The sequence below is a fragment of the Miscanthus floridulus genome, chromosome 4 (genome assembly GCF_019320115.1).
Source record: "Miscanthus floridulus cultivar M001 chromosome 4, ASM1932011v1, whole genome shotgun sequence".
In the NCBI taxonomy this organism is placed as follows: domain Eukaryota; kingdom Viridiplantae; phylum Streptophyta; class Magnoliopsida; order Poales; family Poaceae; genus Miscanthus; species Miscanthus floridulus.
Window position 1 is genome coordinate 114,642,795 of NC_089583.1, and position 71,192 is coordinate 114,713,986.

Genomic DNA, 71,192 nt, shown 5'->3' on the forward strand with positions numbered 1-71,192 from the left:
TATATATATATATATATATATATATATATATATATATATATATATATATATATATATATATATAATGATAGCGATGATCTTAACAAGATCAAAACATTATATTAACTAGGAAAAGTTGTGGCGACGTGTACGGCAGTGTTCATGTTGACCAAGAATGGGTGATGATGATGACCTAACAGCAGATTTTGTGGCAGACGTTGAGATGATGCAGGCTTAATTCATGTAGGAGTAGCATATGTTATTACTTTTTGTATCTTATATTCACTGTTCCAGCTTGATGCTAACTGCAATAACGAACCAGAATTTGCGTGCACAACTGTTATGCAGAGGCTGGAAACCCCTTTTCATTGCTATGAAAAAAGTAGCTAATTAATCATGCTTATTAGTGTGGTGATACACTGATCGATACGATGTAGTATATATGTTGTAGTGCTAAGCTTTCTCTCATCCATTAATTGTGGATTGCACAGGCCAGACTTTGTAAACACGTTGCTGGAGCTCAAGGGGCCGAAATACGACGGCGAGTTCCTGCACTCCAAGATTCCTTGGCACTACTAGGGTGAACGAGACTCTCACCAACGTCGTCATCCCGGCCTTCGACGTCAAGAACCCCATCCTCTCCACCTTCGATGTATGTGATGCGGTGTTCGTCTGTTCGATCATGCAAGGCTTCATTCATTCATTCATGAATCATGATGCACAACTAGGAATGTATATATAGGATACATATATACTCCTAAGATCGACGTGTTAACCGCGTACATGCACGCGTGCAGGCTCAGATCCGGCCTCTGAAGAACGCGCTCCTCTCGGACGTTTGCATCAGCACGTCAGCCGCGCCGACGTACCTCCTCCCGCCCACTTCTTCCAGACCAGGGACGACGCCGGCAACACCCGCGACTTCAACCTCATCGACGGCGGCGTCGCCGCCAACAACCCAGTAAGTGTGTGTTAGTTGTACGTGCACATCATGTGTTAGGTTTTGGTGGACAAAACAAGAGACCATCGTTATTATATATAAACAATAAACAATGCCTGAATATAGATATAATCTTAACTTGTTTCTGCTTGCTTGCGTGCGTGAAGACAATGGTGACGATCAAACAGATAACCCGGAAGATGATCGTGGACAAGCAGGAGATCTCCCCGGGGGGGGCCGACGGACTAGGACAAGTTCCTGGTGATCTCAATCGGGACCGGCTCGGCCAAGGGCGCGGCGATGTACACGGCCAAGGAGGCCGCCGGGTGGGGCATCCTGTCGTGGCTGTGTTAGATTGATCTCCCAGCCAATAAGCCCAACGACCTATTAGGCCTTGGTCACGCGCCCTGATCGGGGGCGCCCAACCCTACATGGTTGGTGGGCCCCCGTCGTACTGCGCTATATAAAGTGGTGGGGGGCGGCGGCTCGAGGTACGAGGTTCACCGTGAGCCGCAAACCCCACCGACAAACCCTAGACCGATCTGAGAGGGCGCGCAGCCAGCGACGGGAAGCTCCACTGACTTCGCCGTCGTCACTGCCACACCGTCTGTCTGCACTGCATCGACGTCTGTGCCACCTCTACTCCACCCGTCGCTGCCCGTGCGCAGACCTTCATCACCGAACCTGAGATGGCCGGCTCATGTTCATCCGCGACTCCCTCCGAGGGCTCAGGTTCAACACCAATACCTCTCTCTTTATCTCTCCGTCTCCACCTCTCAATCTAGATGTACTAGGGCTTATCTAGATTAACTGGTTACCTAGAAGTCCCTCGGTTCTACTCTAGATCGATTCTATGGATCAAACATTGGTACCAGAGCCACGGTTTAGGTATAGATCTGGCTTATCAAATAGAAATCCAGTGCGGATCTAGAATGTAGAAAGGGGCTTCGGCCGACAAAGGGTTCAGTTGAACCCTAACCTCGGATCAAGGTTAGATGAAGGTTCGGATGAAAGAAAATCTAACCCTAACCCTAGATCGGGTTCGGGAAAAGAAAAGAAAAGATACATCCAAACCCTAGATCGGGTTTTGGGACAGAGATGATAACAAGGTTTCAACTGGAAACCGAACTTCAAACCCGAGAAGAAATCAAATTGGGGGAAAAGAAAAACAGTGGCCATCCCAAACCCTAACCCTAACCCTAATCGGCAAATCGGATCAAATCCGAACAAACGAATCAAAAGAAAGGGGAAGAAAGGGAAGGAGGTGGCCTACCTCGCCGTTGCGCGGAACTGCTGTTACGCCGGCGCGCGGGGAAAAGAAAGGGCCGGCCGGGGGGGGCATTGCTCGCCGGGATCCGGCCACAAGGGCGCCACGGCCAGGCCGCTCGACGGCGGTGCGCTCACCCGCTGGGGAGCGCGCACGCCGACGAGGGGGCCAGCGACGGCGCCAGGGCTCCACCGATTCGCCGCTTGAGTCACTCGATGCTGTGACTGCGCTGAGGAAAGAGAGAAAGAGAGCGGTGAAGACAGAGAGTGGAGAATGCCGAATGAAACTAGGGTTTCGGATCAGGGCGGCCGCGGCGGCTTTTTAATCGTCCGAACTCACCGCTCGGCCGTCGGATCTGAACAGACGGCTCAGATCATATGGGCCAGTGTCGCGGCCCAGGCGGGCGCACGGACGCGCGAGACTTTGCCGGCCCAGGCCCAGGTTGTGGCCTGAGCGCGCGAGAAGGAGTGGGCCGTGGGCCGGTCGCGCTGCTATGGGCCGAAATTGCCGAACACAATGAAATTGAATTCATTTTTATTTTCCAGAAACTTTTGATTCATATTTGATAAATTCGAACTGAATTTTGATGTTGAAATCTGTACAATTTTGATCTAACGTCAATTTTGTTCAGAGAATAGTAAAGTGATGTAACAGTTTCTGGAAAATAGAATTAAAAGATTTATTAAAGTTTCCGTTGCGTACTTAAAAATTGTTGTTTTCATTATTAAATTCGAACCAACGGAAGAATTTAATTTTGAAACATAGATAATTTTTATAGTGATTATAATGTTGTTATTATTCTGACCAACGTTGATTAATAGCAATATTATAATGTTGATGTTATTATGGTTTTTGTCTTGCATTAATTCTATTTCTGCCCAACGGTGATGTAGAATTAGTGTAGAAAATAATTGTATGTTTTAATTTTGACCAATGTTAAACTAAGGCATGCAATTGTTGTTGTTATTATTTGTGTTCTCACACTATTTGAATTGTGTTTTCAGGCGAATACAACTTGATGAGTTGTATCAAAGAGATCCCTACTCTAAAAGGTGATAACTATATTGAGTGGAAGAAAAAGATAGACCTGGCTTTCATCCTCGCTGAGGTGGACTGGGTAGTCACCACACCGTGTCCCAAAGAATCAGTGGCACCGGTGAGAGAGACAAATGAGACTGATGCTGCATGGCAGAACAGAGAGCGGGACTTTGCTCCTGTAAAGATGTCTTTTGACCTTAAAAATAGAAAGTGGGTCACAGCCAATAAGAAATGTTTTGTTGTGATAAAGAATACAATTGAGCCTGCAATAGTGGGTTCAATTTCAGACTGTGACACGGTCACAGAGTACCTAGAAAGAATAAAGAGTCAGTTCACTGGCTCTTCAAAGACATATACAACCCAGCTGATCAAGCAGCTCGTCACAGAAAGATACTCTGGTGGCGGCAGTGGCATTAGAGAGCACATACTAAGAATGAGCAATTTGGCATCTAAGCTCAAACCAATGGATTTGGCACTCAAGGATGAGTTTCTTATTCATTTGATTTTTGCTTCTTTGTCCAAAGAATTTGACACCTTTGTTGTTAATTACAACATACAGCCTGAAAATGGGATTTAGAAAAACTCATAGCCATGTGTGTGCAGGAGGAGAAAAGAATAAAAGTTTCACAGGGTGGTACTGTCAACTACCTAAAAGATAAGAAAAAGAACTATAATAACAACTCTTCCTCCAAGTCATCTGGAAAGGGTCCCATGCAACAGTCTCAGAACAAGCAATTCTCAGTAGAAAAAGACCAGTGTCTCTACTGTAAGAAGACGGGACATTATAAGAAGAATTATCCCGATTTCCTAAAGATGATTATGAAAAATAAAGGTGAGAACATTATTACGTTCCTAAATGAATCCTTGTATGTAAAGTTTTCAAAATCTACTTGGTGGATTGATTCAGGTGCAACTATTCATGTTGCTAATTCATTACAGGGATTCCATTCGATGAGAACTTTGCAAAGAAGCGAAAGTTTCATTAAAGTTACAAATGGAGTACAAGCAGATGTTGAGGCTGTTGGCGATCTTCCGCTAGAGCTTGCTGATGGCTTCATACTTTTTCTTAGAGATATTCTTTATGTACCTTCTTTGTAAAGAAACTTGATTAGTGTATCAAAGTTGGGCCATGATGGTTATGATTGCCATTTTAGAAATGGCAAATGTCAGATATTGTTTAATAATAAATGTATTGGTCTTGCCTTTCGACAAGACGAGCTTTATTTGTTATCCTTTTGTGAAAATATGAATTCCGTATGTGATGTGAATGAGAATGTATCCTCATCGAACAATGGAAACAGAAAACGAAAGAGAGCTCACGATGTGTTGTCGAAATTATGGCACTGTCGTTTAGGCTATATTTCGAGGGGGGAATAGAAAGACTAGTTAAGAATGATATTCTTTCTCCATTAGAGCTCTCAGATTTAGAACAATGTAGAGATTGCATAAAAGGAAAGTATGTAAAGAAAATTAAGAAAGATGCTAAACAAAGCGTAGAAATTCTACAGATTATTCACATAGACATATGTGGTCCTTTTCCTGTGAAAAGTGTGGATGGTTATGATTCATTCATAACATTCACAGACGATTACTCTCGTTTTGGCTATATTTATCCAATTAAAGAAAGAACAGAAGCGTTGGATAAATTCAAAATATTTAAAGCAGAAGTTGAAAATCAACATGATTTAAAGATTAAGATAGTCAGGTCTGACCGTGGGGGAGAGTACTACGGTCGGCATACCCCATATGGACAAGTTCCTAGACCTTTTGCAATGTTCTTATAGGAGAATGGTATAGTCGCCCAGTATTCAACACCGGGCGAACCTCAGCAGAATGAAGTAGCTGAAAGGCGTAACCGTACCCTGATGGATATGGTGCGTAGTATGATAAGTTACTCCACTTTACCGATGAGTCTATGGATGGAGACGTTAAAAACCGCCATTCATATTCTCAATAGAGTACCAAGTAAGTCGGTGCCCAAAACACCGTATGAGTTATGGACAGGAAGAGTACCCTCACTTAACCACTTGCGTGTGTGGGGGAGCCCTGCTGAGGCTAAAGTTTTTAACCCAAACATTGGAAAGCTAGATCCCAAAATAGTGAGTTGTCATTTCATTGGCTACCCAGAAAAGTCAAAAGGTTTTCGTTTCTACTGTCCTAACAGACATACAAAGTTTGTAGAAACGAGACACGCTGTCTTCCTAGAGGATGAAATGATTAGGGGGAGCATGGTAGCTTAAGAAATTGACCTTGAAGAGAAGCGGGTGTATGCACCCACTCCGATCATTCATGAGCCATTTTTCTCACTACCTGCTGTTGCTGCACCGACAGTACAAGACACTATAGTGCCAGCACCTATTGTTATCCCGTATGTGGCAACAATGAATGATGATGAGGAACCTGTGCCTCAGGATCCTATAGAACCTATTGCCACACATGAGGGGAGCAACAACAGCCTCAAACAGAAAATGTGCCAAATGAGGAGGCCCCTAGAAGGTCTCAAAGAGTTAGAAAATCAGTTATTCCTGCTGATTATGAAGTGTACAACATTGAAGAATTTCAAATGGAGGATGATCTCACCTCATTTGAAGAAGCCATGAAAAATGATCATTCATCAAAGTGGCTTGAGGCCATGGAAGATGAAATGAGATCAATGAATACAAATAAAGTTTGGGATTTGGAGATAATTCCTAAAGGAGCCAAAATAGTAGGCTGTAAATGGGTCTACAAAATAAAACTTGACTCTCAAGGGAATATAGAGAGATATAAAGCCCGACTTGTGGCAAAAGGCTTTACGCAAAGAGAAATGATTGATTACAATGAGACATTTTCTCCAGTCTCATGTAAGGATTCCTTCAGAATCATAATGACATTAGTGGCACATTATGATTTAGAATTACATCAGATGGGTGTAAAGACGACATTTCTCAACGGAGACTTAGAAGAAAATGTTTACATGGCACAACCGAAAGGTTTTGTCATGTAAGGAAAATAACGTTTGGGATGCCGCCTAAAGAAATCCATTTATGGATTAAAACAAGCTTCAAGACAGTGGTACTTGAAGTTTGATCAGACAATAAAGAATTTTGGGTTTAAAGATAATATTGAGGACAATTGTGTCTACGCAAAGTTTAAGAATGGGAAGTTTATCTTCCTTGTCCTGTATGTGGATGATATCTTACTTGCTAGTAGTGATGTCAGTCTACTACTGAAAACAAAGAATTTTTTGTCCTCAAAATTTGATATGAAAAATTTTGGTGAAGCTTCGTTCGTTCTAGGGATCGAGATTCACCGAGATAGAAATAAAGGGGTATTAGGACTGTCACAAAAAGCATACATAGAAAAGATCTTAAAGAAATTCAGTATGCACAAATGTAGTCCCTCACCTGCTCCTATAGTCAAGGACGACAGATATGGGGATTTTCAATGCCCCAGGAACCAATATGAGATCGATCAAATGAAAGTGGTTTCATATGCTTCAGCTGTCGGAAGCTTGCAATATGCTCAAGTATGCACGCGCCCTGACTTGGCATTTGTTACCGGGTTACTTGGCAGATTTCAGAGCAATCCTAGAATAGAACACTAGAAATTGGTAAAGAAAATCTTGCATTATTTGCAAGGAACGAAAGACCTCATGATGACGTATAGAAGATCTGATTCACTCCATATAGTGGGATATTCAGATTCTGATTATGCGGGAAATAATAGAAAATCCACGTCTGAATATGTGTTCACTCTCGCAGGGGGAGCTATTTCATGGAAAAGCTCAAAGCAAACCGTCACTACATCATCCACAATGTATGCCGAGTTTGTAGCGTGTTATGAGGCAACGGGGTAGGTGAACTGGCTAAAAAAGTCCATACCCGGTTTGAAGGTGGTTGACGACATCAATAGACCACTTAAGTTATACTGCGATAATAATCCAGCAGTACAGTATGCTCACAATAATAGATCAAGTGGTGCTGCCAAACACATTGACATAAAGTATTATATTGTGAAGGATAAAGTCCAGGATTAAATGATAAGTCTTGAGCATATAAGTACCGAAAAGATGCTCGCGGATCCGCTTACAAAAGACTTACCACCCAACGTGTTCAGAGAACATGTAGCCGGCATGGGTTTAAGGGAAAGCCTATGATTCCTGGACTATAAAGGGCCCAAAAGTTAAAGTAACTATTTCAGATCAGAGACGTGCATTGTAGCTGTTAAATCTATCGGCGATTGACCGTGACGATGAAACATGCTCTATGCATCATCTGTGAAGAAATGAGTAAGGATAAAAGGATTGAAGGATAAAGTTTAAAGATAAAAGTAATAGTGAGATCAAGGGAGAGAATGTTAGATTGATCTCCCAGCCAATAAGCCCAACGGCCTATTGGGCCTTGGTCACGCGCCCTGATCGAGGGCGCCCAACCCTACATGGTTGGTGGGCCCCCGTCGCACTGCGCTATATAAAGTTGTGGGGGCCGACAGCTCGAGGTACGAGGTTCACCATGAGCCGCAAACCCCACCGACAAACCCTAGACCGATCTGAGAGGGCGCGCAGCCAGCGACGGGAAGCTCCACTGACTTCGCCGTCGTCACTGCCACACCGTCCGTCTGCACTGCATCGGCGTCTGTGCCACCTCTACTCCACCCGTCGCTGCCCGTGCGTAGACCTTCATCACCGAACCTCAGATGGGCGGCTCATGTTCATCCGCGACTCCCTCCGAGGGCTCAGGTTCAACACCAACACATCTCTCTTTATCTCTGCGTCTCCACCTCTCAATCTAGATGTACTAGGGCTTATCTAGATTAACTGGTTACCTAGAAGTCCCTCGGTTCTACTCTAGATCGATTCCATGGATCAAACAGGCTGCACACCAAGGAGGGCTACACCCCCATCGTCGACATGTTCAGCTACTCCAGCGCCGCGCTCGTCGGCTACAACGTCTCCATCCTCTTCCAGGCGCTCCGCAGCGAGAAGAACTACCTCCGCATTCAGGTACAGATAAATTTCATTAGTTGTTTAAGAGCCACCAACACGAGTATGCCGGGCATATATTAACAGAGAAGAAGCAATTGTGCATGGCTGATATAATAATATAATGTTCTATTCTAGGACGATTCTCTCAAAGGCACGGAGGCGACCGTGGACGTGGCGACGGAGGAGAACATGAAGAAGCTGATCGGGATCGGGGAGAGGATGCTGGCCAGCACGGTGAGCAGGGTGGACATGGAGACGGGGAAGCCCGTGGCGGTGCCCGAGGAAGGGACCAACGCCGACGCGGTCACCGGCCTTCGCCAAAATGCTCTCTGATGAAAGGAAGGCGAGGACATCATCGTGCCAAGGCAATTAAGCCAGCAGGCAGCGCGTTGTGAGATCATGTGTGCGCGCGTGCGTCTGTGCTAATTTGGAGTATTTGTGCGTGTGAGACAGTATTTACGATGGCCATGTATGCATGTGGTGCCTCTCTTGTCTTGTACGTTTTCTTTTCAGGGACAGGTTTCGAAGGTTGATTTTGCGTGTATTAATTGTTGATCAATTCGTAGATCCATTAAGTAACCGCACTGTTCATCCATTTCAATTGTATGTATGTATGTATGTATCAAGAACTGTATCATTCTGCAAAGAGAAAAGGTCCTGACGAGTGACGACGAGCCGCGGGATGGCCGAGGCGATGTTTAGTATGAGGCCCGCGTGACACAGATGCAGTCCGGCCCACCATTTTGAGAAGAAAAAAAAAGTTGACCAAACGTCTATGGTCTATCCTCGTGCGGGCCGGCACTCCTCCTAGCGCTAGCGGCGCCCGTGCTTCGGCGTCTCTTCTCTTGTGTCCGAGTCCGACCACTGTCCCCTGCGCAGGGCAGCGCTGCTACGGAACGTACCCGGCGCACGGCGGGAGGATGGGCAAAAACCCGGAGCGATCTCCGTGTTGCTCCCTCGTCCGCGAGCCACGCTTCCACGGCATTCAACGTCCACACCCCGCACGGCGCAAATTCGTCAAACGCGGCGTAAATGCCACGACACGCACCACGAACTGCTCGCGCCATCTCATCTCCCTTTCCTTCCCCCATACCATACTACAACTCACAGTCAGCCACGCAATGCTTAACTGAAGCCATTTCTGAGTGCAGTACATTATGGCGCGTAGCCTAGGTGCAGCCAAGCAGAGAACCCCGAGGGCCGAGGGCCGAGGGCCGAGGCTGGGCTGGCTTCTCCTTCTCCAGGCTCCACATGCTGACGCCACACAAGTCTCTGGTGGACGGACGAGCTAGCTAGGTAGCTCGGCGAGCAGATGGTGCCGGGGCGCGGGCGCGGCACCCCTCCCCGGCGGCGGCGACCGGGCCAGCTCTGATGAACTGCCGCGACAGCGACGATCGAGATCGAGCGGCTCGCGTTAATGCCGCTGGGGTCTGGGGGGCGCCTGCATGGCCTCAGGAGGGAGGATGGGCGACGCCGACGCAGCCCGTGCCGCTGCTCTCGTCTGCCTCTTTGGGAGGCCAGGCACAGAGGCACTCGGGGGGCGGCTGGCCGCGGGCGGGCAGGAGCGGAGGAGCTCTCGTACTTGGCGGTTGGCAATCAAGTCTTTTGGCCGATGGACGGGCGAACGGATCACTCTGAATTGATGCAGCTGCAATGAAAGCTACCATATACCACTGCCGCCGCCAATGACCCCTGCCTGTGAGAGCTGCAATGCACTAATAGCTTGTGGCAGCTTCTGTGCACTGTGTGGTCCGTCACCATTGCGTCGCCTCCCCTGTCCTCTCTCTGCACTTTGCTCCAGTGCTTTCATATGCCACGTACAGAACACTGCACAGTACGTGTTGTATCTTCTTCTCCCCGACCCGTGTCTCATCTCATAAATTCGTCCATCGAAAAACGACATGTAGATATTGTTTTTAGGGTCTGTTTAGATTTAAAAAAATTTACGCAGTACTCATCACATCGAATCTTGCGGCACATGCATGACGTACTAAATGTAGACGAAAAAAAACTAATTGCACAGTTGGGTGAGAAATTGTGAGACGAAACTTTTGAACCTAATTAGTCCATAATTAGACACTAATTGTCAAATACAAACGAAAGTGCTACAATAGCCAAAATCCAAATTTTTTTAAATCTAAACGGGGCCTTAATCGTCCTCTAGTAGAAACAGAAGCTTGCGAAGAAACGGAGTTCTATGAAGACGAACATTCCTCCGCGACCGTGGTGAAAAGAAATGTTATAGGTTCACATGAAAATAAATGTTATAGGTTCACATGAAAATGCTCCATATTTGAAAAATAAATGGTCATGGCATTAGAAACAAATAGCTTTCATTTCGTTTATTACCAACTTTAAGGCTCGAAACAATTCCAAATTCCGCGGCGGGGGAACCAAAGAATGATAACAAAAGAACAAGCTGTATATATATAAAGAAACAATAAGTAATAATGTTCGAAACAGGAAGAGAGAAAAGTATAAAAGACATGAGAAATATTGTAGATTTAAAACAAAATTTTATTACCAACTTAAGGACAAAACTATTCCGTCTTAAAAGAAAACATGTTCTCTTTTAATGGGGAGAATGTTCAGCTTGGCTAGAAATTGTTCTAAGGCTCGAAACAATTCCAAATTCACGGTAAAAATTCTAACATGATTGGTACACACCTAAGTACTTTAGAAATGAAAAAAAATTATATATCAAAATAAATAAGAAAAGGGAAAACGTAGCGTTGTCCATGCGAAAAAAAAAATAAAAGAGAAATAAATCTAGCATCAGTAATAAAGAAACAAAATGAACAAACGAATACAAATCGTCATGGGCCAGTAGTTCCTCATGGCGTCGGCGAGCGACGATGACTTGGGCCAGAAAAAAATGACCACAGTAGCAAGGACGCGCGCGAGGAAAACGCCTTCGGCGATAGATCAACGCTGCCCCCGCCGCGCGATGGGACCTTCTGGCTGCGGCGGCGCCGGCTCCGGCGCCGGCGCGCGTGATGGTGCGGCCGCCTGGCCTTGATGAGAACGATGACGGGGGACGAAGCTCATTGCCTCCCCCGCGACCGGCGCCGGTGGCCTGGGTCCGGGCCGCCTGGCTGACCGGCTCTCGCGGGGCCGGACCTTCCGATCCCATTGGCAGGTCTCCCTCTCATACTTCACACGGCCCGCACTCTCCCGATTCCCGCCTCTCTGCCTTCGTAAACACTTCTCTAAGCATTTTCCCCCTTGCCCTTTTTTGTCCAGACTCGGTTCCGAACTTCCAACCAATCATGTGCTCGACGAAATGCCACAGTCAAGGCTTTCATATCATGTTTGGCTTGGAGTCATTGATCACGGCAAACAGAGGGACTGTGGTTGGCGATCATCCAGGTGATCTGATATATATCTCGTCAATGGTACCAACCTATTCTGTTCTCACTAACTAAACATATTATTGCTACAAACCATGACTGTACTACTATCTACATACTAATTAGTAGCTAGTGAACTAACTGTGGTACCAACAAAGAATACAAATATATTTAGAAAAAAAGTCGCACACCAGTACAACACAATGGAGCACATATGCACATGCATTGTGGTTTCGTCAGTAGAGCTCAGCTGTGGATCAAGGCATGTTCAAGAGTGATAGACGGAGACGGGCTCCTGCTAAGATCTTCTTCCTTCTGGGATAACCGGTGAATCTACCGTGTTCATGACTTCATGTTCAGGAGATGTGTTCTGTGCCCACCGTCATCTCAACCATGAATGTCGAGGTGGTGTTGAAGTTACTAGTGGACGACGTGCTATAATTGGAGGTCGATGATGGGTCCCCCCACCCTTCTGGTGGCCACACGAGCTGTGGCTTGGAAAGAGGGATGTCTGGTGGCGGCACTGACTTGCTGATGATCTGCACCGCATCCGCCATGCTTGGCCGATCAGATGGGTTCGGGCTACTGCACGCCATGCCAAGCTGCAGTAGCCGTATGGCCTCATCGGCATCGAACTCACTGGTGGTGGTGAGCACAACATCAACAGCAGCAAGTAGGTTGCCCTCCGCATGAAGTTTCCAGACCCAGTCTGTAACATGTCCAAACTGCACATCTTTGCCAACTGCCCTCTTTCCTGTAACAATCTCAAGGACGAGCACTCCAAAGGCAAAGATGTCTGTCTTCCTAGTGGCCTTGCCGTTGTACACATACTCTGGTGCCCTGAAGCCAAGGGTCCCAGGGGCGCCATAGTCAGTGTAGGAGTCCTTGCCATTGGCCAATACGCAGGCGAGCCCAAAGTCTCCAAGCCGTCCTTGGAAGGTGAAATCGACCATGATGTTGCTCGCCTTGATGTCGCGGTGGAGCACCATAGGCTCATACTCATGGTGAACGTACTGTAGCCCGGTCGCAATATCCTTGACCAGGTTGTAGCGAGTGCCCCATTGGCTCATACAAGTAGCTTGCCGTTGCTCATCACCGCTCCTACGGAACAGATGTTGGTCCAAGCTACCATTGGGCATGTACTCATAGATAAGAATGGGCTCTCCTTTATTGTAAGACCATCCTGATTATGTTTGCCGACGTAAATTACATGCAAATTAAAAAAAGAACATTAGATGATTTTTTAATTGCTACATTTTTCAGACATGCTGACAAAACAAGAACATATTATCACACTGAAGAATATATAGCACAAGGAGGCTTACCGACGAGAGGAACGATATTTTTGTGGCGGAGGCGGTTGATGATGCTAACCTCGGCAAGGAAGTCTTCATATCCCCGGTTATCAGCCCGAGTGAACTTCTTGACGGCAACCTCTATGAGCTCTCCCTTCTTTGGCGCAGGAAGTTTGCACCTGTAAACTGTGCCGAATCCGCCTTGGCCTAGCCTCATGGTCTCGTGGAAGTTGTTGGTGGCCTTTTTTATGTCAGCAAAGTCAACCTGCATAGGCACACCGGGGAGGCTCTGCATGGTCTTGGCGAGCTTGTCAAGGTCTTTCTTCCACCTCCTGTACTTGGAGTTCAAGTAGAAGTACACAACGGCAGCAATAGCGGCTGTAGCACCTGCTGATCCGACAACAGAAGACACTATGGTGGCAGTATTAGGCCCTTGTGACTGTTCAGTCACCGGGACCTCGATGGTGAAGTTCCAGGTGTGTAGCTGCAAGAGCTGCCCCATGGAGGATGAAATGGCGAAGAGCAAGGCATCTGGAGTCAGGGTGTCTCCGGCATCGAGCTGCATGGTGGCGGCGGGCACATCTGTTCCTGCATCTGCATCATGGACTAGGTAGACAGAGAGGTTGTGCGCATCATGGTCGTAATTGATGCACACGCTATATCTCGCTGGATTAGGGTCGTCTTCCTCGGGTAGCTGAAACTTAGTTGTAACCCGGATAGTTCTTCCAGAATGAAATGTTGTGCTGTCCAATACCTCTATCTTGACAGGCTCATAGCTAAAGGGTCTAAAACCCCCAGCGTCAGTGGGTGAGGGTTCAAGTCTGGGAAGGATGTCAAATAACAGGGGAGTGCTTACTACGCTCAACGTGAAGACGATGCTGAAGGATGCTTCCTGCAAGTCGATCCTATCATCGCCACGGCTCGTTTTCCATGGATCAAACCATTTAGGGATGACAAACCAGCCAGGATCTGTCAAGTTGAACCCTAGCTGAGAGGAATTCCCCATGTAGTAGCCCAGGCTGCCTGGTTGTAAGGTGACCGATTCGTTGTCGCGGTGGAACAGAAGGCCCTGGTTCATCTGCTGGAAAGTAGTGTTCCAGATGTACCTTGCCCTCCGATCCTGGTAGGAGCTGCTGGAACATGTGCATGGTTTGGCGTGGAAGCATGTGGCTATTAGCAAGATGGTGAAGAACCATTGGACAGGTCTCAATCCAAGCTTCAAGCGAAAGACGTAAGGTCCACCACCTTGTCTATTTATCTCATGATCTATGTGGCCGCCCATGGAAGTGAACGAGAACATTGAATTGTAATATCTGATATTCTTTCTGTAGTTTGATGATTCACCCCTTTGATCGTAACGAAGTAGCTGTTCTAAATATGGTGGAGGTTTCTTCAGCGGTGGCTTATTTTGATATAGGACAGACGAGACGACTGGGGCAGTCAAGTACTCAAGTTGGATCATGTGGCTCTGATTCAGGCACGTTGTTGCTGTGCTCTGCATCATTTGGTCGCACTCCTGGACTTGCTCAACGAGCATGAGCAAGGGGGTACGGTTGTTCCGTTGCTTTCCTTGGCCTGGGTCACGGTTCCTCACCTCTCCACACTAGACGTCGACGTAAGTTGATAACTCTGATGTTATTTTAGGTTGTCTGAATGAATAACGACTAGTATTGACACCGACTGCACTGACTGCAACCTTTTCTTTTTGATGACTCGATCAACACCTTCGCTCGCAAGCTGCTCACCAGATTACTTTTGAACCACAAAAAGGTAGTAGTTCCAATGGTTCTAATACGATTTAATAACCCGGCTGAAAAGTCTCAGTTTCTAACTAGCGAAAAAGACATGCTGGACGGTCCCTCAAGTTGCCTAAGGTTATATAGCTTTGATTTGTCAATCCCATTCCTTGAAAATTTCTCTCCAATTTTTTGTTTTCAGTCAAAAGACTAGGTCGTCTTTTGTTTTTATTTTCTTGTTCTCACAAATAAAACGCATGGCAAATCTTTTACCTCCCTTTGAGAAAATCTCCCCCATGTTTTTGTTTTGTCGCTGTCAAATAGAAGTTTTTATTTTGGCCAATCAGAGTCAGCCGCACAGGATATCGGTCATTGTTCTCCCCGTGCTCATCTACGGCCCTGTTCGGCTTACCCCATATTTAGTTTGTTCGGCTTCTTTTTTCAGCCGGAACAGTGTTTTTCTCTCACAACAATTCAGCCAGAACAGTGTTTTCAGTCAGTTTTAGCCAAGTTTCAGACCAGCGAACGGGGCCATATGCAACTGGCGAAAATTTTCACCATAATTCCATATTTTGGCTAAACTCTTTAGCTACAGATCTTGCCTTACACCTTAATATCTTACCATGCATCGAGCTAATGCGGTATATATAATTCCGATTTAGTGAAGATATATAAGCATGGTTAAACGACTCATTCAACAAGCATACAGGGGCGCATGATTTACTGGCAATAAATGCATGTGATACACAGTGGCGGATGCATGATGCGGGATAAGGGGGGCTAAAACAATGGAGATGTTGATTTGCATGAAGATTTAATGGTGAAATCAAGCTTTTGCTACAGTGATTATGCTTGAAATCAAGAAATTAGGGGGGGCTGGAGCCCCCCCAGCCCCCCCCTTTGGATCCGCCGTTGGTGATACATGATGATTATATTAAAAGCATTAAACAAGCATTTCACCATGAAAACAATAACTCAGTCATCTGGCATCGAATAGGCATGAAATTTTTACCACAGATCATACACACCATGAATAAGCTACCATAAAATTTTTACATCATTTGGATAACAGAAATTATTTCTATAAATTAAACACATTAAGCCCTAGATTTAATTTATTTTTACAGCTGACAATCTGTACATAAACATACTATTTTACGAGTTCACTGTATAGATCAATTATTGAGGAGTCCAAAAATGGATTTGGTATTTTTGGATTTTTATTGATTTTATTTATACGGAATTTACTAGTTTTCAGATTTATAATGAAAAATAAAACATAATGATAAGGGATAGGTTAAATGGGCCAGTTTCGGCCTAGGGACATCGGCCAGATGGGCATGCTCGGTCCAACTGCAGCCCATCGGGTCGGACCGCGCACGCATAGCACGGCTACTGGTGATGGACTGATGTGGCTAGGATAACAGCTGCGGCACTATAAACTGAGCCATGGTAGAGGGAAATTAAACCTGGCGGCGGCGGCAGCAGACCTCTCCAGCGACGGGGTAGAAGACCTCCACGGCGGCGGTGGGGTAGAAGACCTTGGCGGCGCGGTTCGACTTTGAGGTGTGGCTCACCCGCTTCAAAAAAAAAGATCTCCGATGAAAGGAAGGTGAAGATATCGAACCAAGGCAGCTAAGATCACTAAGTGTTTTTGTGTGTGTGAAGCAGTATTTGCAACGGAGATGCTAGCACCCAGACATCTGACACCTAGGACGCGTCCAGACGCACCTCCCACGAGCCAACTATTAAATGAATCCACAAACCGTGGGCCAGCGTCGTGGCCCACCAACAGGAGCCCGACCTCAGGCTGCTCGTAGTAACAGAACAACGAAGCGGTATCCCTGCCCTGCACGCGAAACAGAGAAGGGAGAACGTGCGCTCGCGTAGTTGCATCCGCGAAGCCATCCCCGGCACCCTCATACACTAGCCACCACAGTGCCCCCACCGTAGTTTGAGAAGGATGCAAGGCAACAGAAAAGCGAGGAGAAGACACCGAGGTGAGGTGGCAGAGGGCGAGGAGAAAGATTTAATACCCGATCTATTTTTAAAACATCCAGATGCAACACTTGCATACTATGAATATGGGTGAAAACATTTAAAATATACGTCTGAGACACTTGCAAAAACATATGGAAAAGCACTTGAAACCATTACAAACATACTTAACATCCAGATAAAACACTTGCAACATATGTGTGAAACACATGCAACATCTAGATATACACTCTTACAACATATGTCGAAAACAGATGAAATATTTGAAATTGACGTTTGCAACATACATGCACAACCATTGCAACATATGCAACATCCCAATCTACTTTTGCAACATCCATATGAATAACTTGCAAACCTTTGAAACATCTGCAACAACTTGAAACCTACGCTTGCAACATACGCTTTCAAGCATAATATCTACTTGTTGCTTACGAAATGGAGGCTCGCCAGCGTGTGGAGTTCACCGGAGGCAGCTGTGCCGTCGCCACCATCGACCAACACCACCATCGACCAGATCGGCTCCGTCTACCACAAGGCCCATAGGGGCCCCTTCGTGTGGCCGTCGGTATCCTAGACTCTACAAAGGACACGTAGCCCCCATAGCCCCGACAGCCGAAGCTACAGTCCCCACCACCATTGGATCTCTTGCCGCAATGGATTTGGTGGAAAAAAACAGTGAGGTAGAGTGGGCGGAGGCGTGCGGCGCACGATGTAGGCGAGCGGCACAAGCGGGTCGATCCCGGAAGGACGCCTGGGTCTAATCATTATCGTATTGCAATAGCCGTGCATGCATATTTTCTTTTCTTTTTCGCTGGTATACGTTAATGCAACCCTCATGCGTGCTCTTTAACAGCGGTAGATCTAGGCTTTGGCTGTGGGGCCATCTGGCCCAGATTTTTTTTAATTTTTAATCCTTTATTATTCAACATTATAATAATAATCACTCTAAAAAATTTGCGGATTTGACTCTTTTGGTCACGCCAAATAACGTTGTCACGCCACATGCATTGGCGCAACAACATCCGTCACATTATACGGCGTTTCCGACGTGGAAAACGCTGTCACGCCATTTCCGCTGACGTGACAGTATTTTTCTATCGCGCCACCGAGAGTGGTATAACAAGACCAAATTTTTGAAAAATTATAACTTTTAGATACGACATCGGATCAAGATGAAATTTATATAAAAATTGTAGCTCTAGGTGAGATCTACAACTTTCTTGTTTTGAGTTTTTTCATTTGAGGACGTTAGATGCTCAAATAAATAATATAAAATTTTAGAAGTATAATAACCGTGTACCGGTGCTTGTTGCATTAGACAAATAATATTTTTTTCGTATGCTGTCAAATGAAAATACTTTTTACATCAAAGTTGAATCTCTCAATGAGATCTATAACCTTATAGTTTTGAGTTTTCATATTTGGAGTCGTTAAGATGCCAAAAAAATAATATTAAATTTCAGTAGCATAATAATCGTCTACTAGCGCTTCTCGCATTAGAAAAATAATATTGTTTTGGTATCATATCAAATGAAGGTACTTTTTATATCAAAGTTGGAGCTCTCAATGAGATGTACAACTTTTATTTAAAAAGTATTTTTATGCAACAACAAATAAGAAATATACGTTTTTTCTAAAAAGATAAGCTTTGATACACGATTAATATGCTGCTAAAACTTTATATTAGTTTTTAGAGTATGTTAACGACCTCAAATATGAAAACTCAAAACTATAAACTTGTAGATCTCACTAAGGACTGCAACTTTGATATAAAATGTACATTCATTTGACATCATATAAAAACGATATTATTTTTCTAATGCGACGAGCACTAGTACCCGATTATTATGCTGCTTAAAATTTATATTATTTTTTCATGCATCTTAACTATCTAAAATATAAAAACTTAAAATTACAAAGTTGTGGATCTCGTTGAGAGTTACAATTTTTATATAAAAAGTATCTTTATTTGACAACATACAAAAAATATATAATTTTTCTAAGGCGACAAGCACTTTTACGCGGTTATTATGCTCAAATTTTATGTTATTTTTTGAGGACCTTAATATAACACCCCTGGTGTTATGAGCTTGCTTAGCACCAAGATTAAGATCTAAAAGAGATTAGCAAAACAAGTTCACTAGATTTAAGAGTTTAAAACTTACCGCGTAAATGTGCTAATGAAAATCAAATAAATATTGTGGTTGAGAAAAAACAAATAAATATCTAAGTTAATTTATTGGGTGCATAAATGTGCTAATGAAAATCCTAACCATAAAAATAGGAAAAGTAGTTTTAATTGTTTGGCACAAATTTTTTTTCTATAAATAAAAATAAAACATAACTTGTATTTAGTACTTAAATAAAAATTGAAGTACAAGTTTAGTAGATGGAATTGCAACTTTAACTTTTGAAAAATAAATATTGTTAACTAGTGTTTTGGGAGCTCAAAAATTGAATCTAAAATTTAAATAAAACTTTTTGTTGAATCAGCAAGAAGTCGAAATTGTAGTTAAAGTGTCATTTTTGGCGAATTATATTGAGCAAAATAATTAAAAAGTGCTTAAATGTTTTGCTCCTATGGGTTAATATAAAATATGGACTATTGTGTGAAATGCTTATTGGTTGAAATTATCTCTTGAAATTAATAAGGTTTAGGCCTTTTAAAAATTATAACAAAAGTGTTAATGGCTGTTAGTTCGAACTGAACCTTAACTTTTCTAAGTATGGGAAAAGTAGTAAGACAATGCTATTTTGTCATTTAACTCCTAACAAAAATATTTAAACACTAGCTGCATGTTTTGATATTGTTGATTGCATCAAAGTGAGTACTTGGGTATGGTATAGGTGGTTGTTGTGTTGGGTGTCACGTTGCTCTCGTAAAAATTGCCCAAATTTCGTTGGAGTGTGCTAGATTATGTCATGGGCACTCTGTTCACGAAGCAGTGCTTAGCACGATGAGCTCATGTTAGCATCCTTCTAGTTCCCTCTCTGGTCGCTCTCTGGGAGCACAGTTTGCTTTGCTAGTTAGGTGATAGTATCGGCCCTAGGTTGGTAACTTTGGTTGGACCTCCACGGAGCTAGGTTTGAAGTTTGGCGAGCTCCAAAAATCGTGCAAGCACGTGGTTCGGCCATTCAGGCCCGGGGACGCGGTCACCGCGTTTGGTGTCGCACCGTCGTGGGCTACCTACACTGTTGCCGACCGCTGCTACCACGCGCTACGCCGCGCGTTGGCTAGCGTACCCTGTGGCCGTGACCGTTGTCCCGCTGGCCAGTCGTGTGGCGTCGACTGCCCGCTGGACCAGGCATGGCCGCTGCCGCTCTTCGTCGTGCGCAGGATGCTACTGACCGTGGCGCTGTCCGAGCGCACATGTAGGGCTACACCTTGTCCTCTTGTTGTTTTGATTACTACGGCGCTCGTCCTCCGCCACTCAACCCACCTACCCTAGCTCTGCTCTCGGCGCCATGGCGTGACTTGCCATGTCGCGAGGTAGCGCTGTTGCGTGCACATGGTCGCACAGGCACCCCCTAAAGGCTCCACCTAAGCATTTAACAATGCGACCTTTGCCCTTGCTCGTGCAGTTGTGTCCTCGTGCTGCCATGCCTTGTCGGGTCTTGGTCGGGTCACCACGGCCGGGGCCGCTCCCTGCGACGTGGCGATGGCAATGTGCTGCTCTCCTCTCCCCTTCATAATCACCAACTCAAGCCCTCATAGCTCAATTCCTTGTACCGGTGAGTAATATGGAGAGTTACATAGACGCCCCACTCTCGTCGGGTCTAGCTGTGGTCTGGCCATGGCCAATTTTAGGTTTTGCTCATCGCCGACCATGGGCGTCGCCATAGTATGTGGATTGAGGGTAAGACATGTTGGAGCGGTAAGAGTTCAATTGCTCATAACCCTGAGTTCGCCTTGATTTCCTCTATCCAGTGCTCACACTATTTTGCCCAGGGTGCTCATCATTGGTGGGGTGATGCGCTGGTGTCCATCGCAGAGCGTCACCGCCCCACTCAGTCGCATGTGGCCTGCCATGTTCGGACCACCTCTGACCGAACCATCACCACGGGGAAGCTCATTGTAAGCTTCTCATGCTCACTCACTCACGCGTTAGTCCTCTGGCGGCTCTAGCTCGTCAGAACTGGCACACCACCACCGTGGATAGCCGCTTGCAGCTACAGCACGCGTCAGTGCGTCTCTAAGTCCCTAACCGCTGCCCATCTAAAAGGTCCTTGTATGGTTTTGGTAATTGAGTGACAATCCTAGGTGAACTAATTATGTTTATATGAGATACACAGGTAATTAGTCCACAAGTACATGTGTGTGAGCAATATATGCCGTGAAGGTGAAAATGGTTTGGAGATGTTGCAAAGCTCACACATATAATGATGAAGGAGCTCATTGCACATGAGACATGACATTGAGTCATGTGATCAAGGTGGAGAAGATCAAAACAAGACTTGGCTTGATGAACCGGTTGCAAGTGTGAAGGGCAAGTCGGAGGCTTTGGAGCGATGGACCGCGTGACGGTGAAGCTTGAGCAAGACTTGGCGCCGATGGACGAAGGCAACGGTAAAAATCAAGTGAGGTGAAGATCGATGAACCAATATGATCACGTGATGATATGAAGTGGATCATATCATTGTTGATCATGTTGGTGCATGTGTTGTATCGACATTGGAGGAGATGGAATGGAATGCGTAAGGCAAAGGTATAATCTAGGGCATTTCATTTTACCGGTCATAGGTGTATAGAGAAGTTGATGATCGAGTTTAGGATAGATGGTCGTACTATCAAGAGGGGCAAACTTATTTGCATATCAGTCATCTAGTGCCACTCGAGTGATCTAACTTTGCATCGTCGCTAGGATTGAGTGGCGTGGCAAGTTGAGTGGCTAATCCTTTGGGAAATGATTATGAAAATGCTAACACACATACACATGATGGTGTACACTTGGTGGTGTTGGCACATTTATAAAGGAGATGAAGTTGGAGTTGATGTGGATCAACTCGGTGATGAAACGGAGGCGAGAAGGGTTAGGAACTCCATCGGTGGAGTGTCCGCCCGTAGAGTGCGGACACTCCGACAGTGCCACCGACGCCCTATACAGAAAAGATAGGGTCTCTTAGAGTGGACCGGACGCTGGTCACGTGGTGACCGGACGCTGGGGTCCTGCGTCCGGTCAGTGGCGGTAGAGAGCGTGCAGGCGTCGGTCTTCGACCGGACACTAGCGCTGGAAGTGACCGGACGCTAGCAGGGTGCGTCCGGTCAAGCTAATATACGGTGACGTAGGCAACACAGAAAAGTTGGAGAAGGACCGGACGCTGACGTTGCGTCCGATCGTGACCGACCGGACGTGTCCGGTCGCGACTGGTACCTTACTAGAAATGACCGGACGCTGGGGTTCAGCGTCCGGTCACTTTGAGCTGCTGCATCCGGTCATCACTTGACCATTGAGATCAAGTGACTAAGGTTGAATGGAGGCGACATGTGGCGAGCATCTGTTGAACGGACGCTGAGGTCCTGCGTCCGGTCGATACGACCGGAGCGTCCGGTCGTCCCGAGTTTTGTCCAGTAAAGGGGTAACGGCTAGTTTAGCCCGTGGAGCTATAAATAGAAGGGGTCTCGGCCTTGGGCCGGTAGCGGAGCACACTAGAGCCTTGGTGGCTTGTGTAGTAGTGCTTGGGAGCCCTGCATCTCACATATGCTTGATAGTGATCATCCGATTGTGTGTGAGAGCGATTCTAGTGCGATTGCATCATGAGGTTACATCGAGTGGCACTAGATGATCGAGTTGCAAGCCAGTGGTGCTTGTTACTCTTGGAGGTTGCCACCTCCTAGATGACTTGGTGGTGGTCTCCGTTGAAGCCCGCAAGAAGCTTGTGCGGTGCTCTAGAAAAGAGTTTTGTGAGGGGCATTATGCTCGCCCCGCGGGAGCCGTGAAGAGCAACTTTAGTAAAGCATGTCATTGAGCTACCCTCACTTTTAGGGTAGGTTCTTACGGTGCTCGACGTGCGGGCTTGGCGGGTGATGCCAATTAGCCGCCGAACCACCAAGTGAGCGGTCGATACAACGGGAACTAGCGTGTTGGCAAGCACGTGAACCTTGGGAGAAAAATCACCGTGTCAACCTTGTTCTTCTCGTTGGTTTGCATCCTTGTTACACAAGCTTATAATTACTTTTATATATATTGTGCTTGTGTAGTTGCTCTTGTATTTAGTTAAGCTTGTGTAGCTCACTAGTTACCTTCTTACTTGTGTAGCATAGAAGTAGCTCCCTTGCGTGGCTAATTTGATTTGTGTAAACTTGTTAGTCATATTGCTTAATTTGTGTAGCTAAGTAATTGCGCTCCCTAATTTGGTATTGGTTGCTTTATTATTGAGCATTGCTAGTAAGCTTAGATAGCTTTGTGTCTTTGCTTACTAGTTTGTATAGGAGCTCTCTTGTTGCTTAAAGTACTAGTGGCATAGGTTTGTGTGACATTGTTTCTAGAATTGGTTAGGCGAGCTCTAGCTAGCCCGGCACCTTTGTTGCTTAATTAGTATCTTTGGAAGGTGCTAGATAACATAGATAGAGGGGTGTAGTCTTGGCTAGATCGATAGTTATAATTCCGCACTTGTTTTAGTTAGCCGACACGATTAATTTTAGAAAGGACTATTCACCCCCCTCTAGTCCGCCATCACGACCCTTCACCATCCTTACGTATTTAGGCGTAGATGGTGACCGACCTCACAAAATGGGTCTGCACAAGCCTCTGGTGGCCGGTGTGGACGCCCAGTGCCGCCGCTCGCTGTGCCGCCATACATGGGATGATTGAGGGTGCGTACAGGGAAATTTGGAAAAATCCAGAGGTTAAGTGAATTCGTCAGAGAAAGGAAGAAATAGTATTAGTACCTAGTTGTGGTTCGGGAAAAGTCCGAGGGCTTATTTGCTAAAGTGCCAGCGTGGGCTCCCACCGTGGGCCGTCTCGCGTGTGTGCCACGCCCCGCGCTGGGCCATCGGGTCTACTAGGCCGAATGCTTGCCACCGGCCCTTTTTGTTTTCTAAAGTATTTTCTAATTTAGTTTCTTAGGTAAACTTGTAAATACAATATAAATTTATGTAGTTGATCAAAAATTGTGTTAGATTTTTAAAATTATGATCTATCTATTAGTATATTTTATTCATATAGTTTTATAATATTTTCAGAAGTTATCTAATTAATTTAAAATGCTTAATATTATAAGATATAAACTTGTAGAAATTGTTGTGATAAATTGGTAATAGTATTGGCTCTAAAAAGTTCGCAGTAAATTTCTAATATTATTAGGTGCTCACTGTAATTTTTGTAGCTCCATAATAATTAGTTTGCTAAGGTAGCTAAATAAGCCCTAGTTTGAAAATATATATTTAATCAATAAAATTTCGAAACACCTTGAGATTGTAGGACTAAATTTTTTTCCAAAACAAAGCCTTACTTGACAACGTGGATACGTAGCCTAGTATGCTAGTCGTTAGACCTAGCTCATTAGCTTGCGAGGCGTAATCGTGTTCTTAGAGTTGTGGTTGCCGGGGGTTAATTACGTTCTGTGTTGCATCTACGTATATTATAATAGGAACAACGATGGATCGTGGAGTCATCTGGAGTAGCAGAAAAGATGGTGCCTTGGGGATCATGTCATCATAATGGAATGCTAACTTTTGTTTATATCTGATCTAGGCAAGCCCCGGTGCATAACCTCTATTATGATGCACTTTATTTTATGCTTGTGCATTAAGTTTTAAGGAGTTGAATGAAAACCACTTGCATATATATATATCCTTGTCCTATGAGTCCTACTAGTGGGTCAAGATCATGTAGAAATCGAGTGATTACCTATCACTCGCGAGAGATAGGAAATATATTATTGTTGTTATTGTATTACTATCACATGGAATATATATGGGGAATAATTGGAGACCGGGTGGAATGGTAGTTTAGATCTGGACTTGGTTAGGCATTCGAGCGAGGCTCGGATTGCATTTGTTCTGCCTATGTCGATTGAGGACCGTCCGTTGCTGTGGATGGTAGTCAGATCACAGACTTATTATCCTGAGCACATACTTGCTTATGGGAGCGGGAATGCTTGTTACGCTTTTGTCGCGGGTTTTGGCTCTTTTCGAACCAACTGATTAGAGGCGGGAAAAGGTGGAGGTCTAAGCACCATACTGAGACAGGGTCTCAAGTGTGGGGCTTGGAGTCCAAGTTTGGACGGGGACCTGGACCCTGTGACAGGAGTGGAATGGGTTGGTCTTGTTTATGCCTGGGGTACAAACGGGGCATATATTTTGGGGTACCCAGTTGGGATACATTGATTCACGAATCACCGTTTCTATGAGACGGTACGATTTAGCTATGGTCTAGCACCGTAGTAAGAACTAGAACTTGAAAGGTGATAAAATGGTTCTGATTGCTTACTACCTGCTTGAAAGTAGCATAGGTGCTTACATAGAATGGTTAGTTAATGAATTAATGATGATTGCTAATAAAATGGAATATAAGGACACACGTTTAGTAATGCTTTCGCATATGCAATAACCCACAAGCTAAATAAGCCTTGCATATCCTTGGAGTCTTTTATTTTTCTCCTGTCGGGTAAGTCTTGCTGAGTATAATCGAGTGCTCAGGGTTTTATTCCCCCTGTTGCAGGTGATCGGATGATACTTAGAGCTGACTCTTGTGTGTGGAAACCTCCTGGTGGGCTCAGAGAGGATTCCTTCATGCTACGACCATAGTGTTTATTTATAACCCTCACTAAAGGTTTTGATAAGAAAAGATGTAATATCTGCTAGCATCTCTTATATATAAATGTCCACTACGTTAATGTCCCACCATATCTTTAAATTAATCTTTGCTTTCCCTGTAACTCTGATAACATTGTTATATTCCGCTGTTATAATCAATTGAGGTAATATTCTGTTACTGTAATAAAGTGATGTAAGAAATGGCTTAAGGATGTTGTAAGTTGTATTCTCTCATTTATAATCCTGATGGAAAAAAATATGGATTTTCTAGTTCTCCTTATGGTGTGCTCGACGGAACTGCGTTGTTTAGTGTCCTCTCTTAAGTACTTAGTGTATAATGGAAGACAAGTACTCCTGGGAGATATTAGATTAGGCGGTTCTGCCACACTTAACGCCCTTAAATAAAAAAACTCAAAACTATAAAGTTATAGATCTCATCGAGAGCTACAATTTTCATATAAATTTCATCTTCATCCAGTGTCGTATCAAAGAGTTATGATTTTTCAAAGGTTTTGTCTTGTCACGCCACTCCCAGTAGCGCGACAGAACAATACTGTCACGCCAGCGGGAGTGGCGTGACAGCGTTTTCCACGTCGAAAACGCCGTCTAACGTGGCATATGTTGCCGCACCAATGCATGTGGCGCGACCAAAAGGGTCAAATCCGCAAAAAAAAAATTGGAGCGATTATTATTAAAATATTAAATAAAAAAGGATTAAAAATAAAAATTCTCCTCTGGCTCCACAGCTTTTTCCAAATTCTCTTATAAAATTTACAACTATATATGTCAATGGTATTAATTGATCTAAAATTAATGAGCTTTGGCCCCACATGTGTTTAACCATGATCCGCCGCTGCTCTTTAATCCAACCCTCTAAGCACCCCAACCCTCTCTATTGGCAACAATCAATCAGAACAGAAGGCCCTGACGCGCCGAGCCGCGGGGGTGGTCGAGGCGATGTTTAACAGGCCCCCGTAACACAGATCCAGTGGTCTATCGGTGACAAAGATCCAGTGGGCTATCGGTACTTGTTTTCGTCCAGCCCACAATCCACATCACAGTACATCGGCGAGGAAAAAGCGACCAAACGTTGTATCCTCGTGCGGGGCCTGTCTTCCTAGCGCTAGCGGCGCCCGTGTTTCGACCGCTGCGCAGGCACGCAGCGCAGCGCTGGTACTGGTACCCGGTGCACGGAAGGATGGGCAAAAACCCGGAGCCATCTCCGTGCTGCTCCCTCCCTCGTACGCGAGCCGTCCTTCCACGGCATTCAACGTCCACCACACCCCGCACGGCGCAAATTCGTCAAACGCGGCGTAAATGCCACGACACGCACCGCGAACTGCTCGCGCCATCTCATCATGCTCCCTGCTCCCTGCTCCCTTCCTTCCCCCATAGTCAGTCTCACAGCCATTGGGCGTTTTCGCAAATCACTCACAGCCCGCATGCTTAATTGAAGCCATTACATTATGGCGCGTAGCCTCCGTGCAGCCACAAGCACAGAAGCCCGAAGGCCGAGGCTGGCTGGCTGCAATCCAGATTCTCTGACTCTGTGAACAAAAGTCACAGGTGACTTTAGGCATGTCCGATGCCATCCATACATGAATCAACGGCTGGTGGACACTGATCTCTCCCCTTGCCAGCCTGCTCAGCCCACACGTATAACACAGCCCGAGTAAGAGGCCCATTTCCTGGTTAAGAGACGCCAACGGCTCAGAGGCTGCTTTTGGCGCGGAAAGTTCCTGGTTGCCGCCGCCGCTAGGTCGTGCTCGCACCCGCCACAGTCGTCGCGCCTGGCCGCAGTAGTCGCGCCCGCCGCAGTCGTCGTGCCTGGTTATGCTCGCGCTCGCGTCTCTTCCACTCGCCGCGCCGGTTGTGCCGGAGTCGTCGTCGTCCGAAGTTGTCCTGCGAAGGCGGCGCAGGCTCATGCCATGACTGAGCATGGTGTTGTGGTTGGCGGAGGGTGACTGACGCACTTACCGGCGAGTTGTAAACTAGGTGATGATCGGGGTCTCATCTTCCTCTTCCTTGCTGTGATACTGCTTCTCCATGGGTAGCAAAAAAATCTTCCCTATCTCACTATTATTTGTTCATAAGTCTGAAAACTCACTCGAACACGTTCATTGTTTATGCAGTGTTCTTTGAGCCCTTAACTTTTACTCAAATCCAATGGCGCAACCCGACAAGTAAGATATGCTTACATTCGATCCCCTTTTTTTTTACTTCCAGATGTGCAGCAATAATAAGCATACATTTATTTTCATACAGAGAGAATGCAACTCCAATTTGGGTACCTTATATTGGTCAGAAATTTAGAAACTTGAAAGATGCTTGGTCATTTTGGGTACATTATGGGGGTCATGCAGGTTTTGAGGTCAGAAAACGGTACACAAATGAAAGTAAATGTGATAAAAGGGTAACTTCATGTAGATATGTGTGCGCCAAGGAGGGTTGTCGAGCACGAGACAGGAGAGATCATGTCACAAAAAATCCTCGAGCTGAAACAAGAACATGTTGTCCAGTTCGCATGGGTATTACATTAGATCGAGTGACAGGGAATTATGAAGTGCTTGATCTGATTCTTCAACACAATCATGTGCTTCACTTGCCACAAACCTCTCAATATTTCTGTTCTCTTTTCTAACTGTTCATTTGCCTTTGCAGGGTCGTACTGAATTCTCTGACCCGGCCGTTCAAGATCTTTTTTTAGATCTTTGATTTAGTAGCTGCTATCACATATGGAACATTTCCGTCTTTTGGGATGATTGTTGAGCACCTGTGTGCTAATGGATTGCATGAATGGAGATTATTTTGGTTCTTTTAGCCTTGATAGTTCTCTGGCTAACTGTACACAATTATATGCTGTAGTGGTGACTATTGATGGAAGTTATTTATTAGCATGGAACTGTTAAAAATATTCAAGTGAATCCTATTTTAGTTCTGCACTAAAATGACTGTTTACTGAAACTGTCTCCCCTGTCCATGAAGTGGGCTTTACTTGGGCTGGTTTCACGTTTGGGCTGGACAGGCCTACAGTGAGAGAACTAAGATGGGCAGCCACCGTTGGATTCTAAATGAATGGCATCCGGCAGCAAGAAAGTCACCTGTGACTTTTGTTTACAAAGTCAGAGAATCTGGATTGGGCTGGCTGGCCCTGGCTGCTCCAGAGTCCTGAATCCAGATCTGCGTTGTGCGCGCCCGTACCGTATGCCTCCAAGTCTCTGGACGGACGAGCTAGGTAGCCCGGCGAGCAGATCGTGCCGGGGCGCGGCACCCCCTCCTCGGCGGCGGCGACCGGGCCAGCTCTGATGAACTGCTGCGACAGCGACGATCGAGCGGCTCACGTTAATGCCGTTGGGTCTGGCCGTCAGGGCGCCTGCATGGCTGTGTTACGGTGGAACTAGATACTACTATGATGAATCTAGAGTGAAATGCAATGTGGGTCCTTAAACTTTTCCCCACTTCTCACCTAAGTCTATGAACTTTTTTTTCGCTCATCTAGGTCCACGAACTTTTCCCTATTTCTCACCTAGGTCCATGAACTTTTTTTCGCTCATCCGAGTCCATAAACATTTCCCCACTTCTCACCTAGGTCTACAGCGGGCCACATATAATCCTGTTTATTGAATATTTTAAGTCGTTTTAATTTTTTTTTGATACATCTATTTTGTGGCTGCTGTTGACCTAGGTGGGAAGTGGGGAAATGTTCATGGACCCGAATAAGCGAAAAAAAGTTCATGGACCTAGGTGAGAAGTAGGAAAAAGTTCATAGACCCAGATGAGCGAAAAAAAAGTTCATAGACCTAGATGAGAAGTGGGGAAAAGTTTAAGGACCCATAGCGCATTTCACTCATGAATCTATTTAGAACTAGGTAACTGGAGTTTACAGACTCCGGTGGGCAAGATTGTCGCCGTCCATTCTCGAGCCGCAGCTCGCCGCTAACGTCTCCAGCAACAACCAAGACAATTCCAAATTGAGTTCCTCCCCTCTCCTATATTCTGTTACAACTGCATTCGACAGCGATACACCAGCGCAGCTGGGCTTGGGCTCATTTGGTCCACTCCAGTCCCGATGTCTTGCTGTTGGGCTTCCTGTTACGCTTCTTCCTTAGGCCGTCCTTCTGGGTTTGGCTAGCTCCAACATCCGTGACATCTCCTCCCCCCTTTAGCAGTGGCTTGTCCCCAAGCCGAGACATCAGGAAACCGAAGAAGCATGTCATCTTCATCTTCCCATGTTGCCAATTCCGGTGGTAACCCAGTCCATTTAATCAACAGCTGGCGATGAAGACGGTTTGATCTTGTGGACACCCGGTGATCCAGAGCAGCTTCTGGAATCTGCTGCTTGGGTATTTCAGGTGGAAGAGGAGTAGGGACAATGTCAGTCATACCTGTGACTTTCTTAAGTAAGGACACATGAAAGACTGGATGGACATTAGAGGTAGGTGGCAACTTCAATTTGTAGGCGACAGAACCAATCTTAGCTTCCACTTCATAGGGTCCAAAATAGCGATAAGAGAGTTTGTGATTCAGACGGTTGGCAACAGAACTCTGTGCATATGGCTACAACTTTAACCAGACCTGATCACCCACTTGAAAGCTTCTTTCAGTACGGTGTTTATCAACTTGGTTCTTCATGCGTTGTTGAACACGCTGTAGCTATTACTGCAAAAGAGCATTAATGACGACTCTGAATCCATATATCCAACTCAGGGACAATAACGTCCTCATCAGGGTCAATACCAAAGTGTCTTGGTGTTTGAGCATATAGCACCTCAAAAAGGAGCGAGTTTAAGTGCAGAGTGGTAGCTTGTATTATACCAATATTCTGCAAGATGAAGCCATTGAGACCAAGCTGAAGGACAAGAGTGAATGAAACACCTGAGATAACCTTCTATGCACTCTGTCTGGCCATCACTCTGGGGATGATAAGCTGATGACATACATAAGTCTGTACCAGCCAGTTTGAATAATTCCTTTCATAACAAACTGGTGAAAACTTTATCTCTGTCGAACACTATAGCAGTGGGCATGCCATGCAATTTGTAAACATTTTCCATAAAAGATTGAGCCACTTGCAGAGCAGAGAATGGGTGCTTGAGCTTAATAAAATGGGCATACTTAGAAAACTTATCAACTACAACTAAGATGCAATTGTAGTGAGAAGAAGTAGGAATACCTTCAATAAAATCCATGGTAACCACCTTCCATGCTTGATCTGGTGTAGGAAGGGGTTGCAGCAAGCCTGGGTAGGGAACTCTCAGACTTTGCTTGTTGGCAGACTTGACAATTAGTGACAAAGTTTTGAACTGACTGTTTCATTTGAGGCCAGTAAAACAGCTTCCTGATTCTATTGAAGGTGACAAAATATCTAGAATGTCCACCCAAAGGACTGGCATGAAACTGATGTATCACCTTGTCCTGCAACTCCACCGAGTGACCAAGCTAGATAGCCTGCTTGTACTTGATAATTCCCTGGACAAGTGTATAATGGCCATGAGGAGATTTGAGTGCTAGGGCAGACAAAAGGGTTTGAGCTTCAGAAGTGGCAGTATAACTATCTTGCAAATATTGCAACCACTGGGGTTGAGCAACAGAAATAGCTGATAGGATATGTTCAGCATGATGAGCTCTGGACAGAGCATCGGCAGCTCTATGGTAGCACCCTTCTTGTACATAATCTTGTACTGATACCCCATGAGCTTAGTCATAGCTTTCTTCTACCAATAAGAGTGAAGCCTTTGGTTAGTAAGGTGAACTAGGCTCTTCTGGTCAGTTTGAATTATGAATTCTTTGGGTTGAAGATAAGCCTTCCACTGGTCAACAGCTAGTAGAATAGCTAGACTCTCTTTCTCATAAGTGGACAGTCCCTGTCTCTTGGGTCCCAAAGCCTTACTGACAAAAGCAATGGGGTAACCATTTTGCTGAAGCACTGCACCAATACCATAATCTGAAGCATCTGTTTCCACCACAAAAGGTTCATTGAAATTTGGTAGAGTTAGAACTGGTGCAGATATCAATGACTGTTTCAGTAACTGAAAAGCTTGCTCAGTTGTCTCAGTCCATATAAACAAAGTGTTCTTCTGCAACAGATCATTGAGAGGTCAAGCTATCATGCCAAAATTTCGAACAAATCTTCTATAATAACCAGCAATGCCCAAAAAGCTTCTGAGTTCCTTGGTATTAGCAGGAGAAGACCAGTTTTGAATAATTGAAAGCTTGCTTGAATCAGTGGAAACCCCATTGGGACTGAGCACATGACCCAAATAATAAAGCTGTTGTTGGGCAAAAGAACACTTTGACAGTTTACTTTGAACTGATGTTGTTGAAGAAGCTGAAACACTTGTTTAACATGAAGAATATGTTCAGCATAGGTCTTCTATAGATTAATATATCATCTATGAAGACCACAACACATTTCCTCAACAAAGGTGCTAAGATATGATTCATGATAGCTTGAAAGGTAGCAGGTGCTCCAGTTAGTCCATATGGCATGGCTATGTACTCAAAATGACCATGATGTGTCTGAAAAGCTGTTTTAAACTGATCATCAGGATGGACAAGGATTTGATGAAAGCCTGATCTAAGATCCAAAGTGATAAACCAATTTGCACCATGTAATTCTTCAAACAACTCTTCAATGATGGGTAGGGGGTATTTGTTCTTCACAGTGTAGGCATTTAGTTTCCTATAGTCTACACACAATCGCCAATCTCCTGTCTTTTTCTTGACTAAAAGAGCAGGAGAAGCAAAAGGGCTAGAGCTCTGTTGGATCATACCAGACTGAAGAAGATGTGTAACTTGCTTCTCAATCTCGTCCTTCTGAAAAGGTGTATATCTGTATGGCTTCAATCTAAATGGCTGAGCACCAGGCAGCAGTGGAATAGAATGTGTGAGAGCTCTGAGAGGGGGAATGCCCTTGGGTTCTTCAAAAAGTTCTTGAAAATTGTCCACCAGTTGCTGAAACTAAAATGGGAGAGATGGTGGTGATGACTGTTGTTCAGGTTCCACACTGTACACCTGAACCATACCCCAAACAGCTTCATGTTTGGTCATAGCTTGGAGTTGATGAACTGTGATTTCAGAAGAAACACAAGAAGAATCATGTATGCCATGTAGCTTAACCTGAATACCCTGATACTGAAAGCTCAACCACTTCTATTTTCATTCAATATTTATTGGACTGCATAATTCAAGCCATTCCATCCCAAGTATAGCATCATAGCATTGCAGTGGTAGAATTTTGAAAGTTGAATTGAACATTGTTCCTTGAGCTGACCATGGACAATTGACAAGTTCATGAGTACAAGGTAACTGTGCACAATCAGCAACCTTTACAGATAATCCTTGCCTTAAAGGGGACCAGGGCTGGAATTTAGCTGCCATTTGTTCACTAATAAAGTTGTGGGAGCTGCATGAATCTACTAGAATCACAGCTTGATGTTGACCAATGTAAGCATGGAGCTTCAAAGTTCTGACTACATTGATACCCTTGAATGCAGTTTCAGATATTGCCACTAATTCATCAGGATTATAATCAGATTGAGACTGAGGATCAGCAGGAGAAGCCCCATCTGCTTCAGCTATCAGGTGCCAAACCTCTTCAATCATGTGTAAGGGTACAGCAGCAGGACATCTGTGTTGGGGTCTCCATTTACCTCCACGTTTGAAACATGGACCCTTAGCCTTGCGGTATGACATGAGATTAGACAGCTTATCATCTAGCTTACTAGGCTGGTCATCAGACTTGGACTGATCGAATTGCTTCCAATCAGGAGGTCTTGTTACATGAGCATTGGGTTGCAGGGCTTGCTTTAACAAGTGTCTGGACTGGGTGTATGAGTCCAGTTTCTTGTATTCTTTTGGAGAGCATCCATTCAGCACCTCTTCCTGCAATATGGCAAGGGAGCTAGCAGTATCCAAGTCTTTTGGCCTATGTAACATAACAACAGCTCTAATGTCCTCACGCAAGCCATCCACAAACTTGCCAGTAAGAAGAACATGATTGACTAAAGTATCATGTGCTAGCAATTGGTGCATGAGATCATCAAAATGGGTAATGTAATCTACGACAGAGCCAGTTTGTTTAGCATGAAGGAACATACGAATGAAATGAGTAAACTGGTCCCTGTCAAAATGATCTACAACATGTTTGCATAACACATCCCAAGAGCACTGCCTAAGGTTTAACTCGATGGTTTGCATCCAGAAAGCAGCAGATCCTTTAAAATTGATTGTGGCTAATTTGACCCATTTTTCAGGTGGAATAGCATAGAGATCAAAATAAGTATCACACTGTTTAATCCAGAGCTTAGGATTGGTGCCATCAAACTTTGGGAAATCAAGTTGGGGAAAAGCATGATGGAAGTTGGCAGTGTGGTGGCAATTGAACTGAGAACAATTAGAACACTGAAACGCAGTAGGGGAACCAATTGACTCACCTTTGATCGGAGGTGGTTCGAGGGTAGCATCGCCCCCCGAACCATCCCTCCGGTAACTGTGGTGTACGCCGTGGCCTAACGGCCCGTGCGCCGCCTGCGAGCAGGACGGATCCAGAGGAGCGGATCCCGACGACTTGATGAAGACAGAGTCACAGAACCCTCGCCGAGCGCAGGTGGCGGTGTCGGTGAAGCGGACTTGAGAGCGTCGACTTGAATCCGAAGGGAGTCGAGGCCGGAGCTTATATCCGCCACCTTGGAGTCGACTTGAGGCCGCCAGCGCTCGAAATCATCCTTCGCCGCACGGAGATCATCGATGGAAGTCTGGAACTCGTTGATACGGCGGTTCCCTTCATTGATTCCCTTGGTTTGTTCGTCGAGCTTGCCGATGATGAGGGCGAGTTGATCTTCGACCTTCATGGTGACTTGGAGGCGGGTGCGGTGTTCGTGCGCCAGAGCTTCGATTGCCGACCCGACAAACCTCGGCTCGGACCTATGAACTCGCGCGATCAACACCAAAGTGGATCACAGAACTCTGCCGACGGGGATTACAGTCGCGATCAAGGCAAATCGAATCAGAGGCGGACTGGAACGAATCGGAGAGTGAACAGAGGTGGAAGTGGATGGATCGAAACGAATCCGATACCAGATGTTACGGTGGAACTAGATACTACTACGATGAATCTATTTAGAACTGGGTAACTGGAGTCTACAAGCTCCAGTGGGCAAGATTGCCGCCGGCCATCCTCGAGCCGCAGCTCGCCGCCAACGTCTCCGGCAACAACCAAGACAATTCCAAATTGAGTTCCTCCCCTCTCCTATATTCTGTTACATCTGCACTCGACAGCGATACACCAGCGCAGCTGGGCTTGGGCTCATTTGGTCCACTCCGGTCCCGATGTCTTGCTGTTAGGCTTCCTGTTACGCTTCTTCCTTGGACCGTCCTTCTGGGTTTGGCTAGCTCCAACATCCGTGACAGGCTGCTGGAGGGAGGATGGGCGACGCAGACGCGCGCCTTTCTGCCCGTGCCGCTGGTCTCGTCTGCGGTCTGTTTGGGAAGCCAGGCAGGCAGGCACTCAGGCAGGCGAGCGGCCGGGAAGAGGCGGAGGAGCTCTCGGACTTGGCGGTTGCCGGTTGGCAATCAAGTCTTTTGGCCGATGGACGGACGAACGGATCACTGAATTGATGCAGCTGCAATGAAAGCTGCCATAAACCACTGCTGCTTGCATTGCTGCCGCCGCCATGGCCCGGACCCCAGCCTGTGAGAGCTGCAGTGCACTGCTAGCTTGTAGCAGCTTCTGTGGATGTGGTCCGTGCTCAGTACGTCCTCAGTGCTTCGTACTCAGGCCACGTTTAGTTCGCTGCTGAATCGGGGTTTGTACAGTGTTCGACGTGACGGCGAACACTGTAGCAATTTCGTTTGTATTCGGTGACAATTGCCCGAACATTGGCTAATTAGGCTTAAAACGTTCGTCTCGCAAAGTACAATCAAACTGTATAATTAGTTTTTTATTTCATCTACATTTAATACTCCATACATGTACCATAAATTTGATGTGACGTGGAATTTCCTTTTTGATAGTGCCAAATTCTGGAATCTGGGAGCTAAACATGGCCTCATCCATTCATTCATACAGTACTACGTGTTGTATCTTCTTTTCCCCGACCCGTGTCTCGTCTCATAAATTCATCCATCGAAAAACGACCTGTAGATGCTGTTTTTTTAGTCGTCCTCCTATCCTCTAGTAGAAACAGAAGCTTGCGAAGAAACGAGTTCTTTGTGGACGGACATTCCCCCGCGGGCGCGGCCGTTTGAGCGGACCGGAGACCGCACGGCGCATGCAGCTGTCCTTCGCCGACACATCGGTCCGGGGCGTCTGGGCCCCGCGGATGGCGCTGCCGTTCCGGTTCCGGTTCCGTTGCCGTGCCCATCTTGGCGGGTCTGCGTCTTGGAGTCTTCGCCTTTGTTTAGTTGGACCTCAAAATTTAAAAAGTTGCTACAGTACTTGTTACATCGAATATTTGCGGCTATGTATGGAGCATTAAATGTAGACGAAAAGAAAAACTAATTGCACAGTTTGGTGGAAAATTGCGAGACGAACGTTTTAAGCCTAATTAGTCAATGTTTAGACACTATTTATCAAATAAAAACGAAGATGCTATAGTAATCAAAGTCAAATTTCGCGAACTAAACCAGGGCTTCGTCGCTAACCTGTTTCTGCTGCCGGACAGTACTGCTGAAGCAGAATCTGACAGTTCCGTTGACGGGCGCTGGTCGCCGGTCCGGCAGAGAGCCAGAAGCCCACACCGAGCGAACGAACTGCGCTGCCTGCCTGTGCCTGCCTGCGGCGCGCAGCACGGACGGCTCCCCGACAGTCCGGGCAGGCATGACAGTACACGTGAGCAGAGCCAATGCCTGCCACTGCCAGCTTCCTTTGTCTTCACTCCTCATCCCGACTGCCAGCGCTAGATCCTTTGCCTGCCTGCCCTGCCCGTACTTTTCAGTCAGTTTATGTGAGTATTTATGAGAGTAAGACGCCTTTATCTTCTCTGCTACAGTAATCACTCTCATCTTTTCAGTCAGTTTATGTGAGTATTTTTTTCTTATAGCAAAAACAGTTTTAGCCAGCTGATAATCTTTTCAGCCAACTTATCGGCTAAAATTTATAATATTTTTTTTCTTGTAACAAAAACAGTTTTAGCCGGGTTATCAATCGGCTTTATGTATCAGAGTTGCTTCCTGGATTCATTCGTTCATCCGGAGGAGGGGAGGGGAGGAGTGTTTCTTTGCGTGTGGACTGTGGACCCTCGTCTCGTCTCGGCGGTGGTGCGAGATGAGATGAGGTTGACGTCTTGCTGGCCTTGCCTTGTGCTTGCTCTGCCACCGATAAAGCTGATATTCTGTTCGTCTTTTAAGATTGTCTGATGCTCTGCTGCGTTAGCATACAGCCAGCATTGTAGCTTCATTTTAGCAAATGCTGATTACTGCTCACCATTAGCCGTTCAGCCAAACGAAGTGGAGCGTTGGGTGTAGCTCTAGCGGTAAGTGTGGGGTGTCAGCATTAAATGGAGCATGGTTACATATATACTACAGTTGACAGTTCATCAGGACTTCGGGTCCAGCATTCTTTAAAACACCCCCCCCCCCCCCCCACCCAACCCAAAAAAAAGCAGAACTTTTGTATAGTAACTATATCTCCTGTAACTAAAAAAATAAAATATGGATATTTTTTTGTACGACATTTATTTTGATTCATCCTTCCGTCTGCCTGTGATCCCACGACATCTCCCGCATGCTGCATTCTTTAGTGCGATTCTCCTTGATTTAATATTGTCTGTCATGTGATAGAGGAATCACGGCAAAATAGAAAGTAAAAAATTATTGTGCTATCCATATACACATTGCATGTTTGCATGCACCAGCATACATGGAAACAAGCAAAAAGAAAGAGAATTAACACAGAAGAAAAAGGAATTAAGACAAAAGGAACATCTTTGTATTTCTGAGAATCTTGCCAAATTTGCCTACATTTAATTACTTCACCTCTTTGCATTTGCAAAAGGGACAGCTTTTTCTCCTTTCATTTGGTTTCACGCTCACGTGTTACATCGCCCTCGCTTGTTGTTTCTTGCTGAAATTGCCCTTGGATCTGTTCATTTTGAATACTTTCCCCATATTCAAATTAAACTATAAAATTTTGAATTAGGATACGAGGTAAGACATGCAAACAGATATTTCAAAACTACCTGTAGAGTCCAAAGAACTTAATAAATAAATCCTTCTGAAGGCAATGCAAATTCTCTATAATCTTTTATTTGGTGTAGTTAGTGTTATCATAGTACCCGCATGTATTCATGAGAAATAAATGTGGATATTTTTTGGTGCGACATTTGTTTTGGTCCATCTGTCTGCCCACGCCTATGATCCCATGACATCTCCCGCATGCTGCGTCCTTTGGTGCGATTCTCCTTGATTGAATATTACCTGTCATGTGATAGATGAATCACGGTAAAAAAGGTAGAAAATTACTGTGCTATCAATATACACATTGCATATTTGCATGCACCAGCATACATGGCAATGGGTAAAAGGAAAGAGAATTAACATAGAAGAAAAGAGAATTAAGATAAAAGGAACATCTTTGTATTTCTGAGAACCTTACCAAATCTGCCTACATTTAATTACTTCCCCTCTTTGCATTTGCAAAAGGGATAATTTTTTTCTCCTTTCATTTGGTTTTACGCTCACGTATTCCATCGCCCTCGCTTGCTGTTTCTTGCTGAAATTGCCCTTGGGTCTGTTTATTTTGAATCATTTCCCCATATTCTAATTAAACTACAAAATTTTGAATTATGATATGAGGTAAGACATGCAAACAAATATTTCAAAATTATTTGTAGAGTCTAAAGAACTTAATAAATAAATTCTTCTGGAGGCAATGCAAATTCTCTCTAATCTTTTATTTGGTGTAGTTAGTGTTATCATAGTACCTGTATGTATTCACGAAAAATAAATCGTGGACAAAACGTGGATACTTTTTGGTGCGACATTCTAACATAGGTCCATCGTCCTGCCAATATCCTTGAGGCAGATCACATAAAAGATGAGAGTCCCTCTATGAGATTGCTCACAAGAGACTCAAACTTATATCTGATCATGGTAATGTTGAATTGCTTTACATCAAAAGCATCGACAATGATAAATGGGGACATAGGTTTAAGTATGCATAGTGGAGAAAAACTCAACGTTGGCCTTCTCAGCAGCTTTTCTGAGCCTTTACAGTGCTAACTTTTCCTTACTCAGATAGTCAAGAGGTACACTATAAAATTATGCACCACTAAGAAAAGTGTCACCATTGGTTGCATTGACCTAAAAAATATGTCAAAATTAAGAATTACAACACCTAATTCAACATCTTAGAATAGACACTCAAGTGGATACCTTATTCTATAATATATATCTGTGTGGAATAGTCCTAAAGCCACACATATTTTTACGGTAAGTATAACATACTTTGTTTCAAAATTTTATGAGAGATTTTTAAGACATGCAGTATTATTCATGTGACAGACACTAATATTTATATATATACTTGAACCTGAGTGTACAGGATTATATGGAGATGCAACGGAACTTATTCATGGATTTATTGGCGCATAAAAGAAATGGATATCGGATAATTCTTTCTATCGATATAAAATATTATCTTAGCCATATCACGAAAAAGTCTATACAATAGAGTTCGTGAGCCTACGACACCGCGCTCTTCGTGACTGTGTTAATTTCACGAACTTTGCTTTTTGAATTAAATGTGACTTTAATATCGGTATTTAATTTAATAGTATTGTTATCTTATCGTGTGATCCGTGTGTTTTTAGTACAAAAGATTTTGTTGTTTCATAGCAACGCACGAGCACGCTATCTAGTCCTCGTAATAATGTTGTCTTGATCTCCAGGAGTTTAGAGACCAGGACACTCGTGATGCCTAAATCCGACCGAGAACTACGCGAGATTTGGGACCATTATTAACTCCCATCAATTTAAAATGGACACGGGAGCTAATTTCTTGGTCCCAAGTACCTGCCCAACTGTGGCAGAATCGTCCGGAATAGCATATTTATGGAGACGCTCATTTTCCACCAGACACTAAGCACCCCAAAAGCAAGCTACAACGGGCGGTATCCGTCGGGCACACCCCAAGGAAGAACCCGAAAGATCTACATTTTTTCAAGGATCCAATAATAAGAACGAGTTATAATACTTGTCCATTTCATATATCAGAGTTTCTTAAAAAGTACATTATTACAATACCAAATATCATAGTGCAGAATGATAAACAATGGAATTTAAAAATAAACATCTAGCGATAGGGACGAGGATCCGTCTGAGCCAACCAAAAGCATCATCCACACAAAGATACATCTCATGCATCACCTACAACAGGGGTAAATAAACCCTGAGTACACAATATACTCGCAAGACTTACCCGACTAGTGGGAATAAATTCCTGACTCCAAGGAATATAAGAAGCTTTATGGCTTGCTAGTTTATTTTAGCAGAAAGCAATACTACTAGTGAGTCCTTATTTAGGTTGTTATTATTGGCCGCATTAAGTTATTATCTATGCAGTCTATATAAGCATCTATTCTACTCTCAAGCAAGAGTTGAGCAATCAGTTCAATTTCATCACCTTCCATCTTTTAGTTCTTACTACGATGCTAGAGTTAAGATAAGTCATACCGACTCAGCAGCGATTCATGAACCAGTGTGCCCAGCTGGGTGCCCTGAAAACACATGCCCCGCTTATACCCCAGGCACAAGCAGGACTAACCCATCCCTCTCTTATCTCGGGTGTCTAGGTCCCCATCCAAACTTGGACTCTAAGCCCCCACTCCTGAGTCCCGAACTCAGTGTGGTGCTAGGCCTCCACCATCTCTGCCTCTAATCAGTTAGTCTGGAAAGAGCTGGATCCACGACAAGAGAGTAACAAGTCTTCCCTGTACCCATACCCAAGTATGTGCTCAGGACAATAGATCTGTGACTTGCCTAGCGTCTATTGCAACGACCGGTCCTTAATTGACACGGACAGGGAAAAAAGTATAACCAAGTCATGCCCTGTTGGCCGCAGGACACAACCCCTTACACCCACCAGTACCCAAACCATATCCCTGCTCGGTCACCATTTTCTTTTTCACTATTTTATCATGAGTGATCATATTTTATCATCTATTTGCGGGTAACGATAGGTTACTCACGCTACCGATATCCTGAGCATAGCAGCTACTCGACCTGTACTAGTAGGACTCATAGGTAGATATATTTATGCAGGTAGTTTTCATAAAATGCATGTAACTTAAATGCACATCACACATATATATTCAATGATCATTAAAAATAGGGGTTATGCACCGGGGCTTGCCTTGGGCACGTGATGGGTCAGTAGGGTCAGCATCAAACGGCTCCGGGGCTCCTTGCACGAGGATCTCCTTTCGTACTCCTCGATGACCTCGTCGTACTCCTATTCATCGATGGGTACGACTTCTACCAGCTCGTGATCTACATGCATGAAATGATGATGCAATACTTAGTAATCTAACAACAATAGCTCTTAAAATAAAGTACCTCTGTCTAACTACTATGCTAGTGCTACCGACTACGATATTAAGTTATCTATTGCTATCAACAAGTATGAAGTATGGCATTTATCATTATCGCAACCACTGTTATCCTTACTCCTAATGCTGATTTACACTATATACAATTAAGCAAGGATAACAGCTACTCTACTTATTAACCTATCCTAGGGCTACAAATTTTACAACAAGTACCTACCAACCTAACAAGCCTACTGTAAAAATTCTTATATCTATAGCTATCACCAATCTTCCACAAATATTCCTACAAATATTAGCCTACATAATATTAGCTCTCTAGTTTTGAATTTATGACCCAATTCTTGTCACAGCTAACTGCAATCTAACTGTACTAACAAGTAGATGATATTTTTGTGAACCTAACAAAATTAGTCTCACTATTTTTGAACCACTACACAATTTACTACAAATTACCAAAGTTCAGCTAAAATCTTTATTGAATAAACACTTCCTATTTTACTGGAAATTGGAAAACGCCATTCTATCGCGCGACCCACTCGGTTCGGCTCGGCCCACCCTGGCTTCCTGCCCACGCGCAGGCACAGCGACTGGCACGGCCCGCTCGGCATCGTGCGACGCGGCCCAACGCAGGCGGCCCACAGCAGAGCCGCGCGTGGCTAACACATTTAGCGAATAAGCCCTCGTTCTTTACCCTATTCTCAAAACTAACGCAAGCACTATTACACCGAGTCACATATTTTTCAACTACCACCCTCTCCTTTCCCTACTTCGACGTGGCGACGTCCCTCGGCACCCATGCGCGCACCGGCGAGACGACGTGGCACCAGGTGGCTATACCGGCCACACCCGACCCTCCAATCCCAACCTAAGGACTCGATGCTCACCTTGACTTCAACGCGCAACGATCGGAGGCGATACGGCAAACGAGAACGCTGTCCCGAGCTCCCTCCCCGGCGATGGCCCTTTCCCTGCGACGGCAGACGGGTTCCCATGAGCCACAACCTCAACAGCGTGAACCAACTCATGGGTAGGCAACAAAGACTCACCTCGTGCTTACCAGTCACGGTGGCCTGACAGGACACGGCTCGAGTAGACCTGGCCACGCGCACCCGGTAGGCCCTGCGGCAGCAGCTATGGCGAGACTGTGGTGGCAGCGCTGGGTAGGCCATAGAAGGGCGAACTAGGGCACGCATGTGGTAAAGCAGAGCAGGGCGAAGGTGCGGTGACAAGCAATTGGACAGCGGTGGACGTAGGTAAGGGAATTTCACAGCGCGGCTGAGGGTCTTAAAACGACCGATGACGACGGAACTGTCCAATTAAGCATGGCAAAGGGCATCAACAGCAGTGGACGCATTCGGCATGTGGCTAAGTGCTCACTCCATCCCATGGCATGCAACCTTACTGCCTTTGCAGACGCTATGCTGTCTCGGCGTGGCCTGACGACAGAGGAACAGAGGAAGGTAGGCACGTCGGCTTGGTGCTATCGCCGCAGAGGCTGGCAAGGCAGAGGAGACAATGGCGTAGCGTGGCAGTGGACACTGACGCGCTGGCGAAGTAGGCAGTCGTCCCACACGCGCATAGCTATGGCGGGTCAATGAAAATAGTGCCATGCATGGCAATGGATGGCGCGCACCGTGACCAAGTGCCGTGCGACGCGAAGGCGAGACAGAGTAGCCGGTCCACCGACGCAGTGTGATTGTGTGTGTGCATAGTGTGCCGTGCAGCAACGGCAGCGTGAGCAGCAGCGCGGGACCCGGCGGTGCAACCGATGTTTGTGTGGGCAGGGCGCGGGCAGGCGCCCAGGACATGACATAGCAGCAGCGCGTGGTGCTAGCTACGCGCACAGCACGTGGTGGCAGACGGCCGTGGCCTACAATGCAAGGACCATGCACGCAATGTGCTTGCAGGGGCGGTAGTGAGGATGTGGCTGGTGCAGCAGCGCACTGGGCGGCCAACAGCGGCGCCAGACCGAGCCAAGTGGTGACCGCGGCTAGCAGTGGCTCTGTTCGCATATATGTGACCTGCACGCTTTTTAAAGCAGCTCAAAAACTCAAATCCGATGCTACAACCGCCCAACCAGTTGTTCTACATGGAAAAGGGTACCTAAGGCTAGCCAATTATGCCAAAACATCTCACCACTTCTTAACCCGGTCGCTCTACAAACTTTGCCGAACATGGCTTCGTCGACCCATTTTCAAACTTACGCGAAATGACTTAAACTTCGAACGGTTTCGCGTCGAATTCCAATTCCGACCTACTGGGTATACTAGTGTTGGGTACCATAAAACGGGGTACCCCGAGCATACACCAAAAGGGGCACTTAAATCCCATCAACGACAAAGTTAGAGGGTAAGCCATGGGCTCATCACCAGCCCCGTCCGAGCCCACCCAGCTCTCTGCCTCGCCACAGGCCTCTCACAGGAGGTCTCAGCGTCCTGACGTGATCTCTGCCTCGCGCGAGGCCTCTCACGGAAGGCCTCGGCAAGGAGCCCAATCTCTGTCTCACGCGAGGCCTTATTCTCCATATCGCTCGAGGCCGGCTTGTCCATAGCCCGTCGCCCCCACCTCGATTGGTCTTCCCGACAGCATGTCATGTCCCATTAATACGTCAACCACTCCTATAGTCTCAGCCGGACGATGGCTCGACACCAAGGAGTGGCCGATGGGACATGAGGTCGCATCATTGCCTTACCAGCTGAGACAGGGCACGGCGGGGATTACCGGCCACTGTATTCTGACACTGTGCCCACGATCGGCGCCCGCACTACACTGTGCCCCGCGATCCCTGCCTCAAAAACAACACGACATGGGCAGCCTGGCCTGGGTCATCATCGCCTCCAAACCAGCACACTAGATCAACCGCTCTCTCCGGGCCTCAGCACTCTGCACCAGGGTCTTGGCTATCTTGGGATTCGTGTCGGCCGAGACCCCCCACCATGGTACAGCCTCGGTACCGACTGAGCCTCGGCCTCGCGCACAGTCAATCCACAGCGACCCGCACGCTGACCATCGCACCCGCTCTGAGGTAGCCCTAGAGCTCCCATGACGCACAGGATCGGATGTGACCAGCACGTTGCCCCAATGCTCCAAGGACGGACCACTCCGACGACCACGCTGCCACCGGAACAGGCTACAGGGCTCGGACATGCCGCCTCTGTTCACACGACGCTGTATAGTAAGCACATGTACTGCCCTTGTTCTCCCTTCAACTATAAAAGGAAAAGACTTGGGCCATTTAGGAGGGGGAGACAGGTTCTCATGAAGAACGACACCGGGTAACACGCACACTTCCCTACCGCTTGAGAGCAACGTCTCAAGCAGCCCACATCATTCCCCGCCGAGACCTGGGACTGGCTCCCTCTCTCACCTAGCTTGTAACCCCTAACTTCAAGCACTTCAGTGCAAGGAATACAAGATCAATCTCCCAGACTGGACATAGGGCTCGAATTGCCCGAACTAGTATAAGCCTTGTGTCTCTTTGCATCACCATCCGGAATCGAGAACACATAGAACAAATTCACTAGTTGGTTGAGGACCCCCCGGTCCAAAACACCAATAGTTGGCGCGCCAGGTAGGGGCCTCTGCGTGTCAATTTCGTCATCCCAACAAGTTCTGGATGGCAGACCCCATACAACCGCTGCGTCTCAGCATGGTGGTCTGGTTTGGGAGCCTGGAGTTCATGTCTCTAGGGCATGAGTACGACATGGTACTTCTCACACCCCGAGCCCCGCCTGCTGACGACGACGTCACGCACCGGCGGCCCAGGCACAGGCGGCGCCTGGGCGGCCGTTCTCACCGTGCTCGCCAGGCACGACGTGAGTAGGGTCACCCCAATGCCACGCAAACCTAGGGCGACTCGCTGCTATCCGCCGGCATCCCACGACCAACTGTTGGCGCATGGTCCCTAGTTGGGGATCTGTCTAGCCTGAGCTTGGACAAGGGGAAAACGCCAGTGGCACCCGGCGACGCCCTGACATCAAGCTCCGCTCCACCACTCCCTGAGGAGCCAACTCCGGCAGAACAGAGCCCAATGATGGCACTATCTCCATACCCCTTCGGGTTGAGAAATGCCGCCGCATCTTATGCTTACGCCTACGCATCCGCTCACGAGGATCTCTCAGAGCGCCGCCAGCACTTCGCTCTCAACTTCGATACCACCGTGTCGACCCACACCCACGCCGACTCCTCGGAGGAGGATGAGGCATGGGCTAGAGCGGATTTCTCCGACCTCCACGACCACAAAACCATGTGCCGCTTCCAGGCCGCTAGTGACTATTGCTTTGGCTACTCCGATTCCGACGGTGAAAGTACTTACGATCCCACTTGTGAGTGCTTCCACGTCAGACTTGGGATGCCAAGCACGGGCGACGAGGACAAGGGGGTAGACAACCGCACTCTGCTTCATAAGGGAATGGGCGATGCTACGCCTTCATGTATTGTCCCACCGGTAGCACGGAATGAGAACCTTGCCCTTGGACAATTCCGATGCCTGGACCTAGAACAACTCCGCGAGCTTTAGGCCAAGGTCGAGCAAGATCGACTCCTTCTGCAACAGCTCCGAAGCACTCTCGAGCAGGAGCAGCAAGGCTGCGGTGGCGGCGGAGGAGCCCGGTGATGGGCTCGCGACGTGCACCACCGCATCAACGACGACGAAGGGGACGATTGTCCCCCAATCTTCAATCACGCTAGCCAGAATGTCGTGGCTGCGGCGATGCTAGTGCACGCGATGCCTGAGCCCTCCACCATAGAAGGACGATGGGTTCATGGCGAGCTCCAGGATCTCCTCGAGACCGCCGTGGTGCAGCAGGCTGAGAGTTCCGCCTCCTGGCGGCGCAGTGCCGTCTCGGACCTCCCCTCAACACCGCATCGATAGGATAGGGAGGCCTTGGTTCATCCCGAGCCTACTTGGGCGCCGACCATCAACAGGGTCCCCCCGGTCCACGACAGCCTCGACAACCGACGTGAGGCCTAGGGCGACCATGAGGTGATCGGCCGGCGACGGTGCCACGACGGGGTGGGGCCTGCTCGAGGCTACCATCCGCATCGAGGCGGCCGATATGATAGTGAGGAAGACTGTAGTCCTTCTCCTGAACCACCTGGCCCTCAAGTCTTCAGTAGAGCCATCCGCAATGCTCAGTTTCTAGTCCGGTTTCGCCAGCCAGCCAACCTCACCAAGTATAGCGGTGAGACCAACCCCGAGCTCTAGCTTGCCGATTACCGCCTGGCTTGTCAGCTAGGTGGCGCCGACGATGACCGGCTCATCATCCGCAACCTTCCCTTGCTCTTATCAGACTCAGCGTGAGCCTGGCTTGAGCACCTTCCTCTCTCTCAGATCCACGACTGGCGCGACTTGGTTCGGATCTTTGTCGGAAATTTCTAGGGCACATACGTGCGCCATGGAAACTCCTAGGACCTTAAGAGTTGTCGCCAGAAACTAGACGAGTCTCTCTAAGACTTCATCCGGTGCTTCTCTAAATAGTGCACCGAGTTGCCCAGCGTCGGCGACTCAGAGATCGTCCAGGCTTTTCTCTCTGGCACCACCTGCCGAGACTTGGTCTGAGAATTAGGCCAGAACATGCCGCGCTCGGCCACCGCGCTCCTCGACATCGCCACCAACTTTGCCTCAGGCGAGGAGGCGGTAGGGGCCATCTTCCCCACAGACAACGCCAAGGGGAAGCGAAGAGATGAGGCCCCTGAGGCCTTGGTTCCCTGCCTCCCCAAGAGAAAGAAGAAGGATCACCAGGGGAAGCGGGCCGTCCTTGAGGCCAATATGGTCATGGCCGCAGAACGCAAGAATCCCCGAGGCCCTAGGGGCCCCAGACCCTTCGACGACATGCTTAAGAAACCCTGCCCTTACCACCAAGGCCCGGTCAAGCACGCCCTCGAGGATTGCTCCATGCTGTGGCATTACTACGCCAGGCTCGGGCTCCCCGACGATGACTCCAAGTAGAAGGGCACCGGCGACTGGGACGATGACAAGGACGATGAGTTCCCCGAGGTACACAATGCCTTCATGATCTTTGGTGGACCCTCGACGTGCCTTACGGCGCGGTAGCGAAAGAGGGAACGTCGAAAGGTCTTCTCAGTCAAGGTGGCCACTCCCTGGTACCTCGACTGGTCTCAGGAGGCGATCACCTTTGATCGAGATGACCACCCCGACCACATTCTGAATCCCGGGTAGTACCCACTTGTTGTCGACCCGATCATCGGCAACACCTGACTCTCCAAGGTGTTGATGGACGGAGGCAGCGGCCTTAATATCCTATACGCCAACACCCTGGAGCTCTTGGAGATCGATCGATCGAGGCTCCGAGGTGATGCCACACCCTTCCACGGCATCATGCCAGGGAAACGCACGCGACCCCTTGGGCACATCGAACTTCCCGTCTGCTTTGGCACCCCCTCTAACTACCGCAAGGAAGTCCTTACCTTCGAGGTGGTCGGGTTCGGGGGAACCTACCACGCTATCCTAGGGCAGCCATGCTACGCCAAGTTCATGGCAGTCCCCAACTATACCTACCTCAAGCTCAAGATGCCAGGCCCCAGTGGTATCATCACGATTGAGTCCATGTACGAACATGCATACGACTGCGACGTTGAGTGCATCGAGTACGCCGAGGCTCTTGCCGAGGCCGAGACCCTCGTCTGAAAGGTCCTTGTTTGGTTTTGGTAATTGAGTGACAACCTAGGTGGACTAATTGTGTTTATGTGAGATACATAGGTGATTAGTCCACAGGTACATGTGTGTGAGCAACATATGCCATGGAGGTGAAAATAGCTTGGAGATGTTGCAAAGCTCACACATGTGATGATGAAGGAGCTTAAATGCACATGAGACATGACATTGAGTCATGTGATCAGGTGGAGAAGATCAAGACAAGACTTGGCTTGATGGACCGGTTGCAAGCGTGAAGGGCAAGTCGAAGGCTTTGGAGTGATGGACCGCGTGGCGATGAAGCTTGAGCAAGACTTGGCGCCGATGGACGATGGCAACGGTGAAGAGCAAGTAGAGTCAAGATCGATGAACCAATATGATCATGTGATGATATGAAGTGGATCATATCATTGTTGATCGTGTTGGTGCATGTGTTGCATCGACATTGAAGGAGATGGAATGGAATGCGCAAGGCAAAGATATAACCTAGGGCATTTCATTTCACCGGTCATAGGTATGTAGAGAAGTTTATGACCGGGTTTAGGATAGATGGCCGTACTATCAAGAGGGGCAAACTTGTTTGCATATCGGTCATCTAGTGCCACTCGAGTGATCTAACTTTGCATTATCGCTAGGATCGAGTGGCGTGACAAGTTGAGTGGCTAACATCCTTTGGGAAATGATTGTGAAAATGCTAACACACATACACATGGTGGTGTACACTTAGTGGTGTTGGCACATTTACAAAGGAGGTGGTGTTTGCAGGGGTGAGATGGGTTTGGGTCCCTCTCTCCCTCCCGCTGAGCTCTAACTTTGCATTGTCGCTAGGATCGAGTGGCGTGACAAGTTGAGTGGCTAACATCCTTTGGGAAATGATTGTGAAAAGCTAACACACATACACATGGTGGTGTACACTTGGTGATGTTGGCACATTTACAAGCTCGGCGGGATTCGGCGCTTTCGGGAAAATGGAATGCCTATTTTCTATTGCGCCGGATGCAAATTCTTGGTGGTTAGCACATTGGTGCAAGGGTGAAGAAGTTAGAAGTGAAAACGAGTTGGTCGCGAAGATGTCGGCATTGGTCAACTGACCAGATGCTGGATCTGAATGCACCGGACGCTGGCAGGCTGCGTCCGGTCGCGCCGACGTGGAGTGTAGCAGTAGCTGGAGAGTGACCGGATGCTGGCTGCGTCCGATCGCGTTCGACCGGACACGTCTGGTCATGCTCAGAAGCTTACTAGAAACGACCGGACGCTGGGGGTTCAGCGTCCGGTCAGTTGAAGCTGGAGCGTCCGGTCAGGTCAAGTGACCGTTGGAACCGGGACACGTAGTCGTCTGTGGGCGACCGGACGCTGAGGTCCAGCGTCCGGTCAACATGACCAGAGCATCCAGTCGGCCCAACCGTTGCCCAGTGAAGGGGTAACGGCTAGTTTAGCCCTTGGGGCTATAAATAGAAGTGGCCTTCGGCCATGGCTGGTGTGGAGCACCTCAAGGGACTTAGTGTCCATGCTTGTGAGTGCTTGGGAGCCCTCCATCACACATATACTTGATAGTGATCATTCGATTGTGTGAGTGAGCGATTCTAGTGCGATTGCATCGTGAGGTTGCATCGAGTGGCACTAGGTGATCGAGTTGCAAGCCGATGGTGCTTGTTACTCTTGGAGGTTGCCACCTCCTAGATGGCTTGGTGGTGGTCTCCGACGAAGCGCGCAAGAAGCTTGTGCGGCGCTCCGGAGAAGTGCTTGTGAGGGGCATTGTGCTCGCCCCGCGGGAGCCACGAAGAGCAACTCTAGTAAAGCGTGTCATTGAGCTACCCTCACTCAAGGGGTAGGTTCTTGCGGCGCCCGACGTACGGGCTTAGCGGGTGATGCTAATTAGCCGCTGAACCACCAAGTGAGCGGTCGACACAACGGGGACTAGCGTGTTGGCAAACACGTGAACCTCGGGAGAAAAATCATCATGTCAACCTTGTTCTTCCCGTTGGTTTGCATCCCCATTACACAAGCTTGCAATTACTTTTATACGTATTAAGCTTGTGTAGTTGCTCTTGTAATTAGATAGCTTGTGTAGCTTGCTAATTACCTTCTTGCTTGTGTAGCATAGAAGTAGTTTCCTTGTGTGGCTAATTTGGTTTTAGTAACCTTGTTAGTTATATTGCTTAGTTTGTATAGCTAAGTATTTGCGCTCACTAATTAGGCATTGGTTGCCTTGTTATTGAGCATTGCTAGTGAGCTTAGTTAGCTTTGTGCTTTTGCTTACTAGCATGTGTAGGAGCTCCCTTGTTGCTTAAAGTACTAGTGGCATAGGTTTGTGTGACCTTGCTCCTAGAATTGTTTAGGAGAGCTCTAGCTAGCCCGGCACCTTTGTTGCATAATTGTTATCTTTGTAAGGTGCTAGTAAACATATATAGTGGGGTATAGTTTTGGCTAGACCGATAGTTTTAATTCCACATTTATATCGATTAGCCGACGCGATTAAGTTTTAGAAAAGACTATTCACCCCCCCTCTAGTCGCCATCTCGACCCTTCATCGTCGCTAACCTCGACCAACTCAGTGGTGAGGCGCCTGACTCCAAGCGTCGCGCAGGGGCGTTCGAGCCCACGGAGGCCATCAGGCTCATCCCGGTCGACCCCGCCTGCCCCGACGACCGGGCGCTGAGGATCAGCGCCACCCTCGACATCAAATAGGAAGCCGTGCTCATCGACTTCCTCCATGCCAATGCCAACATATTCGCATGGAGTCCCTCAGACATGCTGGGCATACCGAGAGAGGTCGCCGAGCATGCCTTGGACATCCAGGCCGGCTCTAGACCGGTGAAGCAACGCCTGCGCCGCTTCGACGAGGAAAAGCGTAGGGCCATCGACGAGGAGGTGCAGAAACTCTTGGCGGTCGGGTTCATCAAGGAGGTGTCCCACCCAGAGTGGTTGGCTAACCCCATGTTAGTTAGGAAGAAAAATAGGAAATGGAGGATGTGTGTAGACTACACTGGTTTGAACAAAGCCTGTCCAAAAGTCCCCTTCCCATTACCCCGAATCGATCAGATTGTTGACTCCACTGCGAGGTGCGAGACCCTGTCTTTCCTTGATGCGTATTCTAGTTACCATCAAATCAAGATGAAAGAGTCTGACCGGCTTGCGACTTCTTTCATCACCCCATTCGGCATGTACTGCTATGTGACTATGCCTTTCGGCCTCAGAAACGCAGGGGCCACATACCAGCGGTGCATGACCTAGGTCTTTGGCGACCACATTGGGCGGACCGTCGAGGCCTATGTGGATGACATCGTGGTCAAGACCAGAAAGGCCGAGGATCTCGTCAATGACTTAAGGATAGCCTTCAAATGCCTTAGAAAGAAGGGTATCAAGCTCAATCATGAGAAGTGTGTGTTCGGGGTCCTCCGAGGCATGCTCTTGGGATTCATAGTCTCTGAACGCGGCATCGAAGCCAACCCAGAGAAGGTCTCGACCATAACTAGTATAGGACCAATTAGAGACCTCAAGGGAGTACAGAGGGTCATGGGATGCCTTGCGGCCCTAAGCCGCTTCATCTCGCGCCTCGGCGAAAAAGGCTTGCCTCTGTACCGACTCTTGAGAAAATCCGAGCGTTTTTCTTAGACCCTCGAGGCCGAAGAAGCCCTCGACAGACTCAAAGCGCTGCTCACAAATCCTCCCATCCTAGTACCCTCGGCCAGGGACAAGGCCCTCTTACTCTACGTCACCGCAACGACCCAAGTGGTCAGCGCTGCCGTAGTAGTAGAAAGGCAGGAAGAGGGACATGCTCTACCCACCCAACAACCTATTTACTTCATCAGTGAGGTGCTCTCCAAGACCAAAACATGCTACCCCCACATCCAAAAGCTAGTCTACGTCGTAGTCCTGGCCCGGCGCAAGCTGCGTCACTACTTCGAGTCTCACCCAGTGACTATGGTATCGTCTTTCCCCTTGGGAGAGATAGTCCATAACCGAGAGGCCTCAGGCAGGATAGCCAAGTGGGCCGTCGAGCTTATGGAGGAAACCTTGACTTTTGCGCCTCGGAAAGTGATTAAGTCTCAGGTCTTGGCCGATTTTGTGGCTGAGTGGACCGACACCCAATTACCACCTACCCAAGTCCAGATAGAATACTGGACCATGTACTTCGATGGGTCTCTGATGAAGACCGAGGTAGGCATGGGACTCCTCTTCGTCTCGCCCCTCGAAGTACACATGCGCTACATGGTGTGGCTCCACTTCACCGCCTCCAACAATGTGGCCGAGTACGAGGCCCTCATCAATGGCTTGCAAGTCACCATTGGACTTGGGGTACGACGTCTCGATGTCCGGGGCAACTCGTAGCTCGTCGTCGATCAAGTCATGAAGGAGTCTAATTGCCTTGACCCCAAAATGGAGGCTTACTGCAAGTTGGTACATCGCCTAGAAGACAAGTTCGACGGTCTTGAACTAAACCACATCGCGCGGAAGTACAACGAGGCCGTCGATGAACTAGCAAAGATGGCCTCGGCATGGGCTCCGGTCCCCCTGAATGTCTTTGCTAGGGACCTTCACAAACCTTCCATTGACTACACCTTGGTAACAGAGGAGGGCCCACCTGTGGAATCCGTAGCGGGGCTCGATGCCCCCTCTACTGCCGAGACCCTCTTGACCAAGCCCGAGGTCATGGAAGTCAACACCAAGCCTCCGTAGACCGACTAGGACGCGGATTGGCGAATCTCGTTCCTCGATTGGCTTGATCGGGGGGAGCTTCTTAGTGACAGGACCGAAGCCCGATGGCTTGCGCGCCGAGCCAAGACTTATGTCCTCTGCAATGATGAATTGTACAGGCGAAGTCCCTCCGGTGTCCTCCAACGATGAATCACCACCGAGGTAGGCCAAGCCCTGCTTTGGGACTTGCACGCAGGGGCCTGCGGGCACCATGCGGCGCCTTGGACGCTCGTGGCAAACGCTTTCCGCCAAGGGTTCTACTAGCCGATGGCGATCGCTGATGCCACCAAGCTAGTACACTCCTATGAAGGATGCCAGTACTACGCTTGGCAGATGTATCTCCTAGCCCTGGCCCTCCAAACCATCCCCATCACGTGGTCGTTCGCCGTGTGGGGGCTCAACATGGTCGGGCCTCTGCAAAAGGCCCCCGAGGGCTACACCCATCTACTGGTATCAATCGACAAGTTCTCCAAATGGATCGAGGCTCGTCCGATCAATCGAATCAAATCCGAGCAAGCAGTGCTGTTCTTCACCGATATTATCCATAGGTTTGGGGTTCCTAACACCATCATCACCGACAACGAAACACAGTTCACCGACGAAAAGTTCTTGACGTTTTGCGATGACCACCACATCCACGTGGCCTGGTCGGCTGTAGGACACCCAAGGACCAACGACCAAGTAGAACATGCCAACGACATGATCCTACAAGGCCTCAAGCCAAGAATTTACAATCGGTTGAAGAAGTTTGGCAAGAAATGGCTCGCCGAACTCTCATCGGTCATTTGGAGCCTGAGGAACACTCCAAGCCGAGCCACGGGGTTCACGCCTTTCTTCCTGGTCTATGGGGCCGAGGGCATCCTCCCCACTGACTTGGAATATGGTTTCCCAAGGCTACAAGCCTATAACGAACAAAGTAACCGCACCACCCGAGAGGACACCCTCGACCAATTGGAGGAAGCCTAAGACGTCGCGCTGCTACACTTGGCTAAATACCAGCAGACCCTACGGCTCTATCAGGCCTGACGCGTCCGAGGCCAAGACTTGAAGGTAGGTGACCTGGTGTTGAGGCTAGCACAGAGCAACAAGGGCCACCACAAGTTGACCCCGCCATGGGAAGGACCGTACATCATCGCCCAAGTACTGAAGCCCAGGACCTACAAGCTAGCCAATGAGAAGGGCGAAATCTTCACCAACGCTTGGAACATAGAACAACTACGTCGCTTTTATCTTTAAAATTCTAAGCATTGTATATATTGTTTCTCAGAATACAATTGAAACCCATTTTTTAGTTGTTCTAATTTCTCGAGAAATCCCCCGAGCCTATCGACGGTCTCGGTAATACGCTGACACTATAAGGGAGACTCGGCTCTGCCTCCGTAGAACCAAATCTCCCTCGGGGGCTAGATGGGGGATTCTCCCTAAAGTCCCACGCACCATTTTTTAGCCGTTTTTTGAAAAAATTCCTACGCTAAACCCTCTAGCACGCTCTGACGAATTGGTTGCGGAAAACCCAAGGACCAAAAGCCCGACTCAAGGCCAGAAGGCTGGTTGAGTCGCGAGATAGCCTAAGCCTCCGAGCTACGGTGCTCCCTCACCGCCTTTCACCCAGGGGACGGCTTAGGCTCCAAAGAGGTTTTTTGCAAAGATATCAGATCGGAGACAACAAGAGGGCAGAGGCTCGGAAATACAAGACAAACGATTAAAGAAACACGAGTACTTTAAAAAGAAAGGCCTCGATAGCCACAAGCGTTACGATACAAATCTAATTCCTACTCTATTTACATGGCCACTTAGGCCTAGGTCAAGGCTCAACACTTCTGGCATCGGCAGATGGCGGGGGAGGGACCACCTCCTCTTCAAACAACGTTGCCAGCGTGGTGCCAGGGCCTTCCGCTGCCTCCAACAGCTTTGTCACCACCTCGTTGGCCTCGTCGTCATCATCGAGCAAGACGTAGCCATCGCTGATGGCTTGAAGGTTGACACCAACGTAGTGCGAGGCGATGACGGCCAGTGCGCGCTTGACGCCCGTGTGCAGCGCTCCTCAGAGCCGCTCACGCACTTGACCGCTTAGTGTAGTCAGACAGCTCCCAAGGGAGCTACCTGACTGAACCCCCTCGACCGCTAGGGCGTCGTAGGCGGCACGGGCGGCACTCTTCAGCGCCTCGTGCTCCCTGATCTCAGTCTCAAGCACCGTCTGCACCGCGCTAGAAGCCTCGGCTGCCCGGGTAACCTCCGCCTCTGACTCTGCACCACAGAAAATAGAATGGGGTTGAGCGAGGGGAAAAACAACCTAAATTAGGGGCGGAAGCCTATGAAACTCACCCTTGGCCTTCTGCTCCCAGCGTCGGGTCTCGACCTGATAGGCCTTGGCTTTCTCCTTCCAACGCAGGGCCTTGGCCCGGGAAGCCTCGGCCTTCTCCTTCAGGCGCTGGGCCTCGACCCAAGAAGCCTCGGCCGCCCTGGAAGCTTCACTTCCTAGCTCTGCGTCACACGAGGAAGTTAGGGAACGAACGTAAGAAAAGGCGAATAAAATAAGGGGACTAGGACTCACCCTTGGCCGTCCCCCTCCAAACCATAGCCTCGGTTCATGAGGCCTCAGCTGCTGCAAGGGCCTCATCCAAAGCACCTTTTGTTAGCTGGTGCGCATTCTGTTCCACCCCTAGCTACCCAGCAAGAGCCGTGGCCGAGGCCGTAGCTTCTACGGCTCGAGCCCTGAAGGCATCCCGATCGCTGGCCGCGTGGGTGAGCTCTCCTCCAACTCCTTGACCCATGCCGCCAGAGGGGCGAGCTGCTCCTAGGCCGTGGCCGCCTTAACCTTCACGTTGGCACAACGAAGGCGGAGGTCCTCTACCTCTGCGCTCCGCGCCGACAGGAGCTCGTTGGCGCCGGCAAGAAGGCCCTTCTGCCGCCGAAGTTGGTCCCAAACATCCCTCTCCCGGTGGAGGAAGACCGACTTCCCAAGAGATCGGATCTCGAGCTCTTGGGGGAAACAGAACAGGGGTCAATCCCCACCAAGAAAACTCAGAAAAAGACCACCGCATGGGAAAAGAAAGCACGAACCTGGGCAACTCTGGGCAAATCATTGGCCACCACGGACAACGCCATCCATAGAGACCGCTCTGCTAGCTAGCGGTACAATTCGAATGTGTCCCAGCAACCGCCCTTGGCCGCGTCCTCAAGAGCAAACAGAGGCTCTGCCTTAGGATCATCCCGGCTTTGCCACAGGACATGCGGGTGGTTACACCCGTGGGGCTCGGGTCGCCCCCGTGCGAGGGTCGAGCTTCCCTCGCCCGGGGTTGGAGCCGGCTGGTCCACGACACCGGCCACCTCGGCATCGGCCATCTCCTGCGCCCGGGAAGTATCGTCGGAGGAGATCGGAAGAACTTCCACCTCCCGGGCGTTCTCCCGCAACGACGACAGGCCTTCAACCAAGGGTGCCGCCAAGGCCTCCGCCGCCTTCATCTCCACTTCTTGGGCCGGCAGCCCCGCCTCGATCACGTCAGCGTCGGTGGCCCCGGAGGCTCCGGCCTTTGCCATCGTGGCCTCAGTGGTCTGAGGGGCTCCGGCCTCTGCCATCGTGGCCTCGTCAGTCGCAAGGGCTCCGGTGCCTGCCGCAGCAGCCTCGATGGTCCTGGGCGCCGTAGCCTCGGTCGCCTCGGCCTGTGAAACCCCAAGGACCTCGGTCCCGGTGGTCTCGACAGCCAAGAGAACCTCGGCCGCATCTGACCCATGGGCCTCGCCATCGTGGGGCGGAGGCGCTGCCTCCCCTTCTTGTGTCAGGGCTGCCTCGGCAGCCCCTCCTTGAGTGGCCGGCTCCTTTGGGTCAGCCCTCGCCGACACCGCGCCACGATGCAGGGCAGCTTGCGCCTCTGCCACCCAGTGGGCGGTGGAGCCGAGGTTAACCTTGAGCGCTTTAAGGGGCGCCAAGGTAGGCACCTCCGTAGGCCGCTTCTGGCTAAGGACAAGACGATCACGAGGTCAGTGCAAGACAAAAGAACGAACGGAAGGCACTGCGACCCCACCAAAAATACACCTACCTCGAGCGGGGCGGCAACCGCTTCGCCACGGCGACCCTCGTCCGTAAAGGCGGTGGTGGCAGAGGCATCACCTCAGTGTCCATCGGTGCCGGTTGGTCCTCAATGGACCTCGGCGCCCCCTCGGTCCTCTACAGGGGCAGTTGCATCACCTCCGCCACCACGTGTTCCACTGCCACCGCCGAGCCCACCAGGCTGACGGCGTGTTTGCCCAATGCCCGCGCCTCGAGCGTGTCAGCCTCGGCCCTAGAGCGGGCAATTGCCGACCCCGTGTTAGCTCCTCCTCCTCCTCCCGGGAGGGCCGGGCTACTTGCCAACGCCCCAGGCACCACCTCCACTACGTTAGGGAGATGGTCCAGGGGACCTCGCCCCACCTCACCCTCGTCATCCCTGTCCGAGGCCTCCGTCGACAGCGATGGTGATGGGGATTCCTCCAACGGGAGACCATCCTTCCTTTATTGACGGCGGTGCTTGTCCAGCTCTTCACGCGCGAGGATCTTCTTCGTGCGCTTCGCCACCTTGGTGTCTTTCTATTTTTTCTACGCATCAGTGTGCGCCTGGTTGATCGCCCGCCGCCTCGCGTCCTCGGGAACGGGCGGCGGAGAGGAGCACACGTCCCTCATCCCCTATAGGAACGACGAACGCGCATAAAGGAACAAGAAGTAAGAAGAAACGGGGGAGACTCAGGGGCTACAGCGGTGCACGACTTACCAGCAAGAGGAACCCCCGCGACAGTCGCATCGCGATGGGGGTCAAGTTGCCGCCCCTCAGCTTTGCCTCTACCGTCTCCCCCACCTGATGAAGAATTTCCTCATCGGAAAGGGCAGAGGAGGACATCCAGATGCCCTCAATAGGCTCACCCAACCTCATCTCGAACAGCCGCCACCGCCGAGCCATCAGCGGCAGCACCCTCTGGTGGTGGAAGGTAGCCACGACCATAGCTGTGGTAAGGCCATGGCCCCGTAGCCTCTCCAGCCCCTCCAGAAGCGGCTGCAGCTTGGGCTGGTCATCCCTCGGGACGCTGTACTTCCACCTCTCCGGGCAGCTCCCTATAATCCGCTCAGTGTAGGGGGGAAGTCCTCCATCATCGTTGCGAAGGTAGAACCAGCTCGTGTACCATCGGCGATTGGATGACGCGAGCTGGGCCAGGATATAGAGGTGCTGGCAGTCCTGGTGCACTTGGAGAGTGTAGCTACCGGCCCTCATCGCTTTCCTCATGCTCGACGTGCCCGTCGGCTTGGTGGTGTGCCCCGCCTGGAAGAGATGGAGCCACAACTCCCAATGGGGAGCAATCCCCAAGTACCCCTCACAGACAGCAACAAAGATGGCCGCCTGTGCGATGGAGTTGGGGTTGAAGTTGTGGAGCTCCACGCTGTAGTAGTGCAGGAGCACCCGCATGAACCGATCTGTCGGGACACCAAGGCCGCGCTCGTGAAAGGAGACGAAGCTCACGACATAGCCATCGTGAGGCCTTGGCTCTGGCTCGCCATACGGAGCGATCCACTCCAGCCTATTAGGGTCCATCACCAGACGAAGGAGTCCACCGTCGATGAGCAACTCGAGCGTCTCCACGGTAACATTGGAAGGATCCCAAGGGTCTGCCTCGATGACAACGATGTCGCCGGCCATGAGTGCGGTGGAGGAATTGGATGCGGCGGTGAGTTTTTCCCTCTCTCTCACTCTCTCGCTCTTTCTCGCTTTCTCCTAGGCTCGCTCTTCTCCCTTCTTCTTCCCGGCACCCACTGCTCTAGCAACGGCTCGATGGAGGCAGAGCTAACGCATGCAAGGTAAGGTGAGGAGGGGCGAGACTCTTCGAGTATTTATGCAGGGTGAAGGCGAAATGGATGGGCGATGAAATCGGGGAAGTTCCCCCTCGATCCGGCGTGGTTAACCACGATCCAATTTTATAGCCCACGCGCCCACTTCTTTCTCATTAATTACGGAAACAGTTATGTCCGATCTGCCACATCGTGTTTGGCCACCGTCGTTTCGCCTCCCTAGGAAACTGCCTCAAAAGACGCACCACCCATTGCCGAGCCGATGGGGAAGATATTCCCCCACCCTATTCCTTTTAGATGAAGGAACCAGGCTCCGAGCCCGTTACGGACCAGAGGTTCGAAGGCTGGGCCCCTAGGGGTTTCGACAGCCGCCCCAGGACAACAAAGTCAGGGATGACCGCGGGCGAGCCTATACGGGGCTGAGGCCTAAGCAAGCGAAACGCTTGGGATGCCCTAAAGTCGTGTCCGAGACCGGTAGGGAGGTCTCCGAATGGGATCCCACCATAGGGAGGCACTGAGCCACCGAGGCCCAGCAAATAGCCTTGGCACCCACTAGAGAAACCCTCCGATACTTTTAGAGTGCGTCTCTGGACCGCTAGCCATCCCCTAACGAACGGGGCATGGGCCTCCACTTGGACTTACCCGATAATAGCTCACCGGAAGTGCCAACGCTCGTACCCACCGAGGGTAGCCTGGCACATTCCACCCCTCCTTTCGAGCGAAAAGGAAGCGCGAGGGTCATACAAAAAAGTCAGGGAACCCCCGATGGACCTCTTGCCCCATGCATAGGCTAGGGGGCTCTTCTTGCAACCTTGCCGAGACCCTGCGACCCAGGCTCGCACCCGAAGGGGCCTCGACAAACAAACCCTCATGCGCGAGGGGCGTACAAAAAAGCCAGGGGAACTCCCGATGGCCCTCTCGCTCTATGTAGAGGCTAGGGGGCTCTCCCTACAACTTTGTCGAGACCCAGCGGCCCAAGCTCGCACTCGAATGGGCTCGGCAAACAACTCCTCCGTCCGAATGAAAAGGATATGTGAGGGTCGAACAAAAAAGCCAGGGGACCCCTGACCGCCCTCTCGCTCCGGGCGGAGGCTCAGAGGCTCCTCCTGCACCCAAGACAAAGACAAGCAACCTAAGCCCACGCTAGAAGTATCGTTACGAATATGACAAAGGGCACCGACCCCATTACGGTCCAGGGGTTCAAAGGCTGGGCCCCCTGAGGTTTCGACAGCCGCCCCAAGGCAACAGAGTCAGGGACGACTTTGGGCGAGCCTACGAATGGCTGAGGCCTGAGCGAACAGTCGCTCGGGGTGTCCCAAGTCGTGTCTGAGACCGGCAGGGAGGTCTCCGAATGGGATCCCACTGTAGGGAGGCACCGAGCCACCGAGGCCCAGCGAACGGCCTCAGCACCCACTAGAGAAACTCTCTGGTGCTCTTGCAGTGCGTCTCTGGACCGCTAGCTGTCCCCTAGCGAACGGGGCACGGGCCTCCACTCGGACCTACCCGATAACAGCTCACCGGAAGTGCCGACGCTCGTGCCCACCGAGGGTAGCCTGGCACATTCCACCCCTTCTTCCGAGCGAAAAGGAAGCGTGAGGGTCGTACAAAAAGCCAGGGGAACCCCTGACGGACCTCTTGCTCCGTGCGGAGGCTAGGGGGCTCTTCCTGCAACCTTGCCGAGACCCCCATGACCCGAACTCGCACTTGTGGGCTCGGCAAATACGATAAAAACTCCTCACTCGAACACGAAAATGAAAAAAGCCCCTGGAGGAGTAACTCCACTCCTCCAGGGCCTCGAGGGCTACACCTAGCGGGTGCGCTCGCGCGCACCCCCCGAAACCTCAAGAAGCAAAACACAATCCCTACGGGAGCGACTGCAAGCCAAGTCTCGATAAACCCTTAGGGAGAGTGCACTCACTCCCCCTGAGACTCGGGGGCTACTGTTGGGTACCATAAAACAGGGTACCCCGAGCATACACCAAAAGGGGCACTTAAATCCCATCAACGACAAAGTTAGAGGGTAAGCCATGGGCTCATCACCAGCCCCGTCCGAGCCCACCCGGCTCTTCGCCTCGCCTCAGGCCTCTCACAGGAGGTCTCGGCGTCCTGACACGATCTCCGTCTCGCGTGAGGCCTCTCACGAAAGGCCTCGGCAAGGAGCCCAATCTCCGTCTCGCGCGAGGCCTTATTTTCTGTATCGCTCGAGGCCGGCTTGTCCATAGCCCGTCGCCCCTGCCTCGACCGGTCTTCCCGACAGCATGTCATGTCCCATTAATACGTCAACCACTCCTGCAGTCTCAGCCGGACGATGGCTCGACACCACGGAGTGGCCGACGGGACATGAGGTCGCATCATCGCCATACCGGCTGAGACAGGGCACGGCGGGGATTACCGGTCACTGTATTCTGACACTGTGCCCACGATCGGCTCCCACACTACATTGTGTCCCGCGATCCCCGCCTCGAAAACAACACGACATGGGTAGCCTGGCCCGGGTCATCATCGCCTCCGAACCAGCACACCAGATCAACCGCTCTCTCCGGGCATCGGCACTTTGCACCAGGGTCTCGGCTATCTCGGGATTCGTGTCGGCCGAGACCCCCCACCGCGGTGCGGCCTCGGTACCGACCGAGCCTCGGCCTCGCGCACAGTCAATCCACAGCGACCCGCACGCTGACCGCCGCACCCGCTCCGAGGCAGCCCTAGAGCTCCTATGACGCATATGATCGGATGTGACCAGCACGTCGCCCCAACGCTCCAAGGACGGACCACTCCGACGACCACGCCGCCATCGAAACAGGCTACAGGGCTCGGACACGCCGTCTCTGTTCACACGACGCTGTATAGTAAGCACATGTACTGCCCTTGTTCTCCCTTCAACTATAAAAGGAAAGGACTTGAGCCATTTAGGAGGGGGAGACAGATTCTCACGAAGAACGACACCGGGTAACACGCACACTTCCCTGCAGCTTGAGAGCAACGTCTCAAGCAGCCCACATCATTCCCCGTCGAGACCTGGGACTGGCTCCATCTCTCACCTAGCTTGTAACCCCCTACTTCAAGCACTTCGGTGCAAGGAATACAAGATCAATCTTCCAGACAGGACGTAGGGCTCGAATTGCCCGAACCAGTATAAGCCTTTTGTCTCTTTGCATCACCATCCGAAATCGGGAACACGCAGAACAAATTCACTAGTTGGTTGAGGACCCCCCGGTCCAAAACACCGACAACTAGCTAGCGAACCTCGTCCTCGACCACACCTATTTCATCATCGCCTACGAAGTACGTACTACAAACTCTATCAAAGTTCGCATAAACGTGCTATAACATTTTTGTTCGATAAAAATTCGCTTAGAATACTGGACAATATTATGCGACATGAAACGTAATATTTGTTTCTTGTTTCGGATAAACGTTTCGAGTGCCGAACATTAATTTATATTTCATGTTACACACTATTGCACATAAGTATGATGCTCATGCAGCATTTTAGAAGAAAAAAAGTATGATGTAACACCGGGGTGTTACACCAACTAATTGAGCTACAAGAATATCTAACCGACTTGCATTGTATACTATACGGCGCGTGGGAGCGGTTGTCGCGCCGTGGCGCTAGCAACGGAACAAAGGGGAAGAATGGACGCCGGTAGAATGCGAACGATGGCGTTGCTTTCGGTCTCCCTGTACCCAAGCTAGCACGCATGAACCTCATGTTCGAATTTCACCGTCCTGCTCGAGACACCGAGCACGTGCAAACATCCCAAACTTGGTCCGGTGCGTATGGACCTCATTCGACGGCAGGATATCCATTCGCAATTCAGAATATTTTGAACTGCTTTTCCATTAAAAAAAAGATGCATGTCCTCCTCCTGCTTGAGCTCGACGGCGCAGCAGGGATGGAGGCACATACTCGCGTACAATAATACAAGAAGACCAACAACGTCCGTACAGCTGCGAATAGCGACTTCGACACATTTTGTATTTTTGTGTACACCCCTGCAAATACTGGATGACCATAGAAAAGAAATAAAGCTTGTTTCATGACAAAAGGACAAATATCCTCATATTTCAAAAAAAAAAAACTCATACACGTCAATTCACACATTTCTTTTGCTCCATGCCAATTCCCAAATGCATACAGTACAATTATATAATACCATATTATCATGCATGCATGATGCATCTCGCCGCCTTGCAATTTGTTTTCTTGTGGGTTCGTCAGCGGAAATAATCCAGTGAGAATCTTAATGATTGAAGGATAAAGCGCACATGGACACACAGTACATGACTCTAGGGCCCCCATTTTATATATTATTATTGCCATTCAACACGGAATTCTTGAGAGACCAATTAAGCATTAGCATCTGCCTCTCTCCCACCTTTGTCCTCACTATATACATGCTTCCTTTTTTTCTCCTATAAAGAACATGATCACATGTACATATCTACTTTTCCAATAATCACATGCCCACAGGGCACATCCAACAAAAAGGCCAAATAAACCAACAGCAATGACGAGGACTAGTCAAAACTCCTCACATTCCTCTAGAGAAAAGGAGTCAGGAACAACAATCCAAGCACATCTGAAAATGTAAAACCAAACAAAACTCCAAAACCAAACCTTCAAGAAATCAAGTTCATTTTTCATATAAATGGATGCAAATCCCCATGCTCCACTCATTTCACAAGTTAATCATGATCATTTTGACGAGAAAAGCTAATCACAGTCATCAACACTAAACCAACAAAAAAAAGGTACCACTACTCACTCATCATCATAAGCATCAAAGCCAAAGAAAAAACAAAAAGGGGAAAAGAAGAGAAAAAGGCACCAAAAACGGCCACCAAGGCAGGCAGCTCCTCTAATCGCTCTCACTCGCTCCCAGACCGCGTCGCCACCTTGCTTCCCTTTACTCCTCTCCCACCATCCCCGTTTCAATTCGCTTCACTCCCCGCAGTCCCCACTCGCCACTCCTCCCCTCCCCTCTTCCGGGGCTTCCCCTTTCCGTCCGCCATGGCCTCCTGCTAGCTCCCGTCGCAACGCCTTCCAGATCCCGGACGCAGCGCGCCACCGCCCGCGACGGCCGGCGCGCGACATGGGAGGGTGCCACGCGAAGCCGCTCACCCACGACGCGGACGGCTCGCCGCCGCACGCGGAGCCGGCGACCCCGCCCCCGGGCAACGCCACGCCCGCCACCCCCGGGAAGAAGCACTGGGCGGTGTCCCCGTTCTTCCCGTTCTCCACGCCGAGCCCGAGCCCCGCGCACCACCTCTTCGGCGGCTCCGCGGCGTCGCCGCGCAAGTCCCCCGCTCCCGCGGGCTCCGCGCCCACCACCCCGGCCAGGCGGCTCCTGAGGCTGCCCTTCCCGCCACCGTCGCCCGCCAAGCACATCCGGGCGGCGCTCGCGAGGCGGCACGGCCCGTCGCGGCCGTCCATCCCCGAAGAGGGTGGCGGCGAGGGGGAGGGCGGAGGTGGAGGCAGGGGCCTCGACAAGGGGTTTAGGTTCAACAAGGGGTTCGCGGCCAAGTATGACTTGGGGGATGAGGTCGGACGGGGACACTTTGGCTACACCTGCGCCGCCACGGTTAAGAAGGGCGCGCGCAAAGGGGAGTCCGTCGCCGTCAAGGTCATCCCCAAAGCAAAGGTGATGTGCAGTTTCCGCAATGCCCTACTCTGGCACCTTGTTTTGATGTGTAGTATGCTGAATTTGAAGACACCACATACACATGCTGTCTTTCTGGATTTTTTTTTACCATGTGGAAAGTTTTAGGTGTTGTCGATTTGCTGATTGCTGTCTTGAGAATACTGATTTCGAACAAAATATTCATAGGATTCTGTGGTGACATTATATGGTTCTGTTCTGCATTCTGGATTGCAAACACCCGACTTCATGCCGTGACTCCGTGAGGATGGTTGCTTGTTGTTCTGTGCATTCTGCCTTTTTGGGTACTGGGTAGCATATTAGCATATAGTAAGACTTTCTGCTGCAAATGTGCCTACTCTAAGTCTCTAATGATAAGATACAAATAGATCGGACATTATTTGTTACTTGGGAAACTTACATCTGATGCTTTGCAACTACCGATCCAGAAGACTTCAGTCACTTGGCATTATTGTTCTATCATATCTTTTGTGCAAACTGATTTAAGCTCCATTCTGGTACCAGAAAATACACAGTTGGTCTTCGTCTGAACTTACTTGATCATCTTTTTAACAACACCTACTGCTTGCTGTTTTGCTTTCTCAGATGACTACATCCATTGCTATAGAGGATGTCCGAAGGGAGGTTAAAATCTTGAAAGCTTTGGCAGGAAACAAAAACCTGGTCCAATTTTATGATGCCTACGAGGACAACGACAACGTATATATAGTAATGGAGTAAGTTTCCATGACCTGAGAAATTATAGTTTCATTTTTACTTGATGTTTCATATTCTATGAGGCTGCCCTCCATAGCATATGTAGTGTGTTATTATACCTCATCATTGGCACTGACAACTACTAACACGAACAGAAAATATAAAATCATGAAAAGTCACAACTTCATATTTGCTAATTGATTTCATTTTTTTGTTTATCTATTGTTGATGTGGCAAGAGCAACCTTTTAGAAGCATGCGAAATACCATACCTCGGATGTTAAAAAATGATTTTCTCTCAATTTGTTGAAATAATTGATTGCCTTTCCCTTTCTAGCATCCCTTCTTTTTCTAAGTAACACACTAACGTTCACAATGCGGGATCAAGATTAGCATTTGTAATGTGTAACAAGTAACAATTCTATATAATCTTGGTACCAATTGCACTTGTTACTTCCATGGTGAAAATGACTTGTAATGTTCTTTGTGGGAGGCAGTCAAGATATGCTTCTCTTTTCCCACCAAACCTTAGTTAGTTGTAATATTCTATATAGGGTGAAAGCTTCCATATTGTTTACGTGCTGCCAAAGTTTATTACCATGGTCTACTGGGGCTTGAAAGATTCCTCTGTTAACTATTTGCTTCTCATTTATATTCACCTTTTATACCCTGCCAATGATGGTTCTCGGATAGTTCTTTTCTGTATTTAGCTTGCAATCCTTGCTTTGTTCTTTAAAGATTCATGTTTATTAATTTAAAATCCAATTGTGTAGGTTGTGTGAAGGTGGAGAGCTACTTGACAGAATACTTTCCAGGTAAGTTAAAGTGAACATAAAATTTTGAAATAGCACATCAAAATATGTGCTTCAGTAGAACTGATGTTTTGCATTGGACTTAAGAGGAGGGAAGTACTCTGAGGATGATGCAAAAGCTGTCCTGGTGCAAATATTAAATGTCGTCGCTTTTTGCCACATCCAAGGAGTGGTTCATCGAGATCTCAAACCAGAGGTGATGTGTTTTTTTTCTGCATCTCTACAATCAGTGCAAATTTCATGATTCAAGAAAATGCTAACTTTCTACTTTCCATTGTTTAGAACTTTACAATTTCCATCTCAAACTAAGCATGTCTTACTTCATAATCTAATATTATTAGTGTTTTTCATTGTTTACTTTATCATGACTTCTAAAAATTATAATACCTTTTTTCAGAATTTTCTTTTCACATCAAAAGATGAGAATTCCCATCTTAAGGCCATTGACTTTGGCTTATCAGACTTTGTAAAACCAGGTATACTTCTTACTGGGCAATCTGTATTTTTTTATATAAAAATATTGGTCTCTAATTGTCAGGGCCAAAAAGGATTGTAGTATTCACATGCAAAAAGATCTTGAATATGTGGTTCTAATATTTTATGCAGATGAGAGGCTGAATGACATTGTTGGAAGCGCTTATTATGTTGCTCCAGAAGTTCTGCATAGATGCTATAGCACAGAAGCTGATGTCTGGAGTATAGGTGTAATTGCATATATTCTTCTTTGTGGCAGTCGTCCATTTTGGGCACGCACTGAATCTGGCATATTCCGTTCGGTTCTCAAAGCTGACCCCAGCTACAATGAGGCCCCATGGCCTTCTCTGACTCCAGAAGCAATGGATTTTGTTAAGCGATTGCTGTGCAAGGATCCACGTCGAAGGATGACTGCAGCTCAGGCTTTAAGTATGTTTCCGTTCATTTTATCCTGGTGGCTTCTATTGAATATTGCATTGTTGTGAGTATTCGTGTTTTTTTCTAGGTCATCCGTGGATCAGAAATTATAATGACATTAAGCTGCCATTGGACATCCTTATATTCCGACTTATCAAAGCTTATATTCGTTCCTCATCTTTACGGAAAGCCGCTCTGAGGGTGAGTACTTCAAATTTCATGGTTATAATGATGCCTCTTCAGTTTGGCAATTGGCACTTACCGTATCTTACCCCAAGTTTGTTCTACTGAAAGGCTTTTAAGGGTTGTGCTTTATTCTATTTTTTGTTTAGAATTGGTTGATGAATTTCCTGTTAAATATTGTTGAGTAATGCATGGTAGTACATTTCTTTTATGGTAAACTTTGTCAGGAATTTTTTATTGCATACATGTGTGGTTTAGCTAGGTTGGGGCAACATTTTAGGGTATATTGCCCTTGATTTATTAGTTCCAAGAAAAAAAAAGATGCTTCGACGATTCTGTCGCCAATACTTTCGTTTAAAAATCAATGTTGTGCTAACAAGCTTTACTAAGAATGGTCTTCCTATTTTTGTCCTAAGTCAAGCTACCTTAGTTTTGGCCAAGTTTATACAAGAAAATACCAATTAATCAATATTTATATTACCATATAAGCACCATTAGATTCATCATGAATTATATTTTCATAGTATACCTTTTGGTGTCATAAATGTTCATAATCTTCTCTATAAACTGGGTGAAACTTGAAAAAGTTGACTTAGAACAAAGCTAGTGTGACATTCTTTTTTGGGGCAGAGGTAGTATATCATTACTGTTCTTTCTTTAATGCCAGCGATCTGCCGTGCTTGATGTATTATTGAACTCCTACAGGCTCTATCAAAGACCTTAACAGTTGACGAGCTTTTCTATCTGAAAGCACAGTTTTCTTTATTGGAACCAGACAGAAATGGATGCATCACTCTTGACAATATCAGAATGGTTAGCTCATAGCTACACCTGATTCCAGGCTGGTTAATTCTGTCCTCATTTTCTTGTGTAAACCTAATGACTCCTGTTGCTTCACACTGTTTAGGCCCTAACGAGAGAAGCTACTGATGCAATGAAGGAATCCCGAGTTCAAGAGATTCTTGTTTCGGTACATTTGTTTTTGATCTTATGACACCGTTTTGTTCATACAAAAACTGTACCACTGTCTGACTCTATAACTGGATATTCTTTTCAGTTGAGCGCCCTTCAGTACAGAAGAATGGACTTCCAAGAGTTCTGTGCAGCAGCAGTTAGTGTGCATCAGCTTGAAGTATTGGATAGATGGGAGCAACATGCGCGATCTGCTTATGAACATTTTGAGAAGGAAGGCAACCGAGCTATTGTAATAGATGAATTAGCTTCTGTACGTGATCTTCCTCCCTGTTCTCTTTCTAGCAGATCAGTTTGGTGGACCTTCCAATATTTCCTGACATATTAGTTATTACATGCTATGGAGTATTTCATTATCAATAAAGTTTACTTGTTCTCTCAGGAATTGGGCCTCAGCCCTTCAGTGCCACTGCATGTCGTTCTACAAGATTGGATCAGGCATACGGATGGGAAATTGAGCTTTCTCGGATTTGTCAAGTTGTTGCATGGCATGTCCAGCAGGTCCCTGTCAAAGATGAGATAGCTGTTGATAATCTCTAACGACGGCACATGTTTACACCGCCCTTGCCCCTGTCGACTTGGTTCACAGGCAAATTAACAGGGCTAAAGAACCGTCTGATTGGAGCTTGGATATCAAGGGCGTATGAGTTCTAGCAGCACCTGATCTGTCACTAATTTGAGTATAGAGTTATGTTTGTTGTTGCCTGCCTGCTGATCATTTAGCCGATAGGAAAAAGGAAAATCTTACCCATGTTTGCAACATGTGATGTTTCTAACAGTCTTAGATTAGGCGTCATCTTCTGTTGTGATTTTGGGAACTTTGTAATGCTTCTTTCCTGGAACTGGAGCAAGCTAGCTGCAGTCACCAGGTTCGCGTTTGGAGCATGGACATATCACTTACTGTCATTGTCACTATGTCATTGTACCGACAGATGGAAGTGCGTGATCGTTATGTGGTACGTTAGGTTCTCTTCGTGTGTATACTAGAAATCATGCGCGGCATTGCCGCGCGGATGATCCTGTGTCGGGCCAGCACCAGCCTGCGATACTTCAGCCAGCCGCTGCAGGTGAACAGGACCGGATTCCATACACATTGTGTATAGCCTGGTTGGGGAAATCATTCTCAAGAAAGGATAATGGCTATATCAACTTGAATAGAGAAAAGGAAGTTCAGAATACGTGGTACGCCTAGATAGTATAGCGATTCAGAAGAACTCGTGATAATCAAAGAAGACATGTCAACATCTCATTGATCTGATTTTGTGCATATTACGGGCCCCACATGGAGATACACAAAGGTGCTAGAACTCCTATATATAATGACTGCAGCATGCAATAGCTATATAACCCTTCAGTTCTAAGTCTTCTATTTCCATGTTCCTGCTTGTTGAACAGTCGCTGCAAGTGTGTAACAGGGAAAAACAATCAGAATATGTTTTTGTTGTTGTATGCCTATACTGAGTTTCAATTATGGGCAGTATACTTTAGGTTTACTCAATCAGAACTATGGAGATTGGAGAATAGGATAAGCGTGATACATTTGTCTCATGTGGAAGGGAACTTTGCTAATATCATGTGGAACCGAAAGTGATGATGGAGCTTAAGCTATAACCTAGTCCAGCCAGAGATGCTTTTTTTATTACTTATTTACCTTTTTATTTTTCACTTGTTGGTTTAGAAAATTAGAAGGTTTCAAATAAAGATGAGTTGAGCTCCAAATGTGCCCAGTAGCAACTCCATCTATGGGATACAATTCAATATAGCAATGCATCAATAATTTTAAGTGCTGATGGTCATATAAAAGTTTTGTAAGATCATAGTTTTATAAGAGAACAATATTTTCTGAAACTAAGCATATCTCACAGATATTGTCATAAAAACTGAGGCCATGCATAAGTATGCATCACTAAGTTTCTTTAAGTGGCACAACACAAAAATGTCTTGTATAACCTTTAATGAATGATGAAGAACTAGAGTACTTGAAGGGTGATGCATTAAACTTGACTGCCTAAGAATGGGGAGACTGTCTAGGAGGTAATGAATGCTTGTGTCATGGTTGTGTCGCAGGCAACATAAGCATCCATTCCATAGCATACTGAATTACTGATATAGGTCCTTGACTGAAGCCATACAATCTACTACATGTCGCTGCTAAATAGTACCACATTGTCCTCATTGACTGAAGCTATACATACATACAGTACTACAAGACATTGCTAATGCACGATCATGATTGAAGCACCCACTGATTGAAGGCATACAACTACTGCATGTAGTGGCTCCTACACCATACGACTATCTCCTGAACATCTGCGCTCTGTGCGTCTAAAAGAACTTCACAGCAGCTGGGCTTGCAAACAAAGGATATTAAACAAATAGGAATTCCATCTTAATTTCACAAATTTTAGACAAGCAGTCATCAAGCATGTATTTTATCAGTGAAAAAAATCTATGATAACCGAAAGAAACATGTGTTGGCATCTTGCCATATCTAATCCTATTGATTTCTATAATATTTTGGTAAGAGGCTATGTGCATGCAAAAGAATTTCACAAACAGCTGGGCTTGGTAACAAAAAATATGAAGCAAATATGAATTTCCATCTCATTCTAATTCTAAAACAATGTCTTAGGGATGAAAAGTCAACAATAACTTAAGACTGCTCATCCTCAAAGCTTATGTTTCTGCTTTGCGAGATCAGTTTGTTTTAGACATCTTCAAATTAACAATTCATGAGACACGCACAAGCATCACAGTGAATATCAAAGAGGACCGGCTAGAAGCAGTACTGCAAAAGAAGGTCTCAAACACAGCCCGGATAAGCATCGATTCATGGCTGTTTACCTCATTGCCTCATGGGCATTCCGTCGAACGCCACCTGTGTGCTATTGATGTCACATCCGGTCCAGCGTTGGTGAGTGCTGCCGGGGCAGTGAACGCCAATTTAGGTGGACGGGATGCCGTTGCTGCCGTCCCCTTCGGCTTGGGGGCCGCCGGGCATGGCAAGCCGCTTAGCTTGCACGCCCCTTTCTGTGGCTTCACCTGGACTGCCGTTATCTGTAGCTCGCGGCGCGTGGTGGTGCTGCCAAGCGGGCGCTAAGGAGGAGCGGGGGCGCTTGATCCCCGCAGCGGCGTCATGTCCTGCGAAGAAAAGCTCGGTTTGCCCCGGCACCGCTCCAATGGTGGACCGCGCTCACGTTGTGGAGGGCGCACCCGTGACGCGGTGCCCGTGCTGGTAGTCCACGGCCACAGCTGCGCGCCTCGCTAGTACGGAGGCCGCGGCTTCCGCTAGCGCGGAGGACAGAACGTACGCCAGCACCGCTGCGGGTGCGTCGGCAGCTGGAGCGACGTGCGCTGGGGTCGCCGGGGCCGCTGGGACCCCCACCCGCGCCGGGAACGCCGCGCCCCTGCCCGCGCCGGGAGGAGGAGGAGGGAGGTGCGGGAGTCGAGGGCGAGGGGAGCGGCCAAAGAATCAGCCCGCGACGAAGGTTCGCGATGGCTCGGGTCGACGATAAAGCGGGCGAGGGACCCGACCGATCCGCAATCGGACGGACGAGATCGCTTGCTCGCCCGATCCAACGGTTAGCGGGTTTGCGGGCGACGTGGCACAATGATTTGCCCGCTTTTGGAGGCAGGATTCCTATATTGAGATATCGATGAGATGGAACTGTGCCAGTTTTTTGAATCTCTGATGAAAATTAGCATGTAAATTTGCAACCTCTAATTGATTCTATTTTCTACATCTTAGAATAAACTTGAATATGTGCAATAAAATAAGTATTACTTTTTACTGGATGCATGACGTTTAAAATGGTATGGAATATGGCAACAAGATTGTATTAATTTGACAAGACATAAGAGGGAATCATTTTATTTCTTTTTTTTAGAATGTCAGAACTACTACTCTGTAGCCGGCTACAAAATAACTTA

At 48.0% G+C, this 71,192-nt stretch overlaps 3 protein-coding genes, 1 long non-coding RNA gene and 1 pseudogene across 4 annotated transcripts; 2 read left to right on the top strand and 3 right to left on the bottom strand.

Annotated features, from left to right (window-relative positions):
- The window catches only part of LOC136549135 (patatin-like protein 1), a 10,595-nt pseudogene extending 2,032 nt beyond the window's left edge, over positions 1–8,563 (top strand).
- A 2,976-nt stretch (positions 8,564–11,539) lies between these two features.
- Positions 11,540–14,269, bottom strand: LOC136552724 (L-type lectin-domain containing receptor kinase IX.1-like). The gene is made up of 2 exons (XM_066544287.1): positions 12,866–14,269; positions 11,540–12,723 (listed from the first exon to the last, which is right to left on the bottom strand). Exons 1-2 carry the CDS (start codon positions 14,133–14,135, stop codon positions 11,897–11,899), a joined length of 2,097 nt encoding a protein of 698 aa, XP_066400384.1. The 5' UTR covers positions 14,136–14,269; the 3' UTR covers positions 11,540–11,896.
- Positions 14,270–29,223: 14,954 nt separating this feature from the next.
- LOC136550413 (uncharacterized) lies at positions 29,224–35,069 on the bottom strand. The gene is made up of 2 exons (XR_010782273.1): positions 30,504–35,069; positions 29,224–30,426 (listed from the first exon to the last, which is right to left on the bottom strand). It is a non-coding gene; the product is annotated as an uncharacterized lncRNA (long non-coding RNA).
- Positions 35,070–54,035: 18,966 nt separating this feature from the next.
- On the bottom strand, positions 54,036–56,354 carry LOC136549136 (uncharacterized). The gene is made up of 5 exons (XM_066540422.1): positions 56,272–56,354; positions 55,393–56,189; positions 55,067–55,213; positions 54,557–54,715; positions 54,036–54,271 (listed from the first exon to the last, which is right to left on the bottom strand). Exons 1-5 carry the CDS (start codon positions 56,352–56,354, stop codon positions 54,036–54,038), a joined length of 1,422 nt encoding a protein of 473 aa, XP_066396519.1.
- A 6,579-nt stretch (positions 56,355–62,933) lies between these two features.
- Positions 62,934–68,474, top strand: LOC136552725 (CDPK-related kinase 5-like). Its single transcript, XM_066544288.1, has 11 exons — positions 62,934–63,691; positions 64,295–64,425; positions 65,178–65,219; positions 65,304–65,412; positions 65,614–65,692; positions 65,823–66,119; positions 66,196–66,308; positions 66,996–67,103; positions 67,198–67,260; positions 67,348–67,515; positions 67,645–68,474. Exons 1-11 carry the CDS (start codon positions 63,143–63,145, stop codon positions 67,783–67,785), a joined length of 1,800 nt encoding a protein of 599 aa, XP_066400385.1. The 5' UTR covers positions 62,934–63,142; the 3' UTR covers positions 67,786–68,474.
- The last annotated feature ends 2,718 nt before the right edge of the window (positions 68,475–71,192 follow it).

What these genes read in the sequence shown, in the direction of transcription:
- LOC136552725 (XM_066544288.1), top strand. Translation starts at nt 63,143, where the DNA reads ATGGGAGGGTGCCACGCGAAGCCGCTCACCCACGACGCGGACGGCTCG. An exon ending in CTTGACAGAATACTTTCCAG is followed by an intron (nt 65,220 to 65,303) that starts GTAAGTTAAAGT and finishes ATTGGACTTAAG; the next exon opens with AGGAGGGAAGTACTCTGAGG. An exon ending in ATCGAGATCTCAAACCAGAG is followed by an intron (nt 65,413 to 65,613) that starts GTGATGTGTTTT and finishes ACCTTTTTTCAG; the next exon opens with AATTTTCTTTTCACATCAAA.
- LOC136552724 (XM_066544287.1), bottom strand. Translation starts at nt 14,135, where the DNA reads ATGTTCTCGTTCACTTCCATGGGCGGCCACATAGATCATGAGATAAAT. An exon ending in AAATATCGTTCCTCTCGTCG is followed by an intron (nt 12,724 to 12,865) that starts GTAAGCCTCCTT and finishes AAACATAATCAG; the next exon opens with GATGGTCTTACAATAAAGGA.
- LOC136549136 (XM_066540422.1), bottom strand. Translation starts at nt 56,354, where the DNA reads ATGGACACTGAGGTGATGCCTCTGCCACCACCGCCTTTACGGACGAGG. An exon ending in TGAGGACGCGGCCAAGGGCG is followed by an intron (nt 55,214 to 55,392) that starts GTTGCTGGGACA and finishes GTTTCCCCCAAG; the next exon opens with AGCTCGAGATCCGATCTCTT. An exon ending in GGTAGAGGACCTCCGCCTTC is followed by an intron (nt 54,716 to 55,066) that starts GTTGTGCCAACG and finishes CGTGTGACGCAG; the next exon opens with AGCTAGGAAGTGAAGCTTCC.